The following is a 70,082-nucleotide window of genomic DNA, read 5'->3' as shown; positions in this document are numbered from 1 at the left end:
AAACTAAGGAGTTCCACAGATCCAATCACTATGACGAAGGGCTAACGCTTGAAACGTCAGCTTTTTTACCCTTTACGGTGGCTAATTTACGTTTTCAACTCAGTTGTTAACACTAAATTACCTGCTAAGGAGCTCCACCTCGACATGATAAAACGGTCAATTTTAGGATGGCTGTTTTATGGCTGATCCAGTCTACGATTGATACTCTTAACATCATTTTGGGAATCCTAGGCTCAACAGATTGTAGTGCTGTGTATGATCTCTTTTAGCCTTTGAGAAATTGGCTAACTCCTTCAAAAAAGAATAAAAACCATAACTAAGCTCGCAATTTTGTTTTATGAAAAAAAAAACAAACGCTTTTTCTAAAAATGAGTGGAAACAAGCCCTCAAAGTAATTAAAGGACTAAAAAATTAAATGACAAAGAGCGTGCTGTCATTGGTTGAAAGAGCGTGCTCTTTCAGAGTACAAAGCATAGAGCTGAGCTCTAGCTGTCACGCCATCTGCCAAATTGTACCATGTCCGACCATCTCCCGGACTTCTCTCTTACTTGTTATCGTTAATTGAAGGTGAAATTTCGGAACAAACGAGCCGGCAAGTAGCAACCGAAGAACCAAACAAAGGTTTGTAAACGTGCCAAACGCCGTAATTTACGATATTCTCTTATTCATAAAACACACGCCTTGAGCAGTTTGTTCTCTAATTGTTTTGTAAAAAACTTGCGTATTGTTATGAGCCACAATTTGGCCGGATTTCACTGAACATTTCAGCTTGATATTCTGCGTTAGAGACTAACTCCAGACTAAAAATAGAGAAAAACTTCAGGCAGAAGTGGTAAATTCGACCTGCCCAACTATTTCAGTTTGTAAACTATTGCAGATTGTGAACTTTGATGGTTGTGAACTGGGATGGTTTGACATTTTTGACAGCTTAGTCTTGTCAACCAATCTGATTATTTAAAACCATTATAACAAGGATTCCTATTGGCTTATTGTAGCGTGCTTTATGACAGCACGGAGCATGCTGACGACACTGTTGTTTGCTTTGGCGATAAATTTTATTTTGAAAATTGAAAGTAATGTGTGGGGAATTTTAAGAATTCGTTATCGCTACTTCTTTTTTGCTTTGGCCGCTGCGTGATCTACAACATAACAGGGCACAGTCAAGGCTTCTCTGTTTGTTAATTATGATTAAACAGATGCGTTCCCGTGAAAAGCACAAGAGTTGCTCGAGGCGAAGCCGAGAGTGGTTTTAGTTCTTGAGTGCTAAAAAAATATAGCTCTGACTAATTTGATTGCTTAAGGCGAAGCAAAAATGGGGGGTCTTCATTTCGTCTTTCTCATTGAGCATAAAATAATCTTGTTAATTTTATAGGTTACAAGGCAGAGAAATTCGGAACTTAACCTTTTTTTCTATTTATCGATCGGAGAGCAGAGAAGGACAAGAAAAAGATATGTTAATTCGTACAGACGGAACGTTTAAAGTGTCTTATATATATCCGTTCCTTTTCTGCAAAGATTATGTATTGAGGCACGATTTGGTAGTGTCACCTGTTCACGAAAAGTTTGCAGTCTAATGCAATTAGGTACGCTTCATCTTTAACTCTCAGGTTAATTACGTTTTTGGTATGTTCTCGGCATCTGTATCGACGTTCTCAGTAGTTCTTTAGTTTAAAAAGAGGATATGATTTTGAACGGCCATTTGTTACTTTTACGTGATATAAGGTGATCAGAGCTAAATGGATGTAATCCACATGTTACTTAATTAAGAGAAAAAAAGTTACTCAAAGGATGAAATAGATAAGTTTTAGTGAAAAAAATCAATTTTCTTTTATTTTGTTTCAATTATGTCAGACTTCCTGTCTGAATGTTTCGCGTAAGCAAAGTCGATCCGTTAATTGGAAATTCCCCAGAACAAAAGTCACTCTGTTGATTTGGCGAATTATAATATCAGTGATAATAATAAAAGTAGAAACAAACTTTTCTCTTACCGCGACGAACAAAATAAATTTTCGTGCAAACTGAAGAGCAATTAAAGCGATGAATAAAAAGGAATCATGAATTATAGACAATAAGTATTTCAATTGTGAGTCAATGACGCTCTGCTTACAGAGGAAGGCAAATATAAGAAAGCTGATATGCAACAAGAAAACTAAGGAGCTCCATCTGGACAAGATAAAACGGCTAATTTTAGTATGGCTGTTTTATGGCTGACCCAGTTTGCGATTGTTACTCTTAACATCCTTTTGAGAATCCTGTTTGTCCTGGCAAACAAAGACTTTTGCGGAAGCGTTTATGAAACTCGAGTCGGTGAGTAAATACTTAAATAAACGACAAAAAAGAAAAAAACCACTGTTTTACACTCTTTCTATAGCTAGTAGTTACGAGAAAGAACGTTTTTTACCTTTCAGACCATGCCTTGGTAGGTCATGTTATCCAGAACAATGTTGTTGTGGACGAGTTTGAATGCCAGTTAAAATGTATGGGAAATAACAGCTGTAAGTCGATCAATGTTCATCCCAGTGATAGCAATGGAAAACGTAGCTGTGAGTTGAATAATAAAACACGGCAGATGAAGCCAGGTCATTTCAAAAAGAAGAAAGGATCTACATACTATAGCTCTGTTCAGGTGGGTTCTGGGTTAAGCAGGTTTGTTGATAACTTTCCTATCTTAGTCACTGCCAAGAACAATGCTTCGCAACTACTGTTATGTACTTATGGAAACTGAGAGAATCAATTTTTATTGGCTTATGAGTAGGCGTTCACTTCGTAAACGGAACACCAAGCAGTTAAAAATCTTAGGAAAACGTTTCTTCAAGCGTCTTAGCTATCTTCATCAATTTACAATTCCCGTTTTGCAACAACCTGCGAACCAAAAGGTTTTTTTCTGCTTGTATAGCGTGCTCTGAGTGTTGACAGGAGTGTAAGGGTAACGTCAAACTTCCTTTTCTGAAATCGCACATTAAGCGTCTGAATACTGATAACGAGAAAACAAGCTTTGTTTACTCTGAACAACAATCGATGCCAGAACGGAAGGAAAAAGTTCACCTTTCTGTTTTATTAATCAGGCCTCCTGTATGGATGTTTCGCGCGGGCGAAAACAAACAATTAAAAGCGGCCAGTGTCATCCAAGATACATAGGAAAACATTGTGAAACACGTAAGTGGTGAGACTGTTCTAGAAAAGTTCTCTTTTAGACGTTGCCAAACAAAATATATGACTATTAAGTGATATGGAGATGGTGTAAATATTCAACTGGGGACTCCTTTTGAAACCCATTTCTGAAGATAAATGCGGACAGTCCAGTTCAAATTTGCGTATAGCTTTTTTCCCTTTTCTCAGCGTCTTAACCAGTGTGTGAAGATTAATAAACCCATCAAGATTAAAGCTCATTTCCTTTTTCAGCTACCAGAGGCTTATATTTCAATCAGCCTGGTCATTCCTGTAAGGACATTATTTGGCAATTGAGCCTGAACCGTAACACTAAAAAATGAAATATATTTAAATTCGCAGCTGCGCTGTCCTGCAAGCACATTTTGGAAGCTGGAGACTCTAAAGGAGATGGGGAGTACTGGATCGTCCCTGAAAAAAATGGAACTCCTTTAAAAGTATTTTGTGACATGACAACTGATGGAGGTATGCACTGTTAATAACTCGTTTCTGCAATTTTGGCTGTGTTTAGAAGAGCAAAGCTGCAAAGGCATACCCTTATGTGTGAACCTGAGATAAAGAAACTATTGAAAAATAATTAAAACATTTAAAGAATGCTGCAGACAAACGAAAACATCTGTTTTAGGGGAGGAGTTTAGGGTGTGGCCTACATTTCAAGTGAAAGTTCCCAAAGGCTGGAGCCAAACGAGCAGGTTTTTTTTTAGACTGTTAGAGGCGTTAGAGCTGAAATGTAGAGAAAAATCCAGCTTGAGGTTAAGCCAAGTTTTTTTTTTATCTAAAGCCACTGAGGTGATAACAAACGAACAAAACCATTCTACTACCTTATCTTCTTTAAATGGATAAAGCTGTGGCGCAAAGGCGTAACTAGAAGTCGCCCATTTTTTATCGAAAGAACAATAGACTTGTTTCCGGTCTCCCAAGAAGTGCAATTCACATTTTCTTTTTTAATTTCTGGCAGGAGGCTGGCTCCTAATCTATAACGTTATTGCTGAGGGAACTGTACCCCCCACCAATTTGAATAAAGAAGAGACATATGAAGGAGTCAGTCGTTACAGAAACAACAGAATGGTTCTCTCACCTAACGGTATGCGAGAGCTGAGATCCCGCATATCTTTCACTCAGCTGAGATTCCACTGCCGTAAACAGCAACATGGACGAACGTTTCATGTCAAAACGGCCGCGAACAGCTCTGGTGAAGCTGTAGCCAGGTTCTTTGCCGGTGATGCCGACGCTTTTCCCAAAGCCTGTGGCTCATTTGAGAAACTCAAGGGAGACAACTCAGTCCTTGCAAGTAGATGCGTAGAATGGGGGAAGGAAAACGGTGCATATCGTGTTGGAAAATGGGGACATGAAGGGTATAAGGAGCTGTATATATACTCAGCATTCATTCGGGGTCGATCTCATTGGCGCACGTGGCCTGGATATCACATCTGGCTATGCGATGACGTGGCGGACGATTTGTCGCGCGGCGACTTTTGGAAGATTTATGTCCGTTAATGAATGCAACGCTTTGCGACTCCTAAGTGAAAACTCCCGCAACTGACGTGGAAGCAGCAAACAAAGATACGTTAAGATTACAGCATCATGAACTTTCAGCTTAAGATTTTTGCGCCTGTCGAAAATTCGTTCTTTTTCCATGAATAGCAACCTCCTCATATTGAATATACAACTCATCTTTTAATATGTTGCGAAAAGATAGTGCCAGTCTCTGAATCGTTTTGGAGTGAATTAAAATTTTTAAGAATGATAGATTCAGAGACTGGCACTATCTTTTCTCAACCCCCAACTTATTTCATTCAAACGTGACAAAAACGTAGGCAACTTTTTAGTCCGGAGTTCATTTCAAACCAATGACCAATCTGGAACTTTTAAATGCGCTCGCTCACGATGCAAAATTTGTCCTTTCATTCATAATGTAGAGAAAATATCGGGACCCAAGAGATCCATTAAGATCACTGATCGCTTTACGTGTACCTCCGCCAATGTTATTTACTGCATAACTTGCACTTATTGCAATAAGTTATACATCGGCGAAACAGGAAGACGACTAGGTGACCGATTCCGAGAACACCTTCGCGTAGTGGAAAGAAATGACAAGGACGCATCCCAAACCAGTCGCTAGACACTTTAATCTTCCAAATCATTCTAAACAGCATATGGTAGTTTGCGGCCTTTCCTTACATCTAGGCAGTTCGGAAAGCCGTAAAACACTAGAACAAAAATTTATCTTCCAAATCGGCATCCTTAATCCCCAAGGAATCAACGAGCGCTTTTCATTCAATTAATTTATTCCTGTTTTCTCGTCAGCATACTCCCACCAATGGCGTAGCTCCACTTTCTGCATATAAACCCACACACAACCCACAATTCCTCCAATCGCTCTGACGAAGGGCTAACGCTCGAAACGTTAGCCTTTTTTACCCTTTACAGTGGCTAATTTACGTTTTCAACCCAGTTGTTAACACTAAATTACCTGCTATACTCTCCCACCGACGCAGCACCACAGTTTCTTTAGAAACTTACCCCTTTATTCATTTATCATCTTTTAATAACCGAGTTAATTTTAAAGATCTTTAAATCAACTTATCAACTTAACACCTTGGGAAAACAAAAGTTAATGTAATATCTAAGTAACAGCGTATCTAAAGGCACCATTGTTGTATTCTCAGAAACCGTCGGGCCTCTCTCGGGAATTGGTATTTGTTGGATGTCTTAAACACTATTTCTCAACTTATATGTATTGTTATGGATAGGAAGAATCGCAATATGCACCTGAAGCACGTCACTCAAGTTGTCAGGGGCATGGACTTCATGCAGCCCGCACTCTTTGCGTGTTTTACTATTATAACAACAAGTCGGCATACTATAACACATTTTGTATCGATCATCGACCATTCAGGGATGAGATGTTTTGTTGTGAATACAATTTAACAATTTATCAGTCCAATTAACCTTCCCTGCGACTCATGATAAGATCATTCAATCTTTTTTACTGTAAATAGGTGTATTCTCACTTGTCTTTTTAAGAATGTTGTTAATCGCGGATTTTCAGATAAATTAAAGCCAAGAGGTACACAAAGAAGTATGTAAAAAGCAAAATACGTTAGGTAGACACGAGTCGAAATGAGCTGGAATTTAGAGCACTTATCACAGTTGCCATTTTCCGAAGTAAATTTAAGCTCAACAGATTGTAGTGCTGCGTATGATTCTCTTTTAGCCTTGTGATCATGAAACCAATAGTTCAGTTCATTCATAGTTACCTCCATCACGAAGGATGTGCTTATCTTGTTGTTATTTATGTTTTGCTTTGTTTTAATTTTTTTCTGCGGCTCCTTAGACTAGGGAATAAACACGAAACTTAGCTGACAGTTTCCATTTTGTTTTTATTTTTACTCACACATTATTATTGAGGCATTGAAAGAGAAGGTGCCCCTCGCGGTAGGCCCACTGTTTATCTGCAACCAAGTTATTTTTGAAAACATGTCGAACCACTATATCGGATACACAAGATTCCATAATCTTGCTGGGAACACTCAGAAGCGATATCGGGCTGTAGTTGTTCGTGTCAGCTTCGTCATCTTTCTTGTACACCAGAATCAGGCGAGCTTTCTTCCAATCGGTGAAGGTTCTCCGAGGTAAGCACAGAATGAGAATATACCAGTCAAGAGAGAGATTATGGCAGCCTCAGCTAGTTTTAATAATTTTGGTGGAATGTCATCTGGACCTGCTGATTTATTCGGCTTGATTGCTTTTAGTTTGCGTCGCACCGAATCCTCGCTGACGGTGATATCAGTCACAGAGGGCACTGAACCAGTGCGATCGCTGTTGGCTCGTCCAAGTCTAGTGCCGATATTAGCAAAGAAATCATGTATTAAGTTTGCCTTTTCTGTGTCATCTACAGCAAGGCTTCCGTCCTCCCTCTTTAACGGACCGATTCTTTTCCTTCTGACTGGATTTGTCGCTTCCGCAATTAAATTCCACTGTAAGCCGCTGCAGACTTAACTTCAGCTAACTTCTCGTTGAAGTACTATACCTTAGCGTTTCTTATCTCAGATGTAATCTCATTTCTTATTATCTTGTATCTTGTATAAATTTCTTGATCTTTAGCGCTAACAGCTCTCTTGAACAACTTAAACCTTAAGTTCATCTTTCGTCTGACGTCATTGTTTATTCAAGGAGAAGATTGACTTCGGATCTTGACGCGCTTCACTAGTGCGTGTAAGTCACAAATATCTTTTCATGATTTGTACCATGCCCAGAGAACATCACCTGTTCAGTTCATTCATAGTTACCTCCATCAGGAAGGATTTCCTTATCTTGCTGTTATTTATTTTTTACTTTGTTTTAAGAGCTAATGTCAGCATGCATCAGACAAACAGCGGCAAGTCGCCTAAAATTTTCTTTCACTCCTACTCCCATATTTTGAAGCCAAGTATGTTCTAATAATTGTGGTGTAGTTTTTTTGTGAAAATATATTTCAGTTTTCGAGAAATTATTTTTTTCGTTCGACCGCTCAAATATGCAAATTTTCATCGTGAATATTACCCCAGTTGTGTGACCTCATGTAGCGAATATACCAGACCTTCGGTATTTCTGTCAATATAATCTTTTGTTTTATCATCTAAACTTAATCCCATGTCATTATTGAAGCTGCTCACGGTGGTAAGTAGCCTACTTACCGAAGCCAGATTGTACGAATTTTCCAGACTTCTTGAGTTCCATCTGTGATACACGCTTGCCAATTCCCCTATCGGCTTTTAGAATCGACTTAACCCTACCTTACCATGGCCGGACACTTCTTTTGGTACCCTACATCTGCTGGAACCACGACTCCACCCAACACCGAGATTTGATCTATGAGTGGGGCAGTTTGTAAAATCATCAATATCTTTTGGCGTCTCGAAGATGTCGGCACGCAACAAAATAAGATCAACCTCATATTCTGGGTCTGAAAACTTGCTACTCCGCAAGTGACTTGAAATGTCTTTTTAACAACCACGCAAGAGAAAGACTTGAGATATACAACTTGGGTCTTCTCGATAACTAAACCCACAATTTCCACCAGTGAACGATTTAACTGAACAGCAAATCTCCATGTTAGCATGTAAGATGAGACGCTTATAAAACAGATCATGATGTACCTTGTCAATCAAATTGACTATTGTAACCATTTTCTGACTTCAGCCGGCAAAGGAATCATTGACGGATCTAGACATTTTAGTTTTCTGAATGCAGTGATTCCTGAAAGGTTTTCCTAGATGTCATGCGAAGAGGGAAAAAACTCATCTCTTGATATTTCGGAGGTTGACTCATCTTTGAATTTCTGTGTCACGCTTGTCATGCAACTGATATATTAAGATAGAGAAGATATAAAAACTGGAACTCAAGTCTGGCTAGAATTTGGTAGAGCATAATTAACGTGATCATCGAAACAGCTAGTAAAATCATAAACAAGAGTGCTATGTTAGATTTTTTTGCAGATTGTAGTGATTTATGCCAGTTAACGGTGGCGACAAGTAGGCACACCATGTATATTTCATAGTCGCTATCAGGTAAATTTTGCCTGAATTTGAGTTCGTCTCAAGATAGAACAACATAAATGCACAAGGAAATTTTTACAGTAACTATATAACCATCCCTTTGTCTTTTAAAAGCTTGAAGCTTAGTAGATTCTGTCATATCGGTCATTGTTAAAACTGTCTTTGTTTTGATGCTACTAGTCGACATGGGAAAAGTATGTCGGACAAAAATATTCACCAAAAAATAAACATTCTTTTCCAGCTTCAATAATGACAGGGGATTAAGTTTAGGTGATAAAACAAAGGATTACGTTGACAGAAATGCCGGAGGTCGAGTGGAATCGTTACATGAAGTCACACAACTGGGGTAATATTCACGGTGAAAATTTGCATATTTGAGCGGTCGTACGAAAAAAGTCATTTCTCGAAAAACCAAAATATATTTTCACAAAAAAACTACACCACAATTATGAGAACATACTGGGCTACAAAATGTGAAAGTAGGAGTGAAAACGAATATTGGGCGACTTGCCACAATATTTCAAATTTGTTCGATGGACGCCGACATCCTCTCTTAATTTGGTCAGTTTTTTTGCTCTGAAAGCGGATCCTTAGACTTGGGAATAAACACGAAACTTAGCTGACAGTTTCCATTTTTGTTTTCATTTTTACTCACACATTATTATTATGGCATTGAAAGCGAAGGTATACATCAACAGTAATGAACTATTATCAGGACTCGTATGGCGGGATTTGGATCAATTTAAAAAGGAATTATATGCTTTGATGTTTCTTGTTTCTATTGTCACTACACTAGAACAATGCCTGTGAGGTAGGATACCTTTGCTCTGGAGCACAATAGTCTCCCGATATTCTCTACTTTGAAATGAATGTTTTTACGGGTGTTTGAACCTACAACAAATAAGCCAATATATTATGCCTAATGGAGTTTTTATCATGGTCATGAATTAACGAGTTATCAACTAAAAGGTCGCTCTAACATGTCCTCTAATCAGGAAGGCAGCTTTCAGATCTTCCCACTTGTCACAAGTTCGGTCAGTCTTGCTGCATTTTTCATCGGGAAGTGTTTAGCTCTTTGTTTCGTAATTGTTTACCGAAAAAGTGCACGTTTTCGTGAGCCACGACTTGGCTGGATTCTACGCCAACGAACAAGAAACATGAAGTTTAATTTCTTAATTTTTAAATTAATTAAAAAATGAACTGTAATTGGATGGGTATCCACACTAAAAGCCAATTACAATTGATATTATAGGTAAGGTTCACTTTGTGATTGACATCTGTTCTTTCGTTAGCCAATCAAATACTTTGGACCTTTCGAAAGATTAAGGTTGCTTTCGAAATGTTGTGAAAATTTCGAAAAGTGTGGTAACTCTTTCAAAAAAGAAAAAGGAAAAACAAAACTAAGCTCTCTGTTTTATTTTATAAAAAAAATCCCTTTTTTTAAAGAGAGAAAATAAGACCTCAAAAGCAATTAAAGAATTAAGACTTAACTGAAAGAGAGCTTTGAATTATAAATGATGTTTATATTTAATTAAAATTGTCATCCGATGAGGAGGGGCCCTACTTGTGCAGGAAAACAAATTAAGACGAATTAAAGTGCCTTTGACACGAAATTTGTTTTTGCATTTTCTGGCTGATAACTGTATTTTTAAAAAAATTCGTGTCATAGGCGCTTTAAGGGAGACAGATATAAATGCAGATTAGGTGAAAATTTCGAAAAGTGTGCTAACTCCTTCAAAAAAGAAAATTAAAAAACATAACGAAATTGAAATTTTATTTTTGAAAGAGATAAACTCCTTCTTTAACAAGAGAGAAAATAAGGCCTCAAAAGCAATTAAAGGACTAAAACTTAACTGAAAAAGAGCTTTGAATTATAAATGATGTTGATATTTAATTAAAATTCTCATCCAATAAGGAGGGGTCCTAGTTAGCAGTAAAGCGATGAATATAAAGGAATCATGTATTACAGATAATAAGTATTTCAACTGTCAGTCAATGACGCTCTGCTGACAAAGGAAGGCAAATATAAGAAAGCTGATATGCAACAAGAAAACTAAGGAGCTCCACAGATCCAATCGCTCTGACGAAGGGCTAAAGCTCGAAACTTCAGCTTTTTACCCTTTACGGTGGCTAATTTACGTTTTCAACTCAGTTGTTAACACTAAATTACCTGCTAAGGAGCTCCACCTCGACAAGATAAAACGGCCAATTTTAGGATGGCTGTTTTATGGCTGATCCAGTCTACATTCTGAAAAGTGTGCTAACTCTTTCAAAAAAGAAAAAGGAAAAACATAACAAAGCTCTCAGTTTTATTTTATGAAAAAAAAACCTTTTTTTAAAAAAAGAGAGAAAATAAGGCCTCAAAAGCAATTAAAGGACTACAACGTAACTGAAGAAGAGCTTTGAATTATAAATGTGTTATATTTATGATTTTAGATATATGAAAATTCATATATTTGCACTGCGGTGGAGAGATGAAATTAACAGATCCTCGCAGCTAAGAACACTACTGAAACGAGTAGTTGTAAATTGGACCTGAAAAAAATTCAGGCCCGTACGGGATTTGAACCCATGACCTCTTAAAATTAATTAAAATTGTCATCCAATAAGGAGGGGCCCTACTTAGCGATAAAGCAGTGAATAAAAAGGAATCATGAATTATAGATTATAAGTATTTCAACTGAGAGTCAATGACGCTCTGCTTACGTACAGAGGAAGGCAAATATAAGAAAGCTGATATGCAACAAGAAAACTAGGGAGCTCCACCTGGACAAGATAAAACGGCTAATTTTAGTATGGCTGTTTTATGGCTGACCCAGTCTGCGATTGTTACTCTTAACATCCTTTTGGGAATCCTGATTGTCCTGGCAAACAAAGATTTTTGTGGAAGCGTTTTTGAAACTCGAGTCGGTGAGTAAATACTTCAACAAAAAAACAAAACAAAACAAAAACGGAAAAAAGAGAAAAAGAGATTCTTATACACTCTTTGTATAGCTACTGGTTACAAGAAAGAACGTTTTTTCGCTTTTCAGACCATGCCTTGGTGGGTCATGTTATCCAGACCAATGTTGTTGTGGACGAGTTTGAATGCCAGTTAAAATGTATGGGAAATAACAGCTGTAAGTCGATCAATGTTCATCGCGGTGACAGCAATGGAAAACGTAGCTGTGAGTTGAATAATAAAACACGGCAGATGAAGCCAGGTCATTTTAAAAAGAAGAAAGGATCTTCATACTATAGCTCTGATCAGGTGGGTTTTGGGTTAAGCAGGTTTGTTGATAACTTTCCTATCTTATTCACTGCCAAGAACAATGTTTCGGAACTACTGCTATATACTCTGAATACTGGTTACGAGAAAACAAGATTTGTTTACTCTGAACAACTATCGATGGCAGAACGGGAAGAAAAAAGTTCACCTTTCTGTTTTACTAATCAGGCCTCCTGCATGGATGTTTCTCGCGGGCGAAAACAAACAACGAAAAGCGGCCAGTGTCATCCAGGATACAAAGGAAAACATTGTGAAACACGTAAGTAGTGAGACTGTTCTAGAAAAGTTGTACTTTAGACGTTGCCAAACGAAATACATCACTACAAGTGCTACGAGGATGGTATAAATATTCAATTGGGGACTCCGATCCTTTTAATGCCCATTTTTGAAGATAAGTGTAGACAGTTCTGTTCAAGTTTGCGTATAGGTTTTTCCCCTATTCTTAACGTCTTAACTAGTGAGTGAAGATTAGTAAATCCATCAAGATTGAAGCTCATTTCCTTTTTCAGCTACCAGAGGCTTATATTTCAATCAGCCTGGTCATTCCTGTAAGGACATAATTTGGCAATTGAGCCTGAACCGTAACACTAAAAAATGAAATATATTTAAATTCGCAGCTGCGCTGTCCTGCAAGCACATTTTGGAAGCTGGAGACTCTAAAGGAGATGGGGAGTACTGGATCGTCTCTGAAAAAAAAGGAGGTTCTTCAAAAGTATTTTGTGACATGACAACTGACGGAGGTAAGCACTGTTAATAACTCGTTTCTGCAATTTTGGCTGTGTGTAGACGAGCAAGGCTGCAGAGGCAAACCCTGCAGCCTTGTGTTTGAACCTGAGGGGGAAAAAATATTGAAAAATAATTAAAACATTCAAAGAATGCTACAGACAAACGAAAACATCTGTTTTAAGGGAGGAGTTTAGGGTATGGCCCACATTTCAAGTGAAAGTTCCCAAAGGTTAGAGCCGAACAAGTAGGATTTTTTACAGAATCTTTTAGAGAAGTAAGAGCTGAAATACAGAAAAAAACTCCAGCTTAAGGTTAAAGCAAGGTTTTTATCTGGAGCCACTGAGGTGATAACAAACTAACAAAATCTTATCTTCTTTAAATGGATCAAGTCGGTAGGTGGGAAGAATAAGCGACAATACCTTTGCGCCGTGGCGCAAAGGCATAACTAGAAGTCGCCCATTTTTATTATAAGAACAACAGACTTGTTTCTGGTCTCCCAAGAAGTGCGATTCACATTTTCTTTTTTAATTTCTGGCAGGAGGCTGGCTCCTAATCTATAACGTTATTGCTGGGGGAGTTGCCCCCCCCACCAATTTGAATATTGAAAAGACATATGCAGGAGTCAGTCGTTATGGCAACAACAGAATGGTTCTCTCTCCTGACGGTATGCGAGAGCTGAGATCCCGCATATCTTTCAATCAGCTGAGATTCCACTGCCATAAACAGCGACATGGACGAACGTTTCATGTCAAAACGGCCGCGAACAGCTCTGGTGAAGCTGTAGCCAGGTTCTTTGCCGGTGATACCGACGTTTTTCCCAAAGCCTGTGGCTCATTTGAGAAACTGAAGGGAGACAACTCATTCCTTGCAAGTGATTGCACAATTTGGGGCAAGGAAAACGACAAGTATCGTGTTGGAAAATGGGGACATCAAGGGTATACGGAGCTGTATATATTCTCAGCATTCATTTCAGGTTACTATCATTGGGCCACGTCGCCAGGCCATGACAGATGGGAATGTGATGACATGGCGAATGATTTGTCGCGCGGTGACTTTTGGAAGATTTATGTCCGTTAATTAATGAAACGCTTTGCAAATCGCTAATGGATACTCCCGTAACTGGAGTTGAAGGAGGAAACGAACATACGTTAGGATTAGAGCATCTTGAACCTTCAGCTTGAGATTTTTGCGTCTGTCGAAAATCCGTTCTTTATCCTTAAATGGTGACGTCCTCATATTTAATGTACAAGTCATCTTTTGATATACGATTTCATTTTAAAGATCTTTGTATCAACTTATCCACCTAGGCAAAACAAAACTTTAATGTAATATCTTAGTAACAGCGTATCTAAAGGCACTCTCGGGAATTGGTACTTTTTGCATGTCTGAAACGTTTGTTTTCAACTTGTATGTATTGTTATGGATAGGAAGAATCGCAATATACCGTAAACATATTACTCGAGATGTCCGGGGCGTGAACTTTATTCAGCCCATACTCTTTGCTTGTTTTGCTGTTATAACAATGATTCGGCATACTATAACACATTTTGTATCGATTATTGACCAATCAGGGATGAGATTTTTGTTGTGAATATAATATAACAACTTATCAGTCCAATTAGCCCTCCATGCGACTCCTGATAAGATCATTCAACCTTTTATTATTGTAAATAGATGTATTCTTACATGTCTTGTAGAGAATGTTGTTGTTGTTTATCGTGGACTTTCAGATAAATTAACGCCAAGAAGTACACAATTAAAATATGTAAAAAGCAAGAAACGTTAGGTAGACATGAGTCGAAAGGAGTTAGAGTTTAGAGCACTCATTGCAGTTGCTATTTTCCGAAGTAAATTTAAGCTTAACAGATTGCAGTGCTATGTATAATTCCCTTTCAGCCTTGGCATCATGAAACCAACATTTCGGTTCGTTCAAAGTTACCTCCATCAGGAAGGATTTGCTTAGCTTGTTATTATTTATTTTTAACTTTGTCTCAATTTGTTTGGTTTTTTTTCCTCTGAAAGCGGATCCCTAGACTTGGAAATAAACACGAAACATAGCTGACAGTTTCCATTTTTGTTTTCATTTTACTCACACATTATTATTATGGCATTGAAAGCGAAGGCGTAAATCAACAATAATGAACTATTTTTAGGACTTTCCCACATGCTAACGTATGGCGGGATTTGGATCAATTTGAAAGGAAATTATTATTTTTTTCAATTGCCCCCTCCCTCCCCTCTCCTTACTTTTGACTGTTGCTCACCCCGTTGGTGTGATTTATTTCTTGTCCCAGCTTTTATTTCTGTGAAAATTAAAGATGGCAGCTGAGATTTTTACTGAGAAGACACAGAGCACTCGTTCCTAATATTACGCCTGCTCTGTCGGCTCGAGAATTAGAAGAAGCTTTTTCTTTTCATTTTTCCTTTACAAATTTTATTTCCATTGAGTTGCCAAGAAGTCTCCCATTACATAACTTGGTTAATCGAGATTGATAATTGATGTTACCTAAACAGCTAAGGCATCACAAAAATTAAAAGACATCAATTTTGCAACACTTAACAAAGTTTAGTGGGCAAATATTATGTTAGGGGACTATATATGATAAACAAAATGATACATGGTTGCTTGTAGATATGAATTTCTCTTCTCGTGTTCAACTCGACATCCGTCACTACGCGCGTCCATGTATTATTCTCTATTTATTTGCGTGTATTTGGGCTCGAACAGATTAGAGGTATCGAACAATACCCAAATCTATACCAATCACTGAGTACAGGATTAAAATTCTTCTAGAAGGCGGTGTCATAATATTAAGTCCTACGCGACTAATCGAGAGCATTAACAAGAATGCAATTTAAACCTTTCATAGGGCGAGCGAAGTTTGAATTTCAGCAGATCTACAACAAATATGCGCTCTTGGTGAGTCTTTCCAAGTCCGTTCAATTTGGACATTTGTATCGTAAATTGGACAACAGAAACTGAAGGAATTCAATGAGAAAAGGCTGCATTAAATCCCCTTGTGTCTGGTTGGAGCGTATCAGTCGAATTTAGTTTTTGTAGAGGAAAGACCAGATTTACAACGCCATTGCAGCAAACAAACGAGCAAACTCTCAGAACTTCAAAATAAAAAATTTGAATTTACTTACGATTAATTTCCTCGCCGTTTATTTAATGAACAGAGGTAAATCTTCGTAGGTGAATCAATCGTCGATGAGAGTGAATAATACTCGATCATTGACTGTTTTGAAGAAACATTGTCGTGGCAGTCCTTGTTAAACCAGTTTCGTTGTTGTTTTTCAAAAGTGAGCACGCGCTTTTTTTCTCTTACGCGCTGTCTAATTGACAGGTGTCAGATTGTGACAGATACTTGTAAAAATAATGTTTCAAAGTTTATTTGGAAGCTTTTTAAATCACTTTTATCATTACGCAAATGAAAATGTTTCGGTGAAGCATCTCTCTTTCATTTGCATCACCTCTATTTTAACTACCATTTACTCGCTCAAAAATTGATCAGTTTATGGAGGATCTTGCCGTATTTACAGTCCTAAATCATTCGGGTCCTTTTGGAGAGAATTTCGCTAAGTTAAAAAAAAATTGAAAAAAAAAATATACATATATATATATATATATATATATGTTATTTAGTGGCTAAGGGTCGGTCCGTACTGGGGTGAAAAACTATACCGAGGTCACAGTTTTTCATCATACGGACCGACTCTTAGCCGGAAAATAACATATATTTCTTTGCTTTCCTCAAAATTTCGGGTCTTTGCAAAATCGTGCGTAGATGTCATTATAAGTCAAAGCGTCTATAACTGTCACGAATAATAGGATTACTCTTGCCCAAACGATCACCACATACGATAAAAAATATAACCAACTTGTTAAATTGACAATATTGAGTGGTTGATACCAGGAGCAAAATTCACCTGCTTTCCTTAAGCCTTACTGAAGATGCCTCTTTTTTAGCTTTTTGTCTTTGACAGACTTCAAATAAGGGGTTTTTCTTACATTTGTGGCGTAGAAAGTCGGCTCACATTTAGAACTCGAACAGAATCTGAGAAGTACATGATCAAGTTCGAACTTCTTCGAGGCCTCGGTTTTCAGAGCCTCTTTTTTCTGCAATTTCTTTGACTGTTACATAAAAAATCCAGATAATATATATGGCACATATTCTCGGTATCCTACACGACAAATTAAAATAATCTATCGTTTTCTAACGAACCATGAGGAAGAAAGGCGGTTTTTTTTCTTATTCCAGGTGCACTTTATAATCAAGGTTCTGTCTACACATACGCTTTACACTTAAGTGGTGTTAAAAAAAAAAGATTGGTTTTTAAGGTGCACAGGAAGTTTCCACCTTTGGAACAAAAATAAACTTCAAAATACAGCTAGTGATGAGAGCTGAAACCGCCGAAGAACTCAACAAGACGAAACAGACATGTATTCGTCTTTTTTACGCACCAATACATAAAGGAAGAAATCTCCTTTTAATATTTCATTTCAAGCGGGATCTTATTTGCCTTAACTAATTGCACGTGTGAGAAGGGAATCAGGAGACCGCCAAGGTTACCATTCTCCTAAGAATTTAACCCAACTTAATATTTGTCCCACGCTCTGGGAAATTAAATAGAGAGTATTCATAATATTATTTACTCGAAAAATGAGCTGAAAATTCACAATGCGTCAATCTAGATAATGTCTTATCCCTCAGTTTTGACCCTAAAGAGTTAAAGAGATCACTCATAATGTACTGATATGTTTTTTTTTTAATGCAAAAGACAGGAGACGGAGGTACGCAGACGGAGATAAGCTTAGCTTAAATTCGTTTCTTTCCAACGTCTTTGCTGTATTGAATTGACAAACGTAGCCCAAATTGACATTCTCAGCGTGTGCTATATTTATTCACGTAAGACTCCCTTTTTACGCGTTGACGTGTTCAATAGACTATATACTTAACCACAAGTTAATCAGATTTTACTCATCTGGTTAAAGCGTGAAGCGCATAGGATCATTACCACGTGTCTCTTAAACCCGTCTAATTTATTGTGATTTTAAATGGGACGAGAAGGGTTTTGCTAATTTTTGTTCTCCTGTGATTGGTTTCGTGTTTGAATTAGTTTTATTTCATTTTTGTCTTGGAGGAGCACTTAAGCTCCAGATGATTTGAAAATTTACATCATTCAACATATTGTGCTACAGCTCGACTATTCAACCATAACGAGCAATTTCACCATACAGATGTGTTTTCGGAAGGTCGCTTTAAAATTTAGAAGGTATTTGTAATAGTTTTATTTCATAATTTTTGGTTTTTGGTTTTAAAAATTGGTTGCTTCTCCCACAGTTTATTAAGCAAGGCGGCGATTCCGTCCCAAATTTACATTTTATTATCCTTTCTCTAAGAAGGTTGAGCTGAAGAGAGATTGTCTTATTCAAAACTAAAAAGGAAAGAAAACAAGAACAACAACAACGAATTCGGTTGGTTTGCCTGAATTACCATCGCTTGCCACATTGAAAAAGTTATCTTGCGTGTTTTAGGGTGGAAATTGTTTGGAAAAGAACTCGCTGGTGACCACGTACGTCAAGGCTTGATGTACGCGGGTCACCAGCGCTTGATGTTCTTTTTTACCAGAATCAGCCCTCCTTCAGACTTTTTTCACAAAGAGCACCAAAAAAGCGCACACGTATTCAGCTTTGAGGAAACATTCAAAGTGTGAAAATCTACTTTGCTGATCTGCAAAATATATGCCAAGAATGCGAGTGAGGAAAAATTGTTCGTGAGTTAAACAGCACAATTTGATTACGACACTAATTATCAGCTTTGCTGAAGACGATATCATTGAAAAAATATATCTTCGTCTGATATATTCTGAAATAAGTTCCATGATTCATGGAGAGTTTCGCTATTAGTTGTTTAGTTACCAGATGTGACTAAGACACTTTAGTCGATCACATGTTGTTCAAACAGGCCGTCTGCTGTGATTTTTTCTGGACACCCATTTCTAGTCAAGAGCGTATGTTTCTAAAGAAACTGTAGAACAGCGTCGGTGTGGCGGTGTGGTACCGTGTTCAATTGAAAGCCTTTATCTGTGATCATCCTAACACCTCGAATTCATATACTTTCGAGAGACTTCAGGTTCGAAAGTCTAAATGGACTTCGCAAAATTTCTTTTCATCAGGAAATGCCGTCACGATACAAATAAACTGAGTCGTAACTCTTAATTTTCCAACCCTTCTTTGGAAGATCGGGCGGCGCTCAGGAAGTCTTAGTAAGCGCAGAGACGTATTAAGTTGTCAAAATGGCCGACAAAGGCGATACAGTGTTTTTTGGCGGGTCCGACCTCTGTCAATAACAAGTTCTGAAACAGTTTTCTGATACCCCTTTTCATGCAAAAGTTGAGAAAGATCTCACCTCTACAAACCAACAAATTGTCCGTTGTTCAAACTTCAAATAAGAATTGCGGGGTTACTGCGACAAATTTCATCTCCACTGACCACTCCTAGAGTTTCGTGTATTTCAAGTTACTTTTTAATATACCCTAAATCCAAACGCTTGACTACACCACAAGTCGACCCATGGTCTTTGCCTGTAGTGGTGCTAACGAACTTATCTCTAGTTAGATAATTAGTTTTATGAATGAGTTGATAATGCAAAAACTTATCCTTTCATTCATCACCTTGGGAAATAATTGGATCGCACTAATAATTTCACCTGAACCACCGCAAATGTCATCTATTGCATAAACGTGGTAATTCAGTATTATGAACTGATAACGTAAATTGGCCACCGTATAGAGTTTCAAAGCTGACGTTTTGAGCGTTCGTGTGAGCGAAAGGCTCTGACGAACGCTCTCATTAAACTAATTCATCATCTGTTTTTCACGTTACCAAGGTCCCACCAATTAGCGTAGCTCCGATTTTTTCTATATAAACAACGCACATCCCAGAATTCATCGATTCACTCTGATGAAAGCCTAACGCTCGAAACGTCACATTTATAGAATCTCTCTACGGAAGTCAATTTATAAAATCAACCCAGCTAGTAAAACCAAGGATTTTTGTGGCGAGGAAAAAATTAGGAGTCCTAACGTCACTACAGGTGGACCGGTTTGTTTACAAGTACAGCTAAGCGAGTCATCTCCTTCAACAAAACTCAACTTAAATTTGCAGATATAAGGTACTTCATTTCAGACCACGGTGTGACTTTTCACAATAAGCTGGAAGGCCTCTTCATTTATCTTGGGTGTGATTCAGTTAATTTAATCAATCTAAGCCCCTTTTAATGTTTCTCAGAGCTGGGGTTTTTTTCTTCATTTGAATCACAATATTTAAAAGCAGCGGGTTCGTCTATTACAATTAATGAAACATATCATACATAAAAGATAAATGATAAATGAAAAACTAACCTTACGTCCTAGCTGTAAGGGTACTGTTCAAATGATTTGAGAAAGTAAAGGCTGTAAAAAGTAATTAGGCCTCACAAAGCTTGAACAAATAACGCAGGTTTCTTCTGTCATATTGAAGCCATCGGGTGACAAAAAACAACGAAAATTACGATAAAAAACGAAATTAAACTGAAAAAATTGGATTGCCTTTAAACAACTCAGAGAGGAGAACTTCCTGTCATTTCCGCACTATGATGTAATGTTTCATTTAATTTGTACTAAAACAGTCTTTCAATAAAGAACGAGGACTTATGATAGATAAAAAGTAATGAAGAATGATGGAGCTCTCTCAATAGATCGAACTCTCAGATCTTTGGTCACCTGTTTTAATGCTTTCAGCGTTGTACAGAGATTGCAACATCCAACAGTTGCCAGGGCCTAAGACTGAATAGAAACCGACGGCAATTCTTAAAGCTCAGTCGAATAAACGTAACTCTCTAATTTTAAATTTCCTTTCCTGCTGTCACAACTGTTTTAATGAGAACACAGGTACAGCTATTCAATTTGGCGCTGTGCGCTCACCCCAAATTCAGTATTGCCAAACGCCTTCGACAACAGTGACAACCAACAATAAAAAGGGCAAACTTCAACATGTGCGACCTTAAAGCCTTGGAAAATAACCCAAGAGTTTTGGGTGTTACATCTTCCAAAACCTTGTTGTCATGAATATATTACTTTTTTAATAACTCTTTTCTCTCATGTACTGCTCCATAGCTTATTTACTTGTTCATTATTTTTCAGATCAGGAACTCGCACAGACTGAAATTTCATTATGTCAACATCAGCTGCCTTCGCCATAACAGTCGTTTTTTTTTGATAATAACCTCTGTAATATCATAGGAAACTCTTTGGTGTTGCTGGATCATAAAGAAAAATCGTGATATGAGGTACTGTTTTGCCTGTTCCAATAGCAGGGCTGTAAAATAGAGACTTAAACAGTCCGGACGACAACGCTGAAGAATTTCACAAATGATTGGATGGTGTTTACCCTCTGTTACGGCGACACTGCCTTAACTCAGCAAGATAGAATGTGAGCAGATTGAGTCCCGATCGTGGTTTCGTTTCTGCGAGCACAGGACGAAAATCACGTTTCCAGGCCTCTTTAGTCTTAAACGTGAAAAAAAACATCGAGTTCATGTTTCCGTTACATTTACCGTTTTGCGGGGAAACGTGTTATATCAAGGTTTTGGCGATTCTATCAAGTTTCCATCATATTTCCGGAACGGAAATGTCAAGTCATGTTTCCGTCGCTATGTAAGTCAAGGGGCGTTTTCCGGCTGTTGTTCGTTTCCGTTATATTTTCTGCAATGGAGTTTGTTAATATCCTCGTTGAATCTCCCCCTTTGCGATGAAAAAAAAACCGATCATGGTTTTGTGCATGGTTTTTACTATTTGGAGCGAATTTTAAAACGTCAGGAAATTGCACTTATATATCAATGAATATGATTTAAATAGGGATTGTTCAGAACAAACAAACTATCGTGAGAAAGTTTGTATATGAATTAGTAACCTTCCGGCTGCTGCTAATAAAATTGATATGATAACGCAACATGAAATCGCCACTTTACTCTTCTTCATTTCTTGGCGTAAAAAAACAAATTCCGTTGTTCCGTAAGCAATGCGTTGACGCAGAGATCCGCGCGCAGACTCTATAATCGATATTAAAGGCGCGAGGGTACTCGCGTTACATCTACCCCGGAAAATTAGTTTGTTTTGTTTAGTTAGAACACTTCTGTTGTTTAGAGATCCCCGAAAAATCTAGAAAGAACCTTACTTACCCTGAATCACGCACGAATATTATTTTGCTGGAAAAGTATGCCTCTTGCGAGGTCCGATTCTTTCTTCGACAAAAACGAAAACAAATGACAAAAGGCTTAGAATATATCTCGAATATCTTTATCCGTCTCCACTGCAAAATAAATTTGGGCTTGAAGGAAAAAAAACAGATAGAGAGGGCAGAAGAAAAAAAACAGCAAAAGATAAATAAAAACAGACCAACACACGCCCTCTTGCGATCAATGCAATCTGAGCTTGAATTTCACCTGAATTGACGTAGTTTCTCTTTCATTATTTCTACAGAACTCCCAGAAATTATCTTATTGTTTAATCTGGCGATATCAGACATCATGTTACGCGGTGTTCATGATACCCAAAAATATCCATGACGCTAACTGGTGCCATGCCATCCAGAACGGTATGATCGGTCTATGTTTATGCAAATTTGTTACAAATGGAAACATTGCATGGATTGGAGGAGTGTCTTCGATAATCACCACTGGTCGCTGTTTTTTTTTTTTTTTTTTTCTCGCCATTGAACGATATTATGCTGTTTGTTTATCCCCTTCAATAGCGGCGAAAGAAACGGGCACTACCCAACAACTTTAGGGTATAGTTATCAATAACTGAGTCTACACATACATAGCATTTCAGAAATGAATGCAATCCGCCGCTTTGTGTGCACTTATAAGAATTTGAGTCTTGTGTTTAATACAGTTGATAGTACGATTGACGTAGGTATGAGAACTGATTGAACTGTTATCAATTCTACCACTCCTACCTTCCCCAACACCCACACCCTCCCTTCCCTTCCCCCAACACCCTCCCCCCATCCCCACTCCGACACCCCCTCTACACCCACGCTTCACTCGAGCGAGTATATACAGGTAAATATCGGCAGTGCTCTTTTCGTATAGGCAATTCTATCTTCAATAAATACGCAAAAATTTAATTAAAGACGACAAAAAAAAAGAGAAATTCCTTTGGTCGCAAGGAATAATTTACCCCAGCCCTCTACATACCATCAATTAATATTAACAGTTTCAATTTGACGGGTTCATTTTTCTTATCGAAGTCGAAATTGAAGGGGTTTCATTGACCTGGAAACTTTAGTTTATTACTATAAAATAACGGATCTCTTACCACGTGCCCATTCCTCCTAAGAATAAACTGATTTCAAATCATTGGTCACATAGGTGTAGAGTGTCAGTTAATGGTTACTGGGCCTTTGTGTCAGTTGATTATCCCTTTTGCTTGGCTTTTTTCGACGTTATTCATCTCGCCACTCTTTTCATAATTGAGGAAGAAGGACGATCTGTGGTGCGAAGCTGGCCCAAGAAGTGGATGTCAAAAGCGTACAACTTCGCATGGTCCACCATGGTGTTTGTTTCCTTGTTGGTGATGATCGTGCTATACTCCATGGTGATTTAAGCATTAGTGCTCCAATACTTACGATCGGCAACCGAAGCCACCCGACAACAGCAAGTAAGTATACTCCAATAGAGCACTAAAGAATACGAAAGATTATTCACTGTACAACCAATTTTCAATTGTGTCGGTAGTTATTTGGAATGCTTACTCGAAATGGTGAGTGGTCCAGGAGAAAACTAGCGCCGCTTTATCAATCAGTCAATTTATAATCAACACATAGTGACTTGGTCACGCACGTTTCCAGCGCTTTATGCAGCTTTGCTTGACTTTACTCTGAGTGCTCGTTGGCTCCTCGTGTGTTTTTCCGGTTTTGATCGGATGTTGTGATTGCTTTAGGTCTGGTTTTACCGGATCACTCGAATAAACGTTCTACATACGTCATTCCATATGGTTTAAAAAAGACACAATCATTCATCTAGATTGAATTGAAGACGCGTAGTGAGCAATAGAAATCGGGGTTACACATTACTCACAGAGGAACGACCGAAAAGAAACTATATTAGACCATTGCAAGGGGTGTGGGACCTATCACTTGAAAAATAACACCAAAATCAACTCACCCTAATAAAAGTACACAAACCTTCGGAAAAGAATGGGTTATCATTTGGTCGATTATCTTGGTAATAAGGCAAATATCGAAACCTCTCCACTGAAAGGGTACGTGCATTTTTGCGATCGAACCATAACAATTTGTAACTAAACCTCGGCAGGTGCTAAGGGTAAAACTATGGAGATCAAAAGATTCGCTTTAATATAAGGGGGTCTGCAGAGAAAGTTTAGAGCTTAAACTCTCGGGTTAAGTCATAATCTAGGATAAAATACGCGTCGTATTTTAATCGTTTTCAAAATCCTTCCATCTTACCGTGGTTGTTGCTAAGGTTTCAATGGTGAGCCCGCGCAAATAAGTCAGTGACCTATAAGCGAACGTCTTTTAGCTCTGTCATCGCAAACGCAATGTAAAAACAAAACCAATGCAATTCCAAACGCCTCATCTCTAAATCACATTATTGCCATGGCGTAAGAGGGCTTGGTATCTTCTGATTTGCAGGGTGTGATGAGAGTTCGTAAGCGGGTCACCTTGATGGTCATCATCGTCAGTGTCATCTTTGGAATCTGTTGGGCAACACTACAAGTTTGTTTTACCTTAATGGATGTTGCTTCCGTATCCATCGGCCCTCTTGCCTTTGACGTAGCTTTCACCATGGTCCTGTTCAACTCTGCTATTAATCCTTTTGTTTATGCCTTGCTAAACCAGCAGTTCAAGGAGAAGATGAAGGGCATGATCTGTGGCAACCATTCATTGTCCAGGATTCAGCCCTCGAATGAAATAGAGGGAAAAGTAAATACTGACAACACCACTAACACGAGCAAAACAAGCGAATCCAAATTCAAAGACTGATTCGAAGTGGACCTTTTATGTAAAGGAATATCCTTGAGACTCGAAAAAGGGTCCTTTTCATGGCATGGCATGGTCCCCTGAAAAGAGGACTGATTCATGATGGAGCTGTCATCTAGAAGAACGTCGTTAGGACTGGAAAAGAGTCCCTTGAATAGAGGTGAAACCTGAATAAATATGACAGCACTAGGGCTAAATTTTCTTTCCTTTCAATAGAATAGTAGGGTGAAAAGTGATCAGAGTCTTTAATATAATATTTCAGATCGGATACGAATATACTACACGCGCAGCGCGAAAAAAACGCAGTTATCGCTTTAGTATTGCATAGATATCTTCAATAACAGAATATAAGTTGCTAGAAAAAATATTGTCTTGGTGACACCTCAATAAATGTAACAGCAATAGGGGTAAAGTGTATATCCTTCAATGGCCTGGTCCTCAGAAAAGAGGATCGAGTCTTAGTGGAGCTCTCATCAAAGAGAAATAAATGACAGAAATGATAACCAAAAAGATCACACCAATTATCACTACCAATTTTAATAATCATTTCTCACATACAAAGAAATAACACGGGTTGTATCACAGTGCAATCTCGTGAGCCATGCAGGCTTATTTCAAGTAAGGATTTATTGCAAATACTCAAGAAATCTTGTTCATCTAGTTGAACTATTATGAATCTTGTTCTTAACTTTATTATTTAGCGTAAAATTTTTTTTCAAATTGTTCTTGTCATTTTTATGATGTTCAAAAAAATTTTCCAAACACGATAGATAATGAAATCCAGAAATTGGATATTACCAAAAAGTTTGTAATCAAGAAATCACGATATTATAGTGGATTTTATGGCAATTTAAACAATCCTTCAAATAAACCTAACTATGAAACATTTTCATTTTTTTGCTAAGGTCGTTGCCATATTTTCTCAGTAGTGGGAAGGATGAGGATAGAAATAACTAAATGGATTTTAAACAGATGGATTAACACGCTATGTGTCTTTTCATTCGTCTCCATTTTTCTTGGCATTTGTTTTTATCAGCCAGTTTCTTACATCGCTTACTAGATATGTGGCGCCGGCTGAAGGGATCGCAGTCATTTCTGGGGAAGAGTTTGCCCCGTACACCGTCTAAATATTCAGCTAATCTACAATTGCCAGCTTTGTTTGTTGAATCCATTTAACGCTGTTATACAAGTTGAAATTCACTAAGTTCTAGAATAAACAGCATTTACTGGAACGCTTTTTCTTATTCTTCCGGTCTGCGACAAGTGAGCGACATTATCATCCGCTAACTCTTTGCTCGGTGGGCTCCTTATATGATGGATTCTGAATGGCGAGGAACGAGAGCAGCATGTTGTCCCTCTCATTTTTTCTCTGAATTGGTGATTTAACAATGCATACACAAACGGATTGACAGTGGAATTGAAAAGAATCAAAATGTCTGCAACTGTTACAACGATTGCTCCAAAGTCGCAGGATATCACGTTAATCATAAAATAGATAAATGAACTCGTCCCCCAGCAGATTCCAAAGATGACACTGACGGTTATCACAGTTAGAGTCACTCGTTTTCGTACTCTCAGCACACCCTTTAGATCAATAAATATCACATTAACATTAGAAAGTAAACATCGATATTTTATCTCGTGAAATTATATAGTAACTGGGTGAGATGTGGTGTACTAGAAAAACTGATCGAGAGGTTTCGGGTTTAAGTCATGGCGGGGTCGTTCTGTTGTGTACCTAAACAAGACATTCGGGTGAGATGGCACCCGGAGTGTTTCTTCCCACCTCGAATTATGAAAGAGACATGTGCCAGAAAACTGTCATGGAGACTGCGGAGAGGGGTGTATTTGTGGAGGACAAGCCCTAGGGGTTAATCTTAGGAGAAGTGATGACTTCTTGTCGCTTCATGCCGATGAAACCAGGGTAAGTATCGGTAGAAATGATTCGGTTTTATCAACTGGGTTTATAATGTGAACTGACCTCCGTAAAAAGATTCTAAGGCTGACGCATGAGCGTTAGCCTTTCGTCAGTGCGAATCCGATGAAGGGCTAACGCTCGAAACGTCAGCTTTAGGGTGGCCAATTCGCTTTGTCAACTCAGCCGGTAAAACCGGATTACCTTGTAATACCCAACCCCCTACCCCCCACCCCCACCCCCACCCCTTCCCACGGACGCTGCACCACAGTTCCTTTTAGAACATTTAGTAAACCTGGCCGTACCTTTTGTTTGCTGCTGAACTGACTGTCCCCACCACAATTTTTGAACCACAAAAGGTGCACGACTCTGTAGTATAGGCCAATCATTATCAATAAGGGAACAACTGTCAAGACGAGCCAAGCCGTTTCCCGAGCCTTAATAATCCACTTCTCCGGATAGCTTAGAGAGCACTGTTGGCTTTTATCATCAAAGGACCTGACCAAGAACACCGGCAAATTGAAGATTGAAGAGAATATCCACGAAATAGCAATGATCACCTTAAGAAAAATCATAAAGTTTAGCCATTTCATTTTTATCGCTATCACAACATATGCGCGAGATGTCGAGAGATTAAGCGAAAGAAGCCGCGTACTGATCATATCTAAGCGCGAGCCCGGAAAACAGAGCCGGAAAGTCAAAGAGATGGAGGTGGATGAAACACCTGGAAACAAAAAGTGATTTTACGATTTTTAAGTTATTTGGATGGCACTTTTCAAGAGGAGCAAGCTAAGCAGGACATTATTTTTATAGTTTTATATATATTGCGTTAGTTTCGATTTTCTTTTTTTAATCATTGTGAATTTTAGCTATGTTTAAGTATAATATAATAAGATATGGCTGGCTTTAGTTTTGTTTTTCTTTTTTAATCAGTATGAATTTTAGCTATGTTTAAGTATCATGTAGTAGGATATGGTTGTAAATTGGTAAATTTTTAATTAATAACGTATGATTTTGTATGATTGTAAGCGCCTTGAGCAGAGGATACGAGTGCTACATAAATAAAGGTATTATTATTGTTATTATTTTCATGATATTTTTCCCGAAAATTAGGTACCACAATCAATAGAATATAAACTTGCCATAATACACATAAGGAATAATTTTTTTCCATTTTTGTTTTTTTTTCCTCTGTCATTTTTCTGTTGGTTTTCTTTTCATACCTGCTATGTAACCTCTCTGAGTAGTAACGGACAAAAATAAGAGAACTGATCAGGGGAAAGTAATCAAGTTGCACTCAGGTTAACAGGCTAACTACACTGTTAACAGACCTTAAGTCTACGCCTGGTGAGTTTTCCTTTTTTGTTAAATAGATACATGACCGAATAATATCGCTCAACCGAGATGGCAACCAGGGTAACAATCGAGGAAGCGCTTCCAACCCACGCAAGATTTCCACCTGTCACCAATTTGCACAGGAATATCCCTGTCAGCCCGTCAGGGTGGGAGACCGTCAATTTGACAAGAACTTTTGGTGCTATGAACACCGCGTACAAGATGTCTGCTACAGCCAGGTTGACAAGTAGATAATTCAAGGATATTCTGTGGGATTGAAAAAAAAAAAAAGAAAAGAAAAGAAAAAATGAGAATGAAAACAAAACTGAACAACCAACTCGCGGTATCGAGCAATTCCCGTTGAACACAGCAGTCAAACGTCTGCGTATATGCGAATGTTTTGATGAATAGGCGGTGTACTTTCACGCTGTCAGAATCATGTTATCTAATACGAGCAACAAACAACCACACAAGCCAGTAAAGCACGGAGCTTTGGGAAAGGTATAACTATTTTCAGTAAAGCTCAAAACACAATGGTAAATCCACCTAATACCTGTACTTGAATATGCTTTGTGTTCATGAATTCTGAGTTTTCCTTGTAGTACCCCCCCCCCCCGCCCAGCACCACAGTTTACCCCCCTCCCCCCCCCCGCCCAGCGCCACAGCTTCCTCAGCGGAAACTGGGAAACTGACCCTCCTGACACATAAAAACAGGTCGACGATGAAAATCATCCATTTTGCAAATTTTAGTCAAGAGTACTTAATTCCTATTCTCAAACGCCTCTTGTATCCTACATACCTCATATTTCGGTTCTTTTTTATGATCCAGCAAACAAGTGAGTTTCCTATCACATTTGTAACGACTAAAATAAATGATATTGTCGTTACGGCAGCTGAGGTCGATTCAGACATGGTGGAGAGATCGTATTAAGACGCGCTATCTGCAAAAAAGTAAACGGAAGGGAACAAATGAATAGCTAAATATATACCTGATGTTAACTACCAGGTGAGAATCTAACTGCACACGTCAAATAAAAATAAAAATCACACAAAAATGATCAGTGTTTTAGTATTTGTGTTTATTTTAGGTAAGTTTAGCACAGGCTGAGTGCATAGACTTTGAAAGGACCAACGTGGTTAACTATGGCCAATAGCGGGCGAGTTCCGCTCTAACGTCATTCTCTATACCATGCACCTATGTGACTCTCCTGTGACAAAATTTCTGCATGTCGCTGTGAGATGGGACTGCGGCACGAGGGATTCTTCCCTCGCGAGAAAGTTGAAGCCTCGCGAAACGCTGGCCGGTGAGGGCGCAAATAGATCACCACTGATCACGAGCCAAACCCCTTGCAAACCTTTCGCCGGCGCTACTGAGGATCCGAGCTCAATGATTATAGAAAACTTCATTGGTCCAAAACGCAGTATAATTGGATCCGTTTCATGGCCTTTCTAAGGATAAATTAGTGGAAATTCCGAATTATGTGATGCAGGACACGTTCAATTTTGGTCGGTTTCATTTTCACGGTCCGGTTTTGCTTCAAATGTTTCTCAGTTTTAGTTGAGCTGGTGTGTGTTTATTTGCTCTGGCTGCAACTGCAAATCTTACTGTCTCCTCGATATCGAACGAGCGGGTACACAACATTGCGCTGGTTTTTCTGCATGTTTCAGTAAAGTAAATTGTAAAAGGTTTTCAAGTTCCTAGCACGCTCGCTCTTACCTTTTTATAGTGAACTTGTTGTGCGATGATCAGCAAGGCACCTGTTCTTTGTCGATTTAAATGGCCTAGTCCTTTCAAAACCTAAAAAGCCCTCGCTTAATTAAAAATTATAGGTATATCCATATTAATGAGGAAGTTACTTGAACTGGAGACAGATGACTGGTCATGTTTTATGATCTTTCTCTAATATTGGGTATGTTCATTACTTTCCGAGCCGTGGTGTTTGAAATTGAAATTTACTCGATGAATTAGTTTCGGTTATCATCAATATTCTTTGCGTAGTTCATGTTGGTGCAATTCATATTTTCAGATTCGCTTCGAATTGATTATCACGTATGAGAGGCAGACAGAGGCTTGTCTCCAGGAACCATTAAACTATGCTTAAGTTTCAGGACAGGTGTCTCAGGTTGACGGAAAAAAGGAAAAAAGGAATATTAAACTAAAATTGAATATATGATTGTTTAATATGACAGATAATATTCTCTCGACCTTGAAATCGCTGCTAAAAATGCTTCTTATAATATTGAGTACTTTTTATCAGAGCGGCCTCATAAGTTTTAATGCTACGGTCTGTCTCACGTCTCAACTCCGTTGTCTGCGCTCGAAAAATTTCTTGCAAAGTCGGGCTAAACCGTTAGCGTGTTCGTCGATGCCTTTGAAGTGAATTTCTTGTTCGTTAATTATCACATGCAGACTATATATATGCTGTAGTACACTGATATTTTCCTTCGTTCTTCCATCTAAGGAATTAGTACTCAGCTGAATTGTGACATCCTCGTTTAAAGATTCCTTATACAACTGATTCAGGTTGATTCCAAAGAAATAATTGTAATCTCCGTTAAAATTCAGGCGCTGACAACGATATTTTTTTTTAACAGAGTCAGTTTGTCTTCTTCACTGATGTTTTTTTCAGTTTAGGCTTCTTTTCACTCTGTTACTAGAGGGGGGACTCAGCTGAGGGTTGACGATTGATTTTTTGCAATTTTGACGGTTGACAGTGATATTTTAGTGTATTCAACGATTAATGGTTATTTGGGAGATATTTTTCTCTGTCACAACACGTCTCACCGTTTTAGTTGCTTCTCCGTCTCCGGACAAAGTTATAGCAGCTTCGAGTAGAGTTTTTTTGTGGGTAGTTATTATCATTCGTTCTGTCGCTCTTTGCAATAAAATTGTCACTCTCTGTAAGACCCGTCGCATTTGGTGATAAAAAACTCGTCAACAAGCGACAAGTGGCACGGTCAGGAATAAGCTATCAATGCGGAAAGCTAGTTTTGAATATCGAAATATGAATTTAATATTAAAATATTTTCAAACCGTCAGATTAGGCAGAAATCAAAAGAAATGGCTAAAAAGTGAATAATTTTGACACTGAGAGACTAGTTTACAACTCCAAAGATGCTTTCGAGATCTGAAACTGACAAACTGTTCATAGCACACCCGCGCGCTAGAAGAGGTTGAAAGAGATCTGAAAGACTTTTAAGGCGTTTGACGGCTATTCTTGAGCTGCTCTTTTGATGATCGCCTGTAAAAATTTATCCTTTTTGACGGCTGATGATTAAATGTTTTAGGCAGATTGACGGGTTATGATTAAACTCCACTTCAAGCCGTGACTAGCTAGTGTTTTGTTAATATTATGTTGTAGTTTACTGTTGTCATTAGAAGTTGCGTCCCGCTTCTTCCTACGAAATTACCTTGCCAAAATTTAAGGATCTTAATGCACTTACTAAACTTGATTCCCAAGAAATAATTTCATGCTCCGTGAAAATTTAAGGATTGACGACGTCATTGTTTTCTATCTGTCCCAATGTTTGTTTTTATCATTGTGATCAGTTGTAGACTGCTGCTCACACTGTTAGTCAACTCTTTACTGGGCAAAGGATGAACAGATATTAACAACCTTCTAACAAACTGTCTTTAAACTGAAGCAGAAATGCAACTTGATTAATTCAACCTCGCACCAAATTAGAATGGAGAAAAAATCAGTCACATGTCATCATATCAATCATTCACAGATGTTTGTAAAAAGCCTACACTGTAAGAGCGCCACCTTACCTTTAAAAATTTAACTCATGGAAAACTACTGAGACAGCGATCATTAATTAAAAGAAATTCCAGACGATAAATCTTGAAAAGTGCGATGCACGTAGAAGTTCCCTCTCGGCATCGTGAAAAGCTTTGACAAATGTCCGTGGTGTTTATTTGAATCATCATGGAAAAGTTATCGCTTTTTATTTGTCATTGTAGCAGTACGTGACTTTCCTACAGTTAATTGACTCAGATATCCTGATTAATTTGTTCTCGTATCCTGAAAAATACATCATTTACATGAAATAGTCTAATGCATTTGCCAATATTGGCTGAAGATGCTTGGAATGTGTAAGATTTCTTATCCTGAAAGCAGTAAGACCAACGGCTTTAGGAAGTTCAAGATCACTAACCTTCAGTCCGTACACATAATTAGAGAGGGTTTTGAAGTATACTTTGCCGCGCGCGTGCTGCCGGAAGCGTATTCTCTAAAACATTACAGATCTTATCTTACCAGCACTTTATTTTCATTCCACGAACGGGTGGATATTTTTAGAGAAAAGATAACGCAGAAATGTAAGATTACTTTACAATGATGTAATTCGGAAAAACTTTGAAGATGTTTCGAAAACAGAAAAAACACCTTAACTACAGCGTAGTAACTTCTTTGTTGTTACGGATTCGTTTCAAATGCCCTCTTAATTGTTCCTAATAAGCATGCTCCCGATCTGAATTTTTTTCAATTAATATTGCGGTTTCTCCCGATAAATCTACCATTTTAAAATTTGAAAGACACAACGGACCGAACCTTCTTTCGCCTCGTTATTCACAACATATTTTGTTTTTTTTTTGCATGTTACCTCATTATCTCCTGTGGGTTTGTGCACCACAGAATCTTTGAAAGGGGCGGTCTTTCACGGACTTGATTTATCGTTAACTTCCTAGTCAATTTTTTTTCTATCGTCAAAGTAGAAAGCGTGATAAGTGCCTGTGTAATTGCTAATAGCTCTTTCGATACATCGAAATCGCCCTTTGTTCTTTCCTTTGACGTCATGATTTAAAGGTAAGATAGAAAAAGCTTTTTTTCGCACGTAATTTATCTAGGTAGTAAGTTTCTGTTTTCAATCACAAATACGCATAAAAAACATGGACTTTCGCTACGTTCCGTAAAAGTCTGGACAGAAAATTGTAAAACTTAATTTAATATACCAAATTCACTTTAGCTTCAATTAACGAGACGAATGTGATCGTCTGGAAATAATTAAGTGCATTTGATTTATCATAAATACATAAAATTTTGACAACCATCTTTACATTAGATTTGTTTCAATTTAATGACAGGAATGGGAGACTTCAAAGAGTCAAACTGAACAAAGTTGCATAGTTTGTTGGATAACGACCAAACCAGTGAGGTGTCTTAGATAAGACCCCAAATTCTCAGCATCTTACTGACTTTGACGAAGTTACTATGTTCTACATATCAATTCTCCGCACTGTCTATCACAAGTTTCTTACAACTTCAGCTTTAAGAATTTAGAGCAAAATAAAAAAATTATTCCGTGTTAACATTTTTTTCGAATCACCTTCATGCTGAACATTGAAATGGTATTGCAAGAATAAATTACTTATTGCTCACTCCTGAGAGTGAAAGGATTGTTGGCAAAATTACAATTTACATTTAAGCAAACCTTGCATAATCTATGAGGTAAGAAAGGTTTTTTTTTTCTCTTGAGCTAATAAGTTGAAAAGACAACAGGAATGAGAAAATTGAGAAATTCAGCTGGATCTCATCTCACAGCTTCACCAGTCACATTTGATCCTGCATTTTAATCCCTTCCTCAAAAGTGATTAACCTGTAACTTCTGAAAATATATCCACACAAAATCCAGCCAACTGGTAATGAGAACACTTAAGAGTTGTTATCTACATCAAACACCAAATTCTCAAAACCAATCCACAAGGAATTGTGTAGCAGCTAGAGGGGAGAATTAACAATCAGATCTTGGGAGTTAAATGCCACTAATCTTCCAGCTATGCAGTTTGGTTTATGCCCAGAAAAACTTAAACCCTTTAACTCCCTCAGGTGATCAACATGTACCTTCTTCCTATAAAATTCATAAATCATCTAGCAAACAGGTGATAAGAATACTTAAACTCATCAAGTAAAGTTGTTATCTTGATCTAACACCAAACACTCATCACTAATCTACAAGGAAGTGTGTAGCAGCTAGAGGGGAGAAGTGACAAAAACATCTAGGTCGTTAAAGGGTTAACTAACACTGAAATATCATATGTTCCTTCCTTATATCCCAAACCACCAATTTCTGTTGCTTCTTCACTCAAAGAAATGGTTTCTCAAGAACCTCAAAATGAGGTTCTTTACAATATGCAGTCTAGATAATGGCAGTGGTCATGTCTCCTTTTTCCTTCTTTTAGCAGGTGGCTGTGAGTCCTCTATGATGTGAGAGTTTTCAGGTAGTGATGTATAGAGTGGAAGAGCTATTGAATCTGATGTTTTGAGGTTTAGGGATTGAATGTTATTCCATCCTCTTGGGACAATCTTGGTGATTTCGCTGACAGCACTGACAACATTCTCTACAGCTTGTTCAATTGATTGTTCAGTATGGCTCACCTTAATTGCACTGCAAAGCAACGATTATGTATTTTAGTTTCTTCATTTTACAAGAGAAAACCTGCACAATGGAACAACAACAATGGGCAACTGGTGTTGACGGAACATATTGAGTAAGAGCTTTCTAACAATGTGGGAATTAATAATTACCACACATACAACCCCTCTGAGTTCTGATAAAACTCATCCAGTTTAGAGGAGAATTGTCTACACCTCTTACAAACCAAGTTTTAAGTCTATACTGTGGGTTATAGACCAAGTTTTTCCTGCTCATATTCATGGCCCAGGCACCAGGCAAACCAGCCATAAATCTGAGCAGAAAAAACAAGGTTTTGTGACTTGCAAATGAACCAAGAAAACAAAGTTAGTAAGATATTTATCATATCACTAGTTTAAAATAGAGGAGGAAGATGTCAATCAAAATAAACTCAAGAATTAAGCAGGTTGTACAGTGAAAAATGGCTTGCTAAATTGACCAATCACAGCTCATGTACTGACTGATAAAAAAATAATAAAATGGATTATTCTAAGGCTTACCTGCATGATCCATGCCCCAGTGTCATGAAAGAACAGTTAAGAACCTTATCAATTTCCTTCTTCAAGTTTACTTTCTTTAAACTAACTGGGATGGGAAATCTGCGATGAAAGAAGTAAACACAAGAAAAGACAATTCTCCATAATGAACTTCTTATACATTAACATTCCCTAGATGACAAATGTTCAAGATGAAAATTAAATTAAGCCTCACATTAGTTTATACATCTGATACTTGTCATATTACTTTAAATTACTACCAGTTTAACGTGTCATGTCAATTTGTTTCATTCAAATCATCAAAGTAATAACATGTCTGTGTTTAACCCTTTAACTCCCAGATCAAATTTGTACCAGTAATTCTTCTTACTGTCAACGGTACAATTGTTATCATGTTGACATTATGTTGACACTGTATGGAGAAATTCCATCTTGGTCACTCATGAGTGTTAAAGGGTTAATCATTGAATAAGAGAATGACCTGGGCAGCAATCAAAGTGGATCAACTTGGAAAGATGGATCTGTATTTATCCACACCATGAACATGTAATTCTGAATGAAAAGTGGAACTTTAAGTGAGGTATCTCTTTTTAAGAGGCTACATGTAGGTCAGAATATTTAATGTTAGTTCAATGTGTATCTAAAAAAATATGGGACTTCAACATTGTAAAATGTTAAATTTTGATAAACTTGAAAAACAGAGGAAAAAATTCAACAATGAAGTCCTCTCAGGTGCACAACTGCAATCCATTTCAATTATCTACTTTTTTTCCAAAATCCATGACCCTGTTTGGTGTTCTTGTGTTTCTTTTCAGTTTTAAAGTTTGAAATTACTCCAAGTTATTTTTGAAAATAAAAAAATCCACAGTCCACCTTGCTAACTATCAAACCACTTTTCGGACCAAATATGCATTAATGTACTGTGATTTAAAAAGGAAAGCATGTAGCACATAATAAATACTACAACTTACTTTTTCCTTGAGAAGAAAACTTTTCCTAGTAACTTGGGCAACAGATGGTAGATGGCATCATCGCAAATGAACACATCATACAATGAGCAGAGCTGTCTTTTTGTTTCAAATGACTGGTAATTCTTACGAAGCTTGGTCAGAGAGATTACCTTTAGGTTTGAAAAAAAAACATAACTGTGACTGCATATTCAAGTACCTAACCACTATGAAATACCGTATATTCAGGGTATAAACCTTAATTGTTTTACACAGGTGCCAAGTCTTGATAAGACAAGGTAATTAAATTTATTTTTCAGTCACCACCTGGAACAATCACATGTAAGTCTTAAAAGAAGGCTGATTCTTAAAATGTTTGCCTTCCATAAAAATACCAAAAAGTTGTTTGCTTTAAATATAATCCCACTAGTAATCAATCACCATTTGAGTAAAATTTCTGTTTTGCAAAAAAAAAAAAAAACAAACAAGACTTAAAAAGTTAGAGTGTATGCCAATCAAGGGTTAAACTTAAACTAATCTAAATACTTGATTAATGGTTCCTCTTTGCTGCTGTACACTGACACATATCTACATCTTTCCTTACTCCAGCATGGAAAAGGAAAAGAAAACTTTATAGAAAGCAGCTTCTTAGGTTTTCTAAAGATCAAAAAATTGTCCAAACCTATGTATAGAGATTGTTTAAAGGAAGGCTACAAACCTTTGCATAATGACTTCATATACTGAACTCACCTCAAGTCTCATTAGCACCAACATTTGCACAAACCTTTGCCGCTTTCTTGTTGTTTTTGTGTGAGTGTTCTATTCATTTCAGTGTCTTGCGAATACTTTCTAATTAAAATTCACTAGTCCGCACCTTGAAAATGAGGCTTGTGGGCGAAACTGGGTATTCTGATGTAAATATGCATAAAGCCTTATGCCAATCATACCAAATATATCCTGACCCAGTCATGCCATTCTACACTTTTCAACACTACTGCTACTAATGAAGATCCATGAAAATTTTAGTGTTACAACGACATTTCTCTCCCAAATATGATTGTCCATACCTTTTTGACTGTAACATCTTTTGATTTCAGTAGTTGCTTGACTTTTGAACTATCTTCTTTGGTAAACAAACAAACCTCTACATTCTCTGAATGCAAAGAGTATGGTAAAGGGCTGGAAAAAAGACGAAAATGAACTGTACTTAAGCATTGGCTCGTGAATAAAATTCTATCAATAAGCGCTTGACACCTCACCAGAAGATTTCGATTTATCAAGCTTGAACGTGAAGCTGTATATGTGAAGCAATCACGATGAGGATCGTAAACTGCCTTTTCGAATTTAACTTGGTAATATTTAACTAACACTCACATTCTTCTTGGTTTCTTGTCAGGGTTTGGAATCTTCTTTAAAGCTAAGATCAACAAAATTGTTTCGTGTTCATTCAAAAGCCGCAGCTGTTTGCCTCGTTTCTGACTCGCGAACTTCACAAGAGCAGGGACAGCTAGTTCAACCTGAAGAAGTAAAAATTAAGGAATGAAACTCTTGAAATGACAAGAAAAATGGCGACTGAGACAAATCAGCTCAAAGATAAACCTGTCTTCTCTCAAGTTGACTTTCCCGTATTGCCTTGGGCTTGAAATCTACCATGATGAATGAAGCATGTGGTTGCGCAACTTGAGGGTTGTTACATGAAGAATGGTCTGGCGATATTGTCAGCGGTCTCTATCATCATAATTATTTTTATTTATGCCTCCCTCATTTGTCTATTATTGACGTATGACCTCAAGAATGTTGCGTCCCGCGCCATAATAACTGACGTCCGTTTAAGCTTTGAGAAGAAATCTCTCCCCAAAGGAACATAAGTTTCAACAATATTTTGAAATCTCAACAACTACTTCATCATGGATAAAGCTAAAAGATATCCCGTGAGGAGCCTCATTTCATTCGACGCTTTGGAAAATCCATCGTGGCACTCAAGTACTCGTTCAAAAGAGACGCCGACGAAAACGGTTACAGAAATGATCAATAGCATCACGCAGTATCACAAGCGCTGGGAAAAAGCTGTAGCGGAGAACCGCTATCACGAGGATTTGATAAAAAAGGTAAAAGAAGATTTTCTCGTCGAGTTTGTTTTTCATGTCAATCGCGAAGAAGGACATGGAATCGCTACTTTCAAGGATACCGAAATCTTTCTTAGAAATTGTTCTTCTGAAAGACGCATGTCGGCTGGCAATTCCTTCTCCCTTGAAGAACAAGAAACAGTAAACTTAATTAATGCTTATGAAAGCTTGTTAGAAAAAATTAAGAGTGAAGAACGAACCAGTGATTATGGACTCCTGGAGGTCGGTTTACTTAAAGAGACTCACCGTTTGATACTACAGAATATTCCCCAGCCTGGAGGTTTAACAAAACCCGGAGAAATGAGTAACAAACCAAGAGTTACAGAATTTAAAGGGGAGATATACCACTACGCAAATCCTGACGATATGGAAAGTACAGTCATTAACTTACTTGACAAATACAACTTTCTCTATGATTCCTGTATCAAGGAGAAAGGAGGACTCAACGAAGACATTAATGTTTACAGCTTATTGAAGACATGTTCCTGGTTTTTGTTTGAACTTCTTGATCTGCACCCATTTTCTGATGGAAATGGAAGGCTTTGCCGCATTCTTAGTAGTTATTGCTTGTCAAAGCTTAATCCATTTCCCACACCAATTTACAATGTCTGGACAAATTCATGTAAAGGTGATTACATTGAAGCCTTGGTTGAAGCTAGGAAGTCACCAGACAGACAGCCTTGTGCTCTGACTACAATGATAATTGAGTGCAGCTATTATGGATGGGAGAAATTTTTCAAAGCCTTGCAAGGATCAACCGATAGAAATTATGTTGCAGGAAACTCCAGAAAAGTTGACAAGTCATGCTTAACTCAGTCAAACTCTTACAGTAATATCAAACATTTATTTGAAGTTCCTACCCTTCCTTGTGTAGCCTCAGTTCCTTGTTAAGATGTTTTCTAAAAAACTTTGAATGAAGGGGCATTTACTTGCTATCACTTACTTATACTATTGCTATATTTGTGCAAGTATTGTGAGTGTGAGTTTAAGTATGGTAAAGAAAGGAGCTGGGCCTTGGGGTTTGTGGGGCATCATGCCTCATGATCACTTTAGAAGTGTCTTCCACCAGCTTCCCCTATCCAGCTTTAATATTTCCCCTCCACAGTGAGTTTTTGTTGTGCCACTGTTTGATTGTACAGAAAATTTATTTTTGTATAGACTGGACAAGTTACTTTTATTCTATTGATAATATTGTATTTTGACTTTGGAAAAAATGCTTTCTATCACAACTTTAACCTTAGCATCCAATGCTCAACAGTTACAGTGTAGTCTGTTTTACTCTATTACAATTTCCCAAGAATGTAAAATGTATTTCTTTACACATAGTTTATGGTTGATCAGTAAGTAAGGACTGCATGGTGATTCTTCTATCAAGTGGATGAAAGAAGTTCAACCATTTGGTGGGTTATTGACTAAAAACAGAACTTATTAATGTTAAAGTTAAAGAGAAAGTTATGGTCACTTTTTGTAAGAATTATTCTTTTTTTGATGTCTTGGCTTATTTTCATAATAAATGAATTACTCATTAATTAAAGCTTATTGTCTATTCCTTACTGAGGTGAAACAAATCATGATGAATTTTTGTCTTTGATGGCTCAGGTTTTCAAGAATGTCACAGCCGCTGATTTGCCTTCTACAAAAAAACTGTTAATGGAATCCAGCACTTGGGTGGGGCATTTGAACACAATTTTGGCCCAGGGGGACCTGAATTCAAACAAACCAATCTTCATAGTTGAAAGTTCTCAAGGGTGAGAGATGTGAAGCTTTGAATAGATTGACACATTATGTGGAAATGATAGTTTGCCCCTTGTAACAAATTTGTATTCAGGGTCTCTCCTCTTTTTTGGGTAAAGAATGAAATATGAAAAACCAATAAAACCCAGTGACAAATTTGTTATTGATAATCATTATTCTGTAGATTGTGTGTGTGATATTCTCAGGTATCACCCAGTTTTTGCTGGGGATACTCAGTTGTGTGCTGAGTTTAGACCAGTTGCAAGCAAGAAAAATATTTGATGGATCTTAAAGATACAAATACATACATGGTACCTCAAAGTACCTTTCTCATGCCTTTCTGATGGGACAAATCATAAGTCTTTTGAAATACAAAAAATATGGATATATATCAAAAAATTTTTCCCACAGTGGGGAAAACAGTTATTGCCAGCAATAAGAAGATGCAGGGGAAACATGTTTGCTTTATGTCAGCTTCCTTCTCGAACCAAAACCTCCAAAACAAATTGGTCTGTCTATATGTAACACGGGCCCATGAAAAAGCTTATCTCACTTCCAGGTCTATACACAAACCTTGAGCCTACGATTATTTTGGGTTCTTGTCCAGCGTCTGAGGCCTGCATGGTGACATTTTATTTGGCGACTATACCGCTGACAAGGAGCTAAAATGACTCTGGGCTCGAGATTCCTGATATACCTCACCGCGCCCCCTACAGCCAGCTGATATCCACGAGGAGAGAGTATGGCTGCCAAGAATGCACACGGAAGTACTGATGATGAGAACAGAAAGAGACGACTGTCACAATACTTACCTTTTGAGGCAACTGAAACTCCTAAGTGGGGTAAAAAAGAAGATGTTTCAGTCCAGGAGATGATAGAAAAAATACTGAGTCATCTCAGAGAGTGGGAAGAAATCAAAGATAGATACGATGAAGAGCTGATCGACAAAGTCCAGAAGCAGTTTCTTGTCGAATTTATTTTCCACGTGAACATGGAAGAGGAAAAGGGTTTTTCAACTTTTGAAGAAACCGATAAATTTCTAACACATCTCTACGCCCGAGACGGTAGTTTGCAACGTCAACTCTCTATTAAAGAACAAGAAACTCTTAACTTAAGGAACGCTTATGAACATTTGTTGGCAAAAATCAAGAAGGAAGAACGATCGGGTGATTACGGCCTTGTGGAAGCAAGTTTACTCAAAGAAACACATGGTATGCTTATGAAAGGTATTAAAATCCCAAAAGGCATGACAAAACCAGGAATATTCAGCAAAATCACTCGAGAAGTGGTATATAAAGGAGAAAAATATGTGTATCAAAAACCAGAAGACATGGAAAGTGCTGTAGGCAAATTATTAGACCAATGCAATGTCATGTTCGACTATTGTATCAAAGATGGCCTCAAGGATTCTTACGACTTGTACTCTCTGTTCAAAACTTGTGCTTGGTTACTTTTTGAACTTTTAGATCTGCATCCATTTTCAGATGGCAATGGTAGACTTTGTCGTATTCTTTGCAGCTATATGCTGTCAAAGTTTACTCCTTTTCCAACCCCGGTCTACAATGTGTGGACAAATTCGTGCAAAGATGACTACATGGATGCTTTAGTTGCTGCCCGGAAGTCTGAACAGAGGCATCCTTGTGATTTGACAACCATGATAATAGAGTGCAGTTATCATGGCTGGAAAAAATTCAAAGATGCTATCAAAGAAAACACCCTTCAGGACAAAAGTGTTCCCTCTGGAAAAACATGTTGAGCTTGGACTCTGTTGAAATCTTAATTGTGAGCACAGATCAAGAGCTGCTGTCTTATGTGGTATCGGTGGAATTGCTAAATTATGAGTAAATCAACCCGCATAACACTTTCTGTGAAGCTCAGAAAATTGTGAACACCAGGAAAACTCTTAGAATATTTCTGGGGAAAAAGTTAATCACAGTCAGAAAAACTGAACCGCTGAAATTGTTATTGGATCATGGTTTGAGGTTTTCTTACATTTCTTGAACTTCATTTTGATTGATCATACACAATTGACCTGTCAGAATTATATCCTAATGTTTAAGGTTTCCTGAGCTTCATAGTTAAGATAGATAACCAATTGCACTCTTGGGAAGGGGCGCAGACTACTTCTTGGAAGTCACTGATGGACACATAAGGTTTCTAATTCTTGTCTTGGGGTGGAAAAAAACCAAACTTTATAAGGGGATTGAAATCATATATAAGAAGAGTTTGGAATCTCTATAAATTCAATTTATTTTTTGATTATTACTAAATTGAGAAATTAACTTTAAAAAAAACAATATGAAATATCTTACCTTCCCTTTAAGATAGGGATGTGAAGTTCTGATAGGATGGGATGGGAAGTTCCACTGACAGTTATCTACCAAGCTGTGCTCTTGGAACAATGGCTTAGTGCCTGAATCAGTAATCTGGAATGTCATGCCTTTGAAAGTTTTAATTGAAGCAAAGTTTTACAAGTTGCCCAAAGATAAAAGTAAACTACCTCTAGCATAGCTCACAAGCTCTGCTAGAGCACAGCCTTGTTTCAAGCCAAAGAAAACATCTTAGTTGACATCTCAGTCTGTATGTGTTGCTGACAGAAATTGAATTGAAGTTTTTTAAATGCCTATGATTAAAATGGTTTTAATACCTTTTACGCCAAATACATGTATATGTCAATTTTATCTGAAATATTTGTGTTTTAGAAAATTTTTCAAATTGGCATATATATAAAAATAAAGATTGAGGAAGAAAATTTACTACTTTACGATTTAAAAATAAAGGAAACACAATGAAACAAGTAGATGTGTTAATGTAACTGTTAATTCCATTGTACTCAACGCAAGGATTTTTTGAATTTTTGGTCACTTAAGCAATGATAAAATAGTTTTGCAACTCTTTAGGTGAGGAAATTATGTTTTAATGTAGAATTTTTAATTAAAGACTGTTACTTCAAGTAGGTGCAATAATGAAAATTTGGTGCCAGAAGTTAGGTTCAAATTTATTAGCCCTCTTTAGCTTGTAAGCTTTGTTAACCCATTTCAGGTCATGACGTAATACTCTAAAGGTTTGCATCTTTCAAATTTTCTTTCATTCGCATGCATATGTAGGCACAATTTACAAAAGATAAGATGAGACTTTCTCTGAGACCTGAAATGGGTAAACAAATCATACAAGCTAATGAGGGCTATTCAATGTCTCCTTCCAGTATGTGAAAAAGATTCTCAACTTGTTGCTTGTACTAATAACTGAAATAATTATAATAATAATGACAATAATGAAATAAAAGATTCATTTGATGATGTAAAAAGGTCTCATTATTGCGTATTATTTGAGTGTGGGTTACAGATAATAACAAAATACAATTTAGCTGAGGGCAGCAACACCTTTTTGCCATTTATGAAACATTAAGAGATAACCCCACAAATGTGTGTCAATTTTATTCTTGATAGGCAGTGTGTTTTAAGCAAACATAGACAAATAGCCATTAAAAATTATCATTAAAAGTTAAAAAATGGGGGAAGTTGAGCTCAACTGAAATAGTCAAGATACTCCTTTCACATCAAGGTTATTTGATGATAGTGGTAGAGGTCTATAATGCTTTTTTTCTTGCATTTGGAAATTTTCAAGTCTTTAAGTTATACAACAGTATGTGTTATTGGATATTTAATTTGTTCACGAAAACTTAAAATGCATGTGCACTGTGCAAGACTCGAAAATACCTTTGAAGTTAACTTCCACTGAGAAAGACCAATAGGAATCCAACAACAAAGCTAGCTGAATTGACTATATTTTAAATGGCAGTGAAACCTTTAAAACATTTATTTTGAGAGGCAAAACCAAAATATCGATTGATGCTAAAGAACAAGTGCACAGATGAAGCAAACATGAAATGAAAAAGAACATTAAATTAATGTGATAACATTAAGAAAATTAATGATCAGATCTTTGAAGTGAAGGATTTACAGAATGTCAAAATCAACCATAGGGACACTTCAGGTTTGGGAGTTACTCTAAGGTGTGAATTTGTTTGGTAAATGTACACTGTACACAGGTGTTGTTGTCAACATGATTTTCCCATTTTAAAAACTCTCTTCTTTACTGTACATTCAACACTGCTAAGATTTTTCATACCACCTTTAAAATTTTCATTTTTAGCCCATCACTTGTTGATTCTCTTTCACATCTGGATTCTTATGAATGTCTTGAAAAAGAACAAATATTTATGGAAAAAGATGATAATGTCAATCAAATGTGATGTATTTGACCTCGTTTTGATTCAAGTTAAAGAACTACATTAGCATGAGCCAGATACTTCTCTGAGAATATTTGTATTGGAAAAATTTGTACTCATTTGTACTCTACAAGAGAAAATTCAACTGATGTCAAGGACAACTAGATGCGATGATGTTCTATAAAGCCCTAAACAACTTACAGCTGTTCTTGCTTGTAAATATCATGGTACCCTTGAAAACTCAAAGAAGCAAAAGTCATGTCTTTTTTGACATAAAGAATTCTTACAGAAATAATTTTCAATGAGAATCTTTATTGGTATTTTGGACTTTGATGGAGACAATTGTCCTGTATTGGTCAACCTTTACACCGTTAAAGGCACTGTTAACTCTTTAAAACCCTAAGAGTAACCAGCATCTAATTTCTCCCAACAATAATACTGCTGAATCACTCACTAAATTCAGGGGAATAAAGGAAATGATCACCGACCTAAGAAACTTTGATTGTCAAGGTAAACCAATTCTCCTTCTTAGTCCCAAAGGCGATGTATATAGAACTGTTTGCAGGGTTGTAGATAGGAGCCAGCAGCCAGTGAAGTACACCAGCTTCTCTGCTAGGTTTCACCAGCTACTTTGATTGCTTCAAGAGCCTGTGCAGAGATGATGTTTATCAGGTCGAAACTTGGGCTCAATAAAAATATAAATTTGCACTGCCTATCTTTTCTGAAAACATAAAAAGACTTCTGACTGATATGATGGGGACTGTCTTTTTGACAAATCTTGCTGTGATGGCTGGAAAGTACACACGATATGACGTTTTGTCCGCCGTATAGGATTTTGAAATATGATTACATAATTATGCAAGCAGGAAACTGGGAAAGAGGAGTTTTGGGACCACTCCGGACCCACAACCGGTTACCGTTAAAAAAGCTCCGGCTACTTAAACCCTTAAAGAAAACCCTAAGTAGGGAGAATAAGGATACAGAGATTAGAGTGCCAGGGTTAACAGGTCACACTGATCAGTAAGTTTTGAGTTCTGCTTGTGCAGTTAGAGAGTCTTACCATAAGTCTTAGTAGTATTTTTATAGTCTTTTACTGTTTATTTGAGTGACTGCTTTTCCTTGATGATGATCTCCCACGTCTGCCATCTTTTGAAGATGGTCTTGGAGGGGAGACTAATCGTCCTAAAGGTGGTGGAGTGCTAGTTCTGGGCCTTGAGTCTGGTGTGCGAGGGATCTTGGGTCTTGAGACAAAGGGGGATTGAAATGTAGATTTACCTGCAGGAGACTCAACCACTTGAGGGGGTGGCCTTGAACTTCCATCAGAAGGGGTTGGGTTTGCTCCTTGCCTGGTACTTGAAGGCCTCTCCTCTGCTGCTCCATTTGTTGTCGGTCTTGAGCCATGCCTTGATTTAGATGATGTTGTTGGCCTGCTCTGTTGTCCAGATTTTGGTCGTATTGTGGAAGTTAATGGTTGGGGAGTATTATCCTGCATTGCATCTGTTCCTCTTGCTCCAGGAGTGGTGGGTCTTGTTAGAGGGTGATTGGGGTCAAGAGGAACTGGAAACTTTTTCTTGTTCTTTGGCTGCTGAGATAGATTAGAATTTGGCATATCAAACTCTTTCCCCAGTGCGACGAACATTTGTTTTTCTCGGTTCCAGGTGTACGCAACCACTAACCCCACGTAATGCGCATGCTCTCCGTTGCGAAATTTTCAAAATGGCGGACAAGCCAAAGAGGGAAATAAAAAAAAACAAAGCGATTTTGCAATGAATACTCAACATACACTCTCGTTAGAAAGGCGAATCCACGGACAAAAGATACAAAACTGTATGGTATTGAGATCGATATGATATTAAATCGATACCGAGGGCCCGTTTCCAACTTGCTAAGAAGTGTATTTAATTGCCTTCCACCACGATCACTAGCTTTCTTGACAGCTTTCTGAAGACAGAATACTTTCTTTCTGAAGACTTCTGATATGCGGCTATTGATTATTACACCTCGTATACCTGACTGTTCAAACACTTTGTTTACGATTGTTGAAAGGACCGACTTTTGGTTCTCCGTCTTCGTCTTTAAATTTCTTTGAAATAGTATAGATTAGTGAGCTGAAACGAAAAATTAATCAAGGAAGTTTACGAAAAAACCAGCAAACAAGCTTAAAAAAAGGCATTTATTTAGACTTCAACGAACTTCACAAATCTTACTTGTTTATCTTGTAAGCAAACGATGGCAGATTAATTCCCGAAGCGCTTTCTGAGTTTCCCGATCCCTCTCCTACTGCTTTCACGCTTAAAAAACAGGAAAAGATCAAAAGGAGGAAGATACAGCTGTTTTGAAACGCCATTTGACGAGGGTAAATCTGCTTTTTGTTCGACACTTTACATATCAAAACAAAGGAAATTTGTTCCTCTTTTTGATTCTGGCGGTACATTTTTAACTTGCGCCTGCGTAAAAGAGATATCGCCCGAGACCCTTCGCTCGGTCGTGTTTTGACCAAAAACGCCTTGTTAATTTCACGCACCCGCTCGGAGAAAAGGTAAAAATGACGAGGGAAAAACTTTACCTTCAAGTTAGAAAATTAGCGAAATAGAAAGCCACAATATTATAGTTTAATATTTCAGAGGTACATTGAGTGCTTTTTCCGTAGAGAATCCGCACGATGGTAAAACATTCGAAAATTACACTCGATTTGAGTGAGGCGTTGAAGTGGGCGTGGTCACTACATTCATGTTAAGACTATTTGTACCCCATGAGTTTGATATGATTCCATAACAAGTATGGAGTAGCTCGCATACGGACGTATGTCTTGATTCTCATGCCCCAAGCTCACATACGGACGTATCTCTTGATTCTCATGCCCCAAGAGATCACTTAAAATTCGCAGAATTTGAGAAGCATCTTTGATACACTTTCTCTTCCCTCAAGAGCGTAGACAGAGGTTCATAAGCAGAGCATTTTGTATTGGAACATAGTCAATTTAATTTCTCACGTGGCTTTGAATGGAAGGAGGTAGATTTTAGTCAAGTCACTTTTCTCGACGCCAGACGCTAAAAGTTTTTTCTCAGAAGTTGGTGGAGGTAGATCTTCAAGGTTAAGCAGCATACTGTATATTGTCTTGCACGACAGTGAACAGATTGAGGTGGTAGGCGTAACTGAGTCTTTGGAACCATCTTGCAATACTTTCTTCCAATTTTGGGGAATAGAAGAAAGAATGCTATAATATTGTAAAAAGTTACATTTTACATTGAATTGATTGCAAAAATAATTAAATGGAAGGAAATGGCCCTCGCAGGAGTCAAAAAGGTCCGAGATTTGTTTTATTCCTGCTTGATACCAATGAGGAAATAACTATTTCGTTTGGTGAATTTACGAGGGCTAATATTCCACTTCTCAAGTGACTGTCTAGAGAGCAGCTAAGCAAATCATGGATAATGTATGCATTAACAATGCTGTCTCGTTGTTCACGGGTAGGTGCTTGGGTCAGATTCCACCTTAATGCCTGTAACAGAAACGCTTTCGCCCTTTCCGGCAGAGAAAGCAGGTTCATCTTTATCTTTTTATAGTCAAGAGATTGTTTGTACGAAACATCCACCCTTGCAAACAGCCTAGGAAGTTCATCATTAATGACAGATGCCCTTGGCATTGAACTTGCTGTTCCTGGCTTGCTAACATCTAAAGACTCTCTAACAGAAGGTGAAAAGAGCCTCATGCAAATGTCTTGAAGGTATTCTGGTGTCACCATTTTTCCGCGGACAGCATCCTCCAGTGAGTCCACCAATTCAGCAGCAACACCTATGAGCTTATGGTAATCACCCTGTATTTTAAGGTATCTCTTTTCAAATTGGGAAAATCTCTGTTCCTTTGCTGTCAGCTGAAGTTGTAGTTTCTTGAGTTGTTCATTGTGCAGTTTCCTTGCTCTCTCTATCTCTGTGAAATTCCTCATAAACAAAGTATAGAGCTGTGGCTTTTCCTCTGACGTAAGAGTTGCTGCAAGAAATACTTGCAAGTCTCTCTTGAGATCAGAACTGGCAAAAAGTGGTTTGAGAGATGGATGAGACGTAGGGTCAGGAATAAATGGCCATGCATAATAAGGAAGGAAATCTTTCTGAAAAACTCTGCGTATCTGCAATTCAAGATAGCCGCCAGATTTGTCGAATGAATTGTTGCTATGAATTGTTGCTATGATGGAGCTGACCAAAATTATAGCAGTCTCATACTGTCCTCTACTCTCCTCTCCTGTGTTGTCTAACTTCTGCTCCATAAATTCCAAGACATAAAGGTTTATTACTCATCAGCCAAGAAAGTAATTCAATAGGTAAATGCTCCTCAGGGTATATCAGAAACTGCAATCCGTACTTTCGGCTCACGTCAAACGTGTGCAAGCCACTTCAACACGTCTGGCAGGAAAAATCCTGAAATTAGACACAAAGGAGACTTTGGAGACAGCTTGGCACCGAAAATATGTCAGTCCCATGTTGATAAAACACTACCATGAATTCACGTCGGGCCGGAGGAATCGTAGGATTCTTGTTCCACTCTGTGGAAAGTCGCTGGACATGATTTGGTTGGCAGATCAAGGCCACACTGTTTTTAGCGTGGAAATGATCCGAAAAGCAATTGAAACGTTCTTTGAGGAGAAAAAAATTACTATACGACGTAAACACCGCGCATACTTCAGCCGGGGGTACCTTATACTGATAGAATGCAGTATATTTGATCTGTCACGAGAGGTTTATCACAACAAGTGCACTGTGATCACAGTGATGAACGAAGCCCGTCTGAGACAGTACGTGGACGTTTTATTGACATCTTTGCAATCTGACGGACGATATTTTGTGAGGACTTTCCGCTGTGAATCGGGGAAGAACGAAGGCGAATGGGTCAGTCATCTTCCAGAAGATAAACTTCTTGAGTTGTACGGTGATCGATGTGAGGTGGGACTGGTCGAACAGGACGACATAAAAAACGATCCAGCCCTTTTAGAGACATACGCGACAGCTCCTCAGCAGTCAATATTTTATTATTTTGTAACCTTAAAGTAACATTTTCGCGCATGAGTGCGAGCGGTTCTCGTCCTTTCGACCACTTAGCCTCACGCAACATTTCATACCTGTGTAAAAACAGGGACTGGATCAGAGGCACTCTAATTGTGGATAAGGAGTGTCTCCTAAGTTAATGGAGACTTTTATTAGGTCTTACAAATGCTTATCCCAAGCACTCCATTGAGCCATGCTCTCTGAGAGCGTGAGATGAATTCCTCTTTAGGAAAGTTTACAATATTTTCAATTTTTTTTTAATCTGCATGAAGCCATTTCTGCCCCGTCACTAAGGCTATTGATTGACCAATAACCAAGGTTACCATGAAGTACTGCTAACAGTGGAATATGTAAAGGGTAGAAAGCATGATCTCAGGTTAATTAAGGCCTGGGTCACCCTGCCTTTAACTCATACTTTTCAAAAAATTGAGAATAACTTAGCTATTTTGCGAGGGATTTTTTTCATACTTGGCAGAAATGTGTATCACTACCATCTCTCTCGGACTGAATTGTGGCAGCGTAATATGATACTCTCAATAGCCAAAAACAGTTAATTTAGGCGCCAAATTCGTGGATTGCTTTCTTGAGCAAACTCCCACCACTAAACACAAGGCAAATCAAAATGCAGTTATCGCTGTGAATATTTGAGACGCTTTTCATTGATTTCCCACTTGGAATGGCTGCCAAAAAAAAGAGAGATGTGCTAGGCAGATTAAATCAGGTTTTGTCTCTGCGAAGCTGCTTCCTCTATCATGGTTTTCGCCCGAAAACATCTTAGCCTTTACCTGGTTCCAACCGCTGTCAATGAAAGTAATCCTACAGGTTCCCATTTATTTGGAAAAAAGACAAATTAAAACTGTTTAAGAGGTGGGAATTTTGAAAACTCGCAGTCACGTATTCAACTTAGTGTCCGCCATTTTGACACGCAAGTGTTCAGAAGCAATTAAACTTACCTAACAACTGCTTTGGAGGATTACTTTTGTAAGTAAATTGATCTGCTTCTTGGAGAAATTGTTCCAAAGCATTCAAAAGCCTGAATTTTGATAGACACCATAAGTATACATATCATGATATGATAGAGGATTTATCAAGCTAAATTTAATTTCAAAATTGAATGATATATCCACAATGAAACTTTTTTCTATGCATTTGTTACAAAACATGGTACTTTTTTCTATGCATAAGTTACAAACATTGTAAAACGCTATTAAGCTCTAGAAATGAGCGCTATATTTTAAATTCATGTTGCATTGTATTTGCAGTGAAGTCAATGAACATGTTGAGAGCGGTGTTTAGAAGTCTTCGTAGGTTCAAAAGGGTTCTCTTTGGCTTTAAGATAGCGATATCAAGCCATTTTTTAAGGAAATGAAGATAGCAAAGAAAATTTTAAATGGTTAAGAATATATGAAAGTCATATATTTGAACTGCGGATAAAGACGTGAATGAAAGTGATCCTCGCAGTAATTTGCACTACTTAGGCAGTAGTGAAAATAAGGCCTGAAAAAAAATTCAGGCCTGTACGGGATTTGAACCCATGACCTCTGCGATATATATATATATATATATATATTCGACCAGATCGGATATAGTGCAAATAAATTCTCGAATCCTTGATTCCCGTGGTTGATCTTCAACTCTATCTGTGTCTCACGCGTAGCTGCAGAACAGTCAAAATTTGTATCTATTAGTCCTTCAGTTCCTGGCTAATTACAGTTCAAACTTCACTTCTTAAAACAATGGTAGTGCTGATCTCTCCCTCTGCTCACTAACATATTTTTTCGCGTCCTTTTATACAACGTTTACGCAATGGATGCATATATTTTCAGGAAACTATGTAAATATTCTGCGCGAAATGCCGATCGCATCCTATGGTATTCACAAATATAATTTTCCATGACAATATGACAATGTTTCTAGGAATGCAGATTAATCAATTTTAAAATTATTCCGTTAATGTATCCTCAAAGGGATAAGCCTAGTAGTCGTAACACAATTACACGAAACTACCTTGCAATTCCACATTAATATAGTGGTGGGGGAGGGGGGCAGATGAGATTTGAAAAGTGACCCGCTGAAGTCATGCCATCAAAACCAAACATCTGGAAGGAAAGGCACAGTATTATTGCAGACCAGTGATTATAACAAGAACTGTGAGATTTTGTTTTTCATCCACAAAACCCAAACACCAATTAGAAAAATCGGCTAGCTTGGCTATTTCGTTTGTTTCGGCTGTTTCGGCTGTTGCGGTTGTTTCGGTTGTTTCGTTTCGGTTGTTCCGTTAGTTTTGGTTAGTTCGTTATGTGTTTCGGGTTTTAGTACATGTGGTTATAAATAAGATTAATGGTTAAAAACTTATTGCAACGTTTGTTTGGATTTCGAAGTTTGTTTATTTTTGAAAAATACTCTCTCGAGTGAAGTTGCCTCTTTAAGAACACCTCGATATTTTGATTCGTAGGGAAATAAAACTAAATGAATATAGTATGATAGATAAAGTAAAATAGACGGTACACGATTCGTTTAATTCCCTTGAAGTCTGCATTGTTTGAAAATTTTTAAGATAACATATGAAACAGCTGACTCTAACAAACAGTTCTTTCTCAGTTTTCTAGAGGAGTAGGTTAAGGTTCGGTTTTTGCTTCAACAGATCTCTGAGACGCTGACAACCGTCATGGGTTATCCGATTCGAAGCCAGCTTTAAGTGGGTGACGTTGCATGTTCCTGACTCTAATGCTTGGCATAGACTATCAACACTTACATCAGTAATCTGATTATGACTCAGATTCAGTGTGGTGACTTTACAAGTTGGTGTCTGTAAAGCTTGACATAATTCGACAACACCGGCATCGGTAATGAGATTTTGACTCAGATCAAGTGCGTTGACTTCACATGTTGCTGTCTGCAATGCATAACATAGTCTGACAACACCAGCATCAGAGATCGTATTGTCACTCAGATTTAGTCCAGTGATTTTACACGTTGCTTTCTGCATTGCTTGAGATACACTGTTAACACCGGCATCGGTAATGAGATTTTGACTCAGATCAAGTTTAGTGACTCTACACGTTGCTGTCTGAAATGCTTGACATAGACTGGCAACACCTGCATCAGTGATCTGATTATCACGCAGAATCAACGCGGCAACTCTACATGATGCTTTCTGCAATGCTTCACATAGACTGAGAACACCGGCATCGGTGATCTGGTTAAGACTCAGATCTAATGAGGTGACTTCACATGTTTCCGTCTTTAATGCCTTACATAGTCTCAAAACACCGACATCGGTGATTTGATTCTCACGCAAGCTTAGTCCGGTGACTCTACATGTTGGTGTCCGTAATACTTTACCTAGACTGAAAACACCGGCATCCGTGACCTGATTCTTATCCAGATTTAGGGTGGTAACTTTACACGATGCTGTCTTTAATGCTTGACACAACCTGACAACGCCGGCATTGGTAATCTGATCGTCTTTCAGATTCAATGCGGTGACTTGACATGTTGGTGTCTCTAATGCTTGACATAGGCTGACAACAATGGCATCGCTGATCTGATCTCCACACAGAGCCAGGGTAGTCACCCGGGTCAGAGGCAGCAATTTCCTGATCGTATCGCCGAATCCATCACTCAGCCAACGACCCAACGTGATCTCCAGGTTTGTGATGGTGCTGTGTTCCTTCTTCAACGCTTTTAAGATTCGTCTGAATCCAGTTTCTGTAACAGAACATTTGCGAATACTTAGGCGATCTGAAAACGACATTTCACTGGTTTCCCTCACATCAAATGTACTGGTGACTTCTAAAAGAAAAGATAAAGCAATGCAGTCTACATCAGTCAAGTGTTCTAATGTAATTCCTCGATCACAATCACAGAATTGATTGTAATGTTTCTTTACGAAATGTTTTGCAAATTCTAAATCCTGGTACTCAGCAAGGCACTTTATTCGCAGCAGTTTTGTTCTGGAAAAGTGTTCCGACACCAGATTAAGTGTATCAAGTATTTTTTCCATGAAGGCTTTGTCCTTTTTCTTGGATAAAATACCGGACATAAACTGAAATACCATCTCTGAGACACCTTTACTTCCTGGGGGAATCTCTTTTATCTCCACAAACCAACTAGCTGCTAAGTACTCCTGGAGGGTTAAGTGAGTAAAGCAAAAATATTTTGTCATTTCTGAAAACGATTTTTTAAAAGGAGGACCGCAGTGAAGAAGACCGCTTGCTCTCAGATTTTCAATTTCTTTTGAAGTAAACCCTTTCAAATCTTCGATAACGAAGAGAAACTTTTTCTCTCGGAGGAACTGAGCGGCCAACTCTGATAATTTTTTCAGAGTATCTTTGGGGGGAGTTTCGGTCTTTTTGTGGTGTTTTTTTAAAAACATGTTAATCACTTCAAAATAAATGTCACTTGAGTTGACTGGGAGAGCATCAGTGTTCGTTGAATCCTCCAGTACATATTCAAAATAAGAACACATCAGAAAACAGAGAACTGGAATGTGGGCAAAGCTGACAAGACTGTCATTCTTTGTAACGTGATCCATCACAGCAGTCTTCATTTCTTCGTTTTCTTTGAAATACTTTTCAATGTATTCCTTCACTTGCTCTTCAGAAAATCCTGTAATTTCTACGAATCGATCCAAGTTTATCAGACCATCTTTCCAAATCATATCGGATTCGTCGGGCCTTGACGTTATCATGACTACGGATCCATTCAAGATTTTTCTTTTAATTAGCTTGGCACACAAGGCTGCCACTGGCATTTCCTCTTTGGCGTTATTCGGGCACATTTCGTCCAAATCAGAAGCGATGAAATCTTGTTTTAAATACTCGTCAAAACCGTCTATGACAATCAAAACGTCTTCAGGATGATCAACAAAGTAATCAAATAATCTGTCATCGATATTTGAGTGGTCCTCTAATACTGAAGATCGGTTAAGGATTTCCCTCAAAGTGACTCTGGCTTCTCCCAGTAAATTTAATTGGCGGAAAGTCAGCAGGTATGCGAACTTAAAATCAGGAATGTAGGAACGTATTCCAGATTGAAACAGTTTATCGTCGGCCCAATCCCGAATCAATTTTTGGCAAAACAGTGTTTTACCTATCCCTGCCTTCCCAGTGACGAGAATGATTTTGGGATTCGATTCCTCAGTATCATCGGTATCAGAAAAGAAAATTTCTTGATGATGTTTAACTGGTTTTCCACTCACTTTACCGTACTGTCGGAGGTGTTCCTCTCTTTCCATATCAAGATCTTTAACTGGCTTCCTTCCGTGTTGAATTAGAAGACTCGTAAAGATTTCATCTGTTTTTACTCTAGACTTGGTGTGAGTAGTTAGAGGGTGGAACTCAGTTTGACTTTTGATGGATGCTTTCAGAAGATTTGTGCATGCCTCAACAGCTAAAAAAAAATCCGCATCAATAACATTAATATACAGAAGATTTTAGTTTATTCACAAACAGACTGAGGTGTTTCTGTTCCTGTCATAATCCTGAAAATGTCCCAGGGACGGATCCAAGTCTTGATGTACGGAGGTATGAAAATAATCATTGCTTCTTCCTTTATCAAGCGAATGTTGCTTTAGATTTTAATTGTATGAAAATATCGTGATTACTGAAAGAAGGATAAACCAAATTGTTAGGAGTGGTCATCTACAACAAACTTTCACGGACAGAGCGAGCGGACAAGGTGCATAAGTCACTCTATTTGTCTATTTGTTTTATACCTTTTTAATATTTATATTTTTACCTTTTTTAATATTTATAAATTAATTTTATATCTCAGGGGAGGGCCACAAGTTTACCAGTTCTTAATTGTAATGTGTCACTCTCGGTAAATAAAGTTATTCTTTTTATTCTTCTTCTTCATATGATAAATAAACATGAGGATGTTTATGGTGTCGTAAATCTACACGTCTGCCCTCCAATAGATCATATGTATGATCCAATCAAAATGCGTTCCTGTCTCACAACGACCACACAGAGGAGGGCTAGGTGGGTGTTTCCCTTTTAAATTCATTGAATGATTTGTTAGGAGAGAAACTTTCACAAATTGGAACAGGTTTCCTCGATTTTGTGATTAGTATACTGCAAAGTAGAGGGTAGAGGTTTGTGGGGCTACAACAGTAGCAAAAAATCTAGTTACCTTCAGGTTCAATTTTCTTTTCAAGGTCAAGCACCATGGCTTCTCTCCAGTCATCCAGTTTCCTCATGACCTTTTCTTCGATTTCATCCAATCTTTCCTTGATACTGACTTCACCCATCACCCACTGTTTAAGAACCTCTCTGTGGTGTTCTTCGAAATCAGGGTCTATGCATTCGTTTTTCAGATCATCAATAGCACTCTGATAACCAGCTCCTCCCAGTCTCACCAATGCATCTTGGATGTCCTGCCAGTATTTATTGAATGTTGCGTCATCAACTGAGGCCTCGCTAGCATGACCGTAAACTGTGTTTCTGTAGCACTTGATGCGAGCGATGTCTGCTTCGAGGGTTGTGTCTGCTACAGGAGGAAGTGCATCCCAGCCGGTCGGTGGAGGAACGAGACCACATATATTTCTCAGCAGAATCGTGAGAAGTGTGATGTCGAAGTCTCTTGATGAGACGGTAGATTTCATTGTAGGATACAGTTTGCCCCATTGTGAAGGATTAATGATTTTTTTCTTTCGAAGTGACTGCAAAGCAGAATGTATCGAAGTTCTTGACAAAACCGTGTCCAGGTTTCCTGGTGGACGCTTCTTGTCAAAAGTCTCTCTAAGGACATGTGAACCGATATCCACCAGAAGCCTGCACAACCGGGCGTAATTAGTTGTCTCCTTCGTGGAATGAAACGATGGTGCTGCTGTAGAGGCCATGAAGAATCGTTCCTATAATGCTAAAAGATAAAATTCTTCACGTTTTTCAAAACTTTTACTAGTAGTTGTGGATTAGGAAAACACATTTCTATTTTGGATTAGGAATGGACTTTCTAGTACAGTCTACACATTCTAATCTTGAGTGAGATCCATCAATTGTTTTATTCATGTCAGGAATTTTTGCACTGAGCGACTAGCCTTTTGTCTGAAGTAAATTAGCATCAAGTTAAAGCGCTTCTTAAATTGCATAGCAGTCTTGATTCGTTTCCTCTCCGTTTTCGCAACGCAAGAGAAGCGTGCGCTGAGCTGGAGTAACGCCAACATAGGGGGCTAAAAAGCAGCAATTTCGATGACTCCCACTCAGCACACTCACCTGCCGTACAGGCTGAAACGAAATGGAAAACATGCTACGCAGACCATTTATCTTTCAAAGGGGAAGTACGGTCTAGAAAAAGTTTGCCTAAATCAAAAGTTCCTGACTTGCTTTGTCTAAATTGGCTATTCATTGAAGCTGAAAGTGTTTTCGTTGCCAGAAATCACGTTTTAAAAATTGACATTTTGGAATTGAAATTCGCCACCTTTGTTATGACGTAACTAACAGCCAACAGAAAGCGAGTGTATATGCTGTCAAGAAATGAATGTACTAGGTGATTGACCCGATGTGGAAGGTAATTAATTCTTTTCAAATGAATTCTTTGCTTCTAAAGTGATAATTCTTTGATTTTTAAAAAAAGAACAGCGCAGTGCCCGCAACGAATTTATTTCATACTGCTAACTGAGTGATATGAACTATCATTGAAATTTCAGGGGACAAGCTTCAGTGTATTACTAAGCACGGATCGCTTGGACCCGTGTGTCTACTAGCCGACGTCTTAAGAACAGCCCTTGTTGGCATACACCAAGTGAGAAATGATAGACTTGAAGATTATCCGTCAAATGAGTAAACACCGACACAATAAACATTTTTCACAAAATTAATGCAAACAAAACGCTTAAGTTGTTTGCAAGTTAGTCTGATGCGAACCGTAAGAAACAAATGCAGTTTGTTGTCAGCCTCTTTATTACAAGTGGTGTGGTCACATTTTGTCCTAAGGGTGAGTGAACTTCACCGAAATATTTAATTGTAAATAGACCTCTTTAGTTTGTATGCCTTGTTTCCCTAGTGGAGGTAAGTTATGAGTAAATGTGAACGTGAACGAGACAAATTGAAAGAAAGAGTACTTAAGAGAATTATCACATTACCCACTTTGGGAAAATTGTTACATGGAAACAGAGCCTCACGTTATACGACGAGCGTCAGGAAGTCTCCCGTTGTCGAATAGTGTTAGCTTGGGATACTGATCTCATTACAAATGTGCGCCTGCTTGGCGAAGTAGAATCTGTTTGTTTCCTTGTCTGGGTTCTGTTCTTACCATGTATCAATGTATTTTGTTTTTTCTTGGGAGTATGCAATTGGCAGGTTATAGACAGTTTACTTGGTGGACTCATAACAGACTTGGTAAAGGGAACGGACGCGTGATTCCTTCTTGTATTGTGGCATCAATAAGAATAACTCAGATGCAGCCGGAAAATATACAGGTTTTTAAGATGCCGAGGAGAATGACTCGTGGCCGGGATAGTCACGTTTAATCAACAAAACTGTCTTTGTATTTATTAAACATTCAAGGAAGGTCATAGTCTTTCTACGGCGCTATCGGCTCCAGTTCCAATCATTAAAAGACCTTTAACAGTCTGTTCCAAAAACATAAAACTAACAATATAAATGCTAGTGGCATCTTAGGCGGATTACTCAATTTTTTTATTTCTATTTAATTTACTCACTTAATTTTTTTTTTCAAATTTGGATACATGCCCTGCGAGAAGGCCCTCCTTAGGTGGGCGTGGAATGGGTGCGATGTTTTTTTGGCAGATCAGGAACTGAATTTTTGACGAGAAGAAAAAAAAAAGGAAACATTAAACACACTAATGATTTTCCTCATTGTCTTCTTATTTACACAGCGTGACGAGAAGAATTTTTTTACAGAGACTCAAAAATTAGCAAATATTCGTGTGCCTTTTAGATAATTATAAACACTGCTTTGGAAAAATGTTTGGGAAAAACGCTTGGGAAAAAACGGAGAAAGTCGCTTTTGGTCGCGACTGAATTACCGCTCGTGGTCAATCACCAATGCGAGCTTCAATTTGTTTCGCTCCCATTAGAGTGGTTCTTTTGAAAATTAAAGAAAGAATACATTTTGAATATGTGAACGTTAAACATAGCTATCAGTTTGAAGCAAAGGTCAAAAAGCACAACTTTCATATCTGAATATTCCGCTAGAAGTCTTCCTCGATAAAGTTATCCGAGCAGACATAGCAGTCTTCGAGTTTCGGCAGACCTTCCTCGCGTTCTATTTTTGCCGGCTAAATTTTCTTTAAATTTTCATTTTCGGGTAGCTTGAGGAAGCTTACTCCTTTCCCGTTTGTATTTTTGTAAGTATTACGACAGCTGACCGCAAGACAGTTGACCATAGTTTAACTTTCATAAGAGATACTCATCGGAAAGGTCAATCTGATCAAAGCGTTAAACAAGGTTTGACTATTGCTACGTCATAGCTGACTTCATATCCAACTTCAAAGCGCTACTGTCACAATTGCAAAGTAAACTGGACAAAATGGCTATTATTTTCCAATTCCTGTAAAAGAGGTAAAATTTTTCTAGACCATACTTCACCTTTAAACTGTAAATAGCTAAGTCGCTCGACTCTTTGAGCGACTGCCTTGACTTTTATAGCGTTGCATTTTCAGCTACAAGGTAAAGCACAAGGAAATCGCGGGCTAGACATGCGCGAGGGCAACCTACGTGTAGCCGTACCCTCCCCACCCCCCCCCCCCAGGTGAAACGGAAGGGAGGGAACATCTACGCAAACCTGACACTAAATGGTGTTCCGTGACGTCATTTTAATTTATGCAAAATAACGTCACTCGATAATATTTTTTTACGAAGTGGCACGTGTTAGCGTGAAGGTTATTAAGATGAACAACAACGTTGAAGTGAATTCATTTTCCATTTTTCGGGTTAATTTGCAATTCAGCGCCCGAGTTCAAATGTATACTTTGCTTTAAGGATATAGGAAAGATAATGAGTGATTTTTGGTATAGAGTAAGAAGAGGACGATGTTTGACTTGCATTGCGCTTACAAAACTAGATTTCAACGTCCACGCGGTTTCTGCTTGCATTTTTAAAGAGTGTCACGGTCGTCGATGAATGTTGGATCATTTACCTCTAAATCTCAAGGTTTCAAGAGATTTTTAAAGAGATAGTTACGCTGCAAGCTTTCTTTCAGTTGAAAGAATCGCTGCAAGAAACAACTAACTTTTTAATAGCTTCGCAGCACCGTTCGCAAAGAGACGGAAAGTAAAAGGCGGACAATCCTCTTTGCCGAAGTACGTTGAGATAGTGCACCTGGTCTTCAATGAGAGCTTTAGCGGGCGGCACCGGTTTCATCTAGAGAGAAAGGCGATGGATTACTTGCGCTGCTTGATATATTAAAAAATTTCCATAGCCAGTTGGTAACGAAGCAGACACATCGTTACCTTCGAAAAACATATCTATGGCTTTCTGCAGTTCTTCTTGAAATGTCTTTAACCCAAAGGTCGCGCAAACTTGCCTTAATGCACGTGGGAATGCTGCAATCACGGTAAAAACGGTGCAAGGTAGAATGTTATCGTCAACCTGGCGTGATTATGTGCGATATTTTGCTTCATGACTCTTTGCCATTTCTACCACTCAATTATTAATTCAGAGAAGGGGGAGGAGTGAGTGTTAAAATTCCCAGAGATAGGCTAACAATGAGCCGCTGGATAGGGTGGCATTTTCACGACTGCCTTGACTTTTATAGCGTTGCATTTTCAGCTATTTTCAATAGAATTACTAGAATGGGATTACACATTTTTGAGATTTTAGGCGTAAGAAAATTATGGCAAGTAAGGATTCATAAACAGGAAGATTCATGGTAAAAAAGTTGTTACCATATTTTAATATTTAATAAATTGCTCCCATTCCATTCCGGTTTTGCCAAAAAGCGGACAAAGATAGGGTCTATAATTGGCAACAATATAGGCTAAAATACGGCAGAGGTTCTGAGAAGCCAGCTGCACATACCCAGCAAAAAAATGACCCACGGGCCCCCCCCCCCCCCCCCCGTGGGGTTTCCATCACATACTCAAGTCTCAAGTACTTTAGCTTCTATGCTTGCACTAGTTCTACTTTCTATCTCTTTTTAACACCTTGGTTTACTGATTGCAATTTTACAAGTAAATATCTCTTTCATACTTTATCCACGAGTTGGCCACGGGCGCCCTTTGATTAAGAAATCAGACCTGCCTATGAAGACTGGGGAACAGCTTCTCACTGCATGCCGGGAAAACTGTATTAAATTCCCCGCGTTTTGGTGTGCGATTCATACATATGAAGATGAAAATTTTCTCACGGACCGATGGCCTTCAAATGTTACCAATACCAGTTTTTCACTGCTGCTCATTTCCATTGAAAGAAGTTAATCGGCTAGGAAGGATTCAGAAGAGCAGGGGAGCAGTTCATCGGGTGATTCTGTTCGTTCTCGTACGTAATAAATAAGTAAGTGTATAAAATAATATTTTTATTAAAATTTTAACACTGTAAAGGGTACCGTCGGAAAAGGTAGTTGAGCGCGGAGGAGGAGTAAATGACATCGAATACAAGTGCCGTAGCCGGCTCTAGTAGTACGAAATACACTTTACATAATGCCAACAATTGTAAAGTAAGATTGTAAAAAAGCGGGTAAGCCAATCAGGAGGAAAAGCCTTTACGAAATTAGTTGACGGGTGGAAATTTGGACCAAATTATAAATTGAAAGTGTTCTACAACGAAGTTGACGTTTTGAAATTAAAGGGCGATTGCGATCGGCCGAAAGGTAAGAAAAGAGCACTCGAGGAGTGCGTGACTTAGCAAGGAGCTAAACGGATTGGCCTTGAAGAGAAATTGAAAACTGTCTTGGAAAGTCACAGAGAAAGATGAAGAGAGCAAGAGATGATTTAAACGTTTGGCAAAAAAGGTTGCAGACATGTGCTAGGAGAAAAGGTCAAGAGGCCCAGAAAGGAAAAAATCTTTTCAGCAGCACACGCGACAGCATTAGGCACGTGTCATAAGACAGGTGAAGGAACAATGTCACACAACCCTTTCATTCCTTGGTTTATATAATTATGTTGCCACCGCCCAAGGTAGAAGTCTTCAATGAGTACACTGATCAGCTAAAGACTTAGTCTTCTTGAAGAAGGGGAACTTTCTTTTATTAATGACACGGAAGAAAGATCCAAAGACCATTTTACTGTGGTTATCTTGTCGCTCGTCGTATTTAGGAAAGAGGTTGAAAATAGTGAACTTCACTTGCACTATATTAAATAAGAAAGATGTAGCCATGGGTGAAAGAGGGAATTACATTTTGGCAATAGTTGAAACAACCAAAAAAAGCTATGAAAATTTATAAGAGAGTCTCTGCGATCACAGCAATGAGATGGAATTACTTAAAACAATTACTGTAAATGATTGTACATATAATATTGAGTATTTCCTTGAGGGAGACTGGAAGTTTCTAGCTTGTGTTTGTGGCTTGGGGGCTACAAACCAAGACTGTGCTTGCATATGGTGGAAGTGCCCCAGACTACAGAGGTGGGATACAATTAAGCAATTTAGTCTATAACTGATCTTAGCCAAGGGGCACAAAACCTGGCACAAGTAAGTCAGTGTGCAAAATCAAATAGTTTATTTGTAAAAAGAATCCTTTGTTCCCATTTATTCCTCTTGATCATGTCATCATTGATACTTACAGATGGATTTCCAAGAGATAAATTTAAATATATGGTGGGTTATGAAGTGCTCCTTAACAACCTGGGAGTTTCATTTCAGTGGCACATTGGGAAAGAAAGAAAGAAATTAGAGCACAGAGACCTGGCTGGTCCTGAGAAGCTGAAATTGTTTCAACATATACAAATGCCAATAATTCTTCCTACTTGTGAAAGCAGTGCCTAAATTCAAAAGCTATGGGCTGATTTCATAGACATTCTTGCTGATTTAAAGCTTGATTTTCATTCTAATGATTAAGTTATGCATTTAAAAGGCAAGATTGGGGATTGGTTAGGTAACTTTCTTGCGTTATACCAAACTAAGGATGTCACCCTTACATGCATGTCCAAACACAAACATTGCCCACAACACTCAGAAAGGTATGGAAAAATACAATGATAGGGCATCAAAGGATTACTTTCAATCTACCAACCACAGGGGAATTGCTGCACTCAAAAAATTATTTGTGAAGATAAATAGAATACAGTTCTGCCAAGGACCATAGCCTGGTACTTTTCCAGGTTTGGTTTCATGCCACATTGCTCACATCTTGTTGAAATGAATGGGAAATGGACCCCAAAATGTATGTAGCATTCAAGTGACTGGCAAAGCCTTTGTAGCAGTCCTAACAACATAATTTGAACTTATATCCCATTTGTTTTATGTTCATTTCAGGATATATGACAGTGGAACTATCCTTTTTTCCTCATTAAGTAATTTAAGCCTTTGACAGATTATGTCCTTTGAAGTTCACAGTGTCGACTATGCAAACATACACAATGCAAAATATATTTTGTACTTGACCTATTGAAATAAAACTAAAAAGTTCTGCTGATGTACCGTCTCTTGTTGCTGTCTCCCCTAACAAAGGTTAAAACTAAAGCATACAAGCCTTCTATTTCTGACTGTACAAATTTTCCTCTGATGTATTTAAACTCTATAATTGAATTTCTCTTGGTCAACCAGTATTTTACTGTTCCATTGACAACATAAGTCGCCATTTTCATTGAAAATCCTCTCATTCCACTTTAAACCTAGTGTATGATCAAAGTCAGCATTATCCTTGATTGTATACACCTTCTTCCTTCTGATCTGATTTCCTTTTACAACCTCACCAAGTCCTCTATCGAAAACATCAGGGTCAACCACAGGCAGCCTAAGCTCCGGCTATGAGATGATCATCTTACGAAATAACCGTCATGGCGAAATTATAAGAGTTCGTATGGGAATATTTACGACCGCTCTAAGGAAGAAAAAAAATGGGTAAAATTCTCACAAAAAAATACCTCACCCTACTTCCACAGTGCATTGCCTACTTACTACATTGAAGAGAACCCATTTAGCTAGTTATCTATTTCGAGGTTTTCTACGTACATAAGAAAAGCCCTTTTGTACTCTTCTAATTTCGCCATGAAGGTTATTTCGTAAGGGTAAGTACTGAAACATGGAACGACCTAAAACCACCTACAACCACCTACAACCGTACGCACAGTTCGCTTAAAATATTTCCAATGATCATTCTTACTCATACTTTTTCTAGGCGTGAGCTAAAACGTCTGCTGGTACCGAGAGTAGAAAAAGCTAAGTCAAGTCAGTCTTGACTACGAGTTTGTTATTTTACTTTATTATTTTTTGTGGCTTTATAGTTCATTTTGCTACTAAGGGAATAAAAAATAATTAGCATGCTATCGCATTTCATTTCGTGAGATGGTTGATTATACATTGGACCAGGGAGAGTAAGATTTCAGGGGGAGGTGGAGGTTTCGTTCGATTCTCGTATTTCATATACATGACATGTCGTTTCGCCTTATTTTAGACATTTATGCCTTGTTTTAGATGGTTTTAGATAGTTTGCGAGTGACTGGAGATGTTTTTGAGGTGGTTGTAGGTGGTTGTTGAAATTTTTGAGGAGGTTGTAGATGGTTGTAGGTGGTTGTAGGTGGTTTTAGGTCGTTCCATGTTTTAGTACTTACAATTTCGTAAGATGATCATCTCACAGCAGGAGCCTGGGCAACCTTTAGGTCAACATTAACTTCGATCCCGATGTCAGGATCATCACGCCGCCCTGACCACAGCTTGCGCTTTATTTCTTGATAGACGTGTCCATAGAAGACGTTCGTCCTGTCCTCGAGAGATATTTCTCCAGGAATATACGTTTTCTTCAGCCGTTCGAATGGAAACATGTTCTCGTCTTGATAGTCACGCCATTCATCAGCTTCTTCACTGTAACCTTTATAGTGAATTTTAACTCTTTTCTTCTGTTTATCGATCGCGACTATTTCGATTTCATAAAGTTTATTATCCCTAGCTGATTTATTCCTCTTCTTTTTCTTGTATTCAACCGCTAAATATTCGTTTAAAGGCCGTTTTGGAGTTTGCGACGTGCGTTTCCTTTTTTCCGCCATTTTGAATCATACGAAAGAGTTTGACATGTCGCCACTATTTGTCACTACTCGCGACTAATTCCGGCAGTATTCGGTCGTTATTCGGGTTCTATCTTCTTGTGTACGCGTTTTTTTTTCTAGTATACTGTCTCTCTCGCGGAGAAACGAAACCAAAACAAAATTGTAACGTATAAATAATTAACCATAACCACAGTAGCTCACCGTTCCAAAAATTGACTTGACTACGCGATTAAACCCCGAAAGTTCTCCGTTTGACTAAAACAAAAAATTGTTTCTACTCTACAAAATTATGCGATTTCCTTCGTACTTCGACAAAGTAGTTCAATCGATTTCTCGACAGTAAGGGTGTACTAATCACTCAATACAGGTCAGTGTTGCGCACCGTTTCGATATGCCACAATGATCATTGCGTTGCTGATAATTGCAAGAGTTTTCCTACTTTACAAACAGGATTCGAATTCTTGAAAAGTTCCTTCAGTCTATACGAATAAGAAGGGACTTAAAATGAGGGATAGTGATTATAGCGATCAAACTCCCTTCCGAAATGATGTGTTACTTGAGTAATAATTAAGACGTACCTCAAAATGGCGGACAATTGGATTACTGACTCATTGGTCGTTCGCTAAGCTGTTTTCTCAGAAACATTTTGTTCTTGAAAAGTTGAATTCTTGAAAAGTTCCTTCAGTCTATACGAATAAGAAGGGACTTAAATGAGGGATAGTGATTATAGCGATCAAACTCCCTTCCGAAATGATGTGTTACTTGAGTAATAATTAAGACGTACCTCAAAACGGCGGAAAGTTGGATTACTGACTCATTGGTCGTTCGCTAAGCTGTTTTCTCAGAAACATTTTGTTCTTGAAAAGTTGAATTCTTGAAAAGTTCCTTCAGTCTATACGAATAAGAAGGGACTTAAATGAGGGATAGTGATTATAGCGATCAAACTCCCTTCCGAAATGATGTGTTACTTGAGTAATAATTAAGACGTACCTCAAAACGGCGGAAAGTTGGATTACTGACTCATTGGTCGTTCGCTAAGCTGTTTTCTCAGAAACAATTTGTTCCGCAGCAAGATGACATTCCCTTTCCGTCATTCTCAAGGATTGATGGCAGGAATACATTAACCATCGAGTAAGATACATGTAAGGTTTTTAAAGTGCCTTCCTTCATGCGACAAACGGTCAATAGTCGCTAACCGATATGCTAAACAAAATCTTTCAGGCCAGGTTCAGTGACTTTCGCTTTCGAAATCCTCACCTTTTCGGTCACCACTCACAAATCCTGTCATTCATGCAGATTATTAAACGAATCGACAATAATTAGCTAAAAACAATGCACATTCTTTTTTCTGAATAAACAATACGCTCCAAAAAAATGCACTGCTTCCAAATTTCCTTTTACGCTGACTTCTGGCATCGATCATAAGAACTTGCCAAGAAATCGTTTGTAGAAGCAGAGCGTGACTTTAGTCAACCCATTACCGAGGGAGCATCCAATCGATGTTCAGCGATGTCGACACGCTATCTCAGCACGCGAGATTGTCACGCAAGATCGTGCCAGTACACAATTTATGGCGAACTGAAAGAACCATATGGAAAAAATTATTTCTTTCAAACCTTATTCAGCTGAACGAATAATTTTAATGCAAACATTAAGTCCACTTGCACATTCAGATGTAAAAATGATAGGGATGCGGGGCGGAAATTATCTTCATAGCGGTCACTCGCTTGCTAAGTCGAATTGATTGGCATATAAAAGAACGCCATGATTACTATGGGCGGCCGTCACCACCAAAAATACAAGGATGTCAAATAGATCAGCAAATACATAGATGGTGTAAGGATCAGCTGCAGGATAGCATAGCTAATAAAGGAATGGCATGGCCAAATTATAGACAGTCTAGTTTTCCTTCGTGAAACAGAACACCCTAAACATGAATAGTTTAGCCAAATGAGAAACGGTTTAGTAGCCCATGTTGAGTTGGAACATGGGATTGTGAAATGGACTAGCTCAATTACGAATAGCTTAGCACTCATTTGCAATACAGTACTCAAACGGTGTAGCGTTGCGTTAAACGGCTCAGGGTAACGTCGAGTAGCACAGCGTACGCACAAACGGTGTAGCGTTGCGTTAAATGGCTCAGCGTAATTTAGAATGGTACAGCGTACACACATATGGTGCACAGGCGGCCCAAGCTCCAGCTGTGAGATGATCATCTTGCGCAATAACAGTCATGGCGGAATTATAAGAGTTTGTATGGGCATATTTACGACCGCCCTCAGGAATTAAAAAAAAACGTCAAATTCTCAAAAAAATACCTCACCTTACTTCCACAGTGTATCATTTGTTATCTGACCGCTTACTTTGATGAAAAGAGCCCATTTTAGCGAGTTGTTTATTTCGAGGTTTTCAACGTACATAAGAAAAGCCCAAGGCTGAACACTCCATTTCCGAACGCCTGAGCCGAGAAGCGAAAAATCCAAGCGAAAAATGACCGGGCGACCACAAATTCAGCGCAGAATCCAAGCACATATACTGTAGTTTCATTTCAATTCACTAAAAACTCAATCTTCCCCGCGCAACCGACACTAAGCCGCAGTTTGCTTAAAAAATTTCCAGTTTAGAGGTTTCTAACAGCCCGCGGCCACATCAACCTTGACACACGACCGTTAAAGACCAGCTCGGTAACCCTACCTCCTTTTCAAACTGAGCCTCGCCGGTGACCATACCGTCAGTTACTGTCAATAAATTGTTTTAGAACCACGGGCCCACCAACGCGTGCAAACTGTGGTAAACCATGAGGCCAACAAACCGAGGTAGAATTCAGTCTCGTTGCTATTTTAATTGACGCTTTCATGAACGCCAACGAATAAGTGCAATATCAGCAGTGAAAAAAAAGGAGAAACTTACCGAATTGGCTCTGTTTTACGGCAAAGCGAAGAGAAGACTATTCCATACGGCGACTACGCCATGTAATGGTTTCGTGTCAGTCTTCACATTCGATGACGTCATGCCCCCAGCAGATCGCTGTTCCATTTGCGGTTTGTATTTTTGGTGGTTTCGGCGAGATGCCTTGGCGGCCGTCACCACCAAAAATACAAGGATGTCGTATAGATCAGCAAATACAAAGATGGCTTAAGGATCAGCTGCAGGATAGCATAGCTAATAAAGGAATGGCATGGCCTTCACGTCACGCCACGACGATTCGCCACAACATCGAAATATTTCAAGTAATACTAAGCAATTTAATGTTCAGATAGAGCGTCTGATGTTTTGCAAAGCTATTCGACCTAACGCTACACTATTTGTGTCTACGCTGTACCATTCTACATTACGCTGAGCCATTTCACGCAACGCTACACCATTTGTGTATACGCTGTACCATTCGACATTATGCTAAGCCACTTCACGCAACGCTACACCATTTGTGTATACGCTGTACCATTCGACATTATGCTAAGCCACTTCACGCAACGCTACACTGTTAGTATGTGCGCTGTACCATTCGACATTACGCTAAGCCGTTTCACGCAACGCTACACAGTTTGTATGTACGCTGTACCATTCGACATTACGCTGAGCCATTTCACACAACGCTACACTGTTTTTATGTACGCTGTACCGTTCGACATTACGCTGAGCCATTTCCCGCAGCGCTGCACCATATGTGTGTACGCTGTACCATTCTAAATTACGCTGAGCCATTTGACGCAACGCTACACCGTTTGTGCGTACGCTGTGCTACTCGACGTTACCCTGAGCCGTTTAACGCAACGCTACACCGTTTGAGTACTGTATTGCAAATGAGTGCTAAGCTATTTGTAATTGAGCTAGTCCATTTCACAATCTCATGTTCCAACTCAACATGGGCTACTAGACCGTTTCTCATTTGGCTAAACTGTTCATATTTAGGGTGTTCTGTTTCACGAAGGAAAACTAGACTGTCTATAATTTGGCCATGCCATCCCTTTATTAGCTATGCTATCCTGCAGCTGATCCTTACACCATCTTTGTATTTGCTGATCTATTTGACATCCTTTTTTTTGGTGGTGACGGCCGCCCGCCCATAAGCCTTGGCGGCCGTCACCACCAAAAATACAAGGATGTCAAAAAGATCAGCAAATACAAAGATAGCTTAAGGATCAGCTGCAGGATAGCATAGCTAATAAAGGAATGGCATGGCCTTCACGTCACACAACAAGCAAGCTCGACGATTCGCTACAACATCGAAATATTTCAAGTAATACTGAGCAATTTAATGTTCAGCTAGAGCATCTGATGTTCTGCAAAGCTATTCGACCTAACACCACACTATTTGTGTCTACGCTGTACTATTCGACATTACGCTGAGCCATTTCACGCAACGCTACACTGTTTGTATGTACGCTGTAGCATTCGATATTACGCTGGGCCATTTCACGCAATGCTACACCATATGTATGTACGCTGTACCATTCTACATTATGCTGAGCCATTTGACGCATTTGTATACTGTATTGCAAATGAGTGCTAAGCTATTCGCAATTGAGCCAGTCCATTTCACAATTTCATGTTCCAACTCGACATGGGCAACTAGACCGTTTATCATTTGGCTAAACTATCCATGTTGAGGGTGCTCTGTTTCACGAAGGCAGACTAAACCATCTATAATTTGGCCAAGCCATTCCTTTATTAGCTATTCTATCCTGCCGCTGATCTTTAGACCAGCTTTGTATTTGCTGATCTATTTGACATCCTTGTATTTTTGGTGGTGACGGAAAACCAAAGAAAAGAAATACACGTATTTTGAAGAAATTCAGGAAAATAAGACGTTTACTTCGAACCTACATCAGAAAAAGCATATCGAAGTCTTCCCGAATGCATCTTTTTACAAATAAAGCTCGTGAAAAAACATATGCTCATGGAGTCAGCTGTGAGAATAAAGGAACAACGAAATATCCCTCTTATGCAGTCAGGAGAAAATATCGAAAGTCTAACAAATACAGGATACTGAAAATGCAAAACTAATATCCACATGTAATAAAAAGTCCAAAGCCAAAGTAGTCGAATGATGTCACTTGCTTCCCTCGTATGTAAAAAGAGGAATGGTATTGTATCCTCAATGGACTTGGTTAATATCATGAACATTGGTAATGAATTGTATTATGGTCTATCTAGTCTATGAACGAATTTTATCATATTCCACCTTAGGCACTCTTCACCGCCGCCGTTTTCATCTGTCGCTTGCTCGTGAACTTACGTCCAGCTTCACAAGAAGCTGTTACTGGGAAGAATTTGACGTACTTTGACTTACTTGGCTGTTTTTTTGTATTTTTTTCTCGGTTAAACTTCAATTTAATCGAACCTGTCGAAAATTAACGTATTTGTGTACATTATCATTGAGAAGAAATGCTAATTGCGTTTCTTAAAACACCGTAAGCCCGCGCTGTACTTCGTGGAAGAGTGAAAAACAAAGAAAACTTAGTTGGTAAACACACTTTTTGAACAGAAATGAAGTTCACTGAGAACTTGAACCCGAGAAAACTTCAAATATGTGACATTTATTGCCTAAAAAGTCATGTGCGAAGAAATACTGAATTCTGAATTTTTGGTCGTAATGGCGGCCGTTCAGAAAAAAGTTGAGCTTGAACTTTCTTTGGAGAAGAGTACGTTTCCTCGCGATAAATAAGGACATTTGCTGTCAGATGCGATTATTAACCGTGCGACGTACGACTATTAAGTTTACAAGCCAGTCAAACAGGGTCTGCCTAATGTGCGAGCCAGCGAGTCATGCGAGTCACTGTGCGAGCCATGCGAGTCATGCGAGCCAGGTTGCGAGCCATGCGAGTCATGCGAGCCAGGGTGCGAGCCATGAAAAATGAAAAATAAAAATATATCAAATAAAAAATTAACATGTATGTAAAATATATCGTACAATACTACTTACTCATGAGTCCATGCGCCATTTTTGATTGTTTTCAAACCCAGTTTCTCTCGGACAG

The 70,082-nt window shown here is 38.3% G+C and overlaps 7 protein-coding genes and 2 pseudogenes across 11 annotated transcripts; 5 read left to right on the top strand and 4 right to left on the bottom strand.

The window, feature by feature from the left end:
• Window positions 1–2,185: 2,185 nt before the first annotated feature.
• Window positions 2,186–4,665, top strand: LOC131791084 (ryncolin-1-like). Its single transcript, XM_059108399.2, has 6 exons — window positions 2,186–2,307; window positions 2,409–2,626; window positions 3,066–3,156; window positions 3,403–3,449; window positions 3,531–3,633; window positions 4,127–4,665. Exons 1-6 carry the CDS (start codon window positions 2,193–2,195, stop codon window positions 4,663–4,665), a joined length of 1,113 nt encoding a protein of 370 aa, XP_058964382.2. The 5' UTR covers window positions 2,186–2,192.
• Window positions 4,666–11,446: 6,781 nt separating this feature from the next.
• LOC131791080 (uncharacterized) lies at window positions 11,447–14,698 on the top strand (annotated as a pseudogene).
• A 10,587-nt stretch (window positions 14,699–25,285) lies between these two features.
• On the bottom strand, window positions 25,286–31,906 carry LOC131791071 (QRFP-like peptide receptor). Of its 2 annotated transcripts, none has more exons than XM_059108387.2 (5): window positions 31,774–31,906; window positions 28,801–28,942; window positions 27,998–28,268; window positions 26,972–27,226; window positions 25,286–26,335 (listed from the first exon to the last, which is right to left on the bottom strand). In XM_059108387.2, the coding sequence occupies exons 2-5, from the start codon at window positions 28,911–28,913 to the stop codon at window positions 25,952–25,954; spliced, it is 1,023 nt and encodes a 340-aa protein (XP_058964370.2). In that variant the 5' UTR covers window positions 28,914–28,942; window positions 31,774–31,906; the 3' UTR covers window positions 25,286–25,951. The 2 variants fall into 2 exon arrangements, with proteins under 2 accessions (XP_058964370.2, XP_066027375.1); XM_066171278.1 differs by lacking the exon at window positions 31,774–31,906 and adding an exon at window positions 29,719–29,784.
• Window positions 31,907–33,055: 1,149 nt separating this feature from the next.
• LOC131791044 (ribosomal L1 domain-containing protein 1-like) lies at window positions 33,056–37,543 on the bottom strand. Its single transcript, XM_059108356.2, has 6 exons — window positions 37,459–37,543; window positions 37,234–37,376; window positions 36,927–37,038; window positions 35,884–36,032; window positions 34,916–35,014; window positions 33,056–34,388 (listed from the first exon to the last, which is right to left on the bottom strand). The coding sequence occupies exons 1-6, from the start codon at window positions 37,510–37,512 to the stop codon at window positions 34,157–34,159; spliced, it is 789 nt and encodes a 262-aa protein (XP_058964339.2). The 5' UTR covers window positions 37,513–37,543; the 3' UTR covers window positions 33,056–34,156.
• Window positions 37,544–37,651: 108 nt separating this feature from the next.
• Window positions 37,652–39,519, top strand: LOC131791053 (uncharacterized). Its single transcript, XM_059108366.2, has one exon. The coding sequence runs from the start codon at window positions 37,767–37,769 to the stop codon at window positions 38,874–38,876; it is 1,110 nt and encodes a 369-aa protein (XP_058964349.2). The 5' UTR covers window positions 37,652–37,766; the 3' UTR covers window positions 38,877–39,519.
• Window positions 39,520–40,458: 939 nt separating this feature from the next.
• LOC131791057 (uncharacterized) lies at window positions 40,459–43,188 on the top strand. The gene has a single exon (XM_059108372.2). It carries the CDS (start codon window positions 40,462–40,464, stop codon window positions 41,473–41,475), a length of 1,014 nt encoding a protein of 337 aa, XP_058964355.2. The 5' UTR covers window positions 40,459–40,461; the 3' UTR covers window positions 41,476–43,188.
• Window positions 43,189–43,525: 337 nt separating this feature from the next.
• LOC136282860 (uncharacterized) lies at window positions 43,526–48,214 on the bottom strand. The gene is made up of 3 exons (XM_066170816.1): window positions 47,281–48,214; window positions 47,058–47,167; window positions 43,526–45,637 (listed from the first exon to the last, which is right to left on the bottom strand). Exons 1-3 carry the CDS (start codon window positions 48,212–48,214, stop codon window positions 45,041–45,043), a joined length of 1,641 nt encoding a protein of 546 aa, XP_066026913.1. The 3' UTR covers window positions 43,526–45,040.
• Window positions 48,215–48,272: 58 nt separating this feature from the next.
• Window positions 48,273–48,995, top strand: LOC136282859 (thiopurine S-methyltransferase-like; annotated as a pseudogene).
• A 2,423-nt stretch (window positions 48,996–51,418) lies between these two features.
• LOC136282777 (NACHT, LRR and PYD domains-containing protein 12-like) lies at window positions 51,419–65,496 on the bottom strand. 4 transcript variants are annotated; one of them, XM_066170666.1, is made up of 4 exons: window positions 65,092–65,496; window positions 64,680–65,012; window positions 55,128–55,856; window positions 51,419–54,383 (listed from the first exon to the last, which is right to left on the bottom strand). In XM_066170666.1, exons 3-4 carry the CDS (start codon window positions 55,834–55,836, stop codon window positions 51,595–51,597), a joined length of 3,498 nt encoding a protein of 1,165 aa, XP_066026763.1. In that variant the 5' UTR covers window positions 55,837–55,856; window positions 64,680–65,012; window positions 65,092–65,496; the 3' UTR covers window positions 51,419–51,594. The 4 variants fall into 4 exon arrangements, with proteins under 4 accessions (XP_066026763.1, XP_066026761.1, XP_066026760.1 ...); XM_066170664.1 differs by having other exon boundaries at window positions 64,680–64,993; XM_066170663.1 differs by having other exon boundaries at window positions 64,680–65,496.
• Between the last annotated feature and the right edge of the window lie 4,586 nt (window positions 65,497–70,082).

Source organism: Pocillopora verrucosa, chromosome 8 (assembly GCF_036669915.1).
Source record: "Pocillopora verrucosa isolate sample1 chromosome 8, ASM3666991v2, whole genome shotgun sequence".
NCBI classification, from domain to species: Eukaryota; Metazoa; Cnidaria; class Anthozoa; order Scleractinia; family Pocilloporidae; genus Pocillopora; species Pocillopora verrucosa.
Note: the sequence above shows the minus strand (reverse complement) of the source record. Positions and strands in the feature narration are given on the sequence as shown.

Excerpts from the sequence above, each read along its gene's own strand:
- LOC131791084 (XM_059108399.2), top strand. The coding sequence starts at position 2,193 with ATGGCTGTTTTATGGCTGACCCAGTTTGCGATTGTTACTCTTAACATC. Across the intron at positions 3,450-3,530 it reads CTGGTCATTCCTGTAAGGAC|ATTTTGGAAGCTGGAGACTC; the intron begins ATTATTTGGCAA and ends TCCTGCAAGCAC. Across the intron at positions 3,634-4,126 it reads TGACATGACAACTGATGGAG|GAGGCTGGCTCCTAATCTAT; the intron begins GTATGCACTGTT and ends AATTTCTGGCAG.
- LOC131791071 (XM_059108387.2), bottom strand. The coding sequence starts at position 28,913 with ATGTCTGAATCGACCTCAGCTGCCGTAACGACAATATCATTTATTTTA. Across the intron at positions 28,269-28,800 it reads AAAAAGAACCGAAATATGAG|AATATCCTTGAATTATCTAC; the intron begins GTATGTAGGATA and ends TCAATCCCACAG. Across the intron at positions 26,336-26,971 it reads AGTTCAGCAGCAAACAAAAG|GGTGTGCTGAGAGTACGAAA; the intron begins GTACGGCCAGGT and ends ATTGATCTAAAG.
- LOC131791044 (XM_059108356.2), bottom strand. The coding sequence starts at position 37,512 with ATGGTAGATTTCAAGCCCAAGGCAATACGGGAAAGTCAACTTGAGAGA. Across the intron at positions 37,039-37,233 it reads GACAAGAAACCAAGAAGAAT|CCCTTTACCATACTCTTTGC; the intron begins GTGAGTGTTAGT and ends TCTTTTTTCCAG. Across the intron at positions 35,015-35,883 it reads GTTTTCTTCTCAAGGAAAAA|ATTTCCCATCCCAGTTAGTT; the intron begins GTAAGTTGTAGT and ends CTTTCATCGCAG.
- LOC131791053 (XM_059108366.2), top strand. The coding sequence starts at position 37,767 with ATGGATAAAGCTAAAAGATATCCCGTGAGGAGCCTCATTTCATTCGAC.
- LOC131791057 (XM_059108372.2), top strand. The coding sequence starts at position 40,462 with ATGGCTGCCAAGAATGCACACGGAAGTACTGATGATGAGAACAGAAAG.
- LOC136282860 (XM_066170816.1), bottom strand. The coding sequence starts at position 48,214 with ATGGAGCAGAAGTTAGACAACACAGGAGAGGAGAGTAGAGGACAGTAT. Across the intron at positions 47,168-47,280 it reads TATTTCCTCATTGGTATCAA|CATTCTTTCTTCTATTCCCC; the intron begins GCAGGAATAAAA and ends ACAATATTATAG. Across the intron at positions 45,638-47,057 it reads GTCGTGCAAGACAATATACA|CATTACGTGGGGTTAGTGGT; the intron begins GTATGCTGCTTA and ends GGAGAGCATGCG.
- LOC136282777 (XM_066170663.1), bottom strand. The coding sequence starts at position 55,836 with ATGGCCTCTACAGCAGCACCATCGTTTCATTCCACGAAGGAGACAACT. Across the intron at positions 54,384-55,127 it reads AAAGAAAATTGAACCTGAAG|CTGTTGAGGCATGCACAAAT; the intron begins GTAACTAGATTT and ends ATTTTTTTTTAG.